We start from the raw sequence: 72,089 nt of genomic DNA on the forward strand, positions 1-72,089 counted from the left end.
GCATTGTATGTTGGTCTCGTCCTTTGTCACGGGAAGCCGGAAGGTCCATATCACCTTCTTAATTGTACACATGGGGCACTGCGCCCCCAAATGCGCAAGTAAGAAGAGATAATTTTCCGGGCTCTCGTGTCCGTAAAATGCATTCATATCATGCATCGCATAAGCATCTCTTCATAACATCATAATGAACATATTGTTCCTGCATTTGTCCGTTATCATATTCAAGCCTCACATTTTGCATGAGTCATGGCATCATCATGCATATGTGTTCAACAAACTTTTTGATCTGCAAAATTGCATACCATTTGTTTTCATGTTTGCTCATCCTTGTGTTTTCCTCTACAAAAACAAAAAAGGGGAAGCGTGAAACTTCACACTACATTCTTAGTTGCATGTGTTAGGCACCATGAGCCAACCATGTTGGGATCATAAACCCATTTCTAAAAAAAAAAAAAAACACACAACAACAAAACAAAATAATTGAACATGGTACCTAATGCATGGTTAACTAGGAAATGGTGTTTCTTCGGGCATCTCAATTTCATAATTACATTTTCCATGCATAGCTTAAAGTATGCCCGAGTCATTCATCCCTATGAGATGTTGTTGAAGTATTGGCGATCAGAATTGCCATTCCTTGGATTATAGGGTTGAACCAAGCTCATGCTTTTATAAAAAGGTTCATCAAGTCAAGTTGAAATATGGAAGTAACCGTCTTGCAAAATTGGGGCAAAAGATGAATCGAGTCACATCACTGCTTCGTCTACTGCCAAACATATTTAGGATTGTTGATGTCCTTGTTACTTCCAGTTTCACCTTGACAAAGATGTCATGGACCATGTTGAAAATCTAAATTGATTCAACCCCATATCCTGCGTAAAAATTCGCAATCTTCAACTGTACATCATTCGCATACATCCATGCTTTTCATTGGTTGCATTGCTCATTGCATTCTTTCCTTGAAAAATAAAATAAAATAAAATAAAATGAACTTAATCATTGTTATAAAAAACAAAATGCTTTACAGCGTCCTCACCGAACTTGTGCTAGAGCTAGAGTAATGGGTGAAGTAGAGGAGATACAAGAGAAGATGAAGGCCGACATGGAGGCCATTAAAGAGAAAATGGCCACAATGATGGAGGCCATGATGAGCGTGAAGAAGATAATGGAAGCCAATGCGGTTGCAATTGCCGCTACCAGCGTTGTTGCTAAGGTGAACCTGATGTCCCCATCCGGCATCAACCAAATGAATCATCCAACCTCAGATATGGTAGGCAAAGATTTGGGAAGTACGGGCAGCCCCCATAATGTACAAATTCAAAACGAGCACGCCTTCCCGCCATATGGCTTGCCTGTCAACTATACGCCACCCAAAGTGGCGTACACTCCCAATAAGAATGTCAATAACTCCACTCCTATACCCATTGAGAGCCAACAACCCCAAACTGATCATGCACATGTCTCTTAAACCGTGGGGGGGACACATGAAATTCCCCACCACAATCTAGCCGACTTCGAGCCTTGCCTCGGATATGCCACAGAAGGGCAAGCAGTTGGTGGTATACCCCTACAAAACCCTTTGGAAGGCCCTCAGTATCACCCACAACTACACCTCTTGCATTCCACGACAAGTAAAAACCCTCATGCTATGGCAGAAATGGGAAAGTTGGATCATCTAGAGGAAAGGCTCAGGGCCATTGAAGGAGGTGAAGATTATGCCTTTGCTAACCTAAAAGAGTTGTTCCTAGAACCCAATATCATCACCCCTCCCAAGTTCAAGGTGTTGGACCTTGACAAGTACATGGGGACTACTTGTCCCAAGAACCATCTAAAGATGTATTGTCAGAAGATGGGGGAATACGCAAAAGATGAGGAATTGCTAATACATTCCTTCCAAGAAAGTCTTACTGGGGTAGCTGTTACCTGGTACACTAACTTGGAATCTTCCCGAGTCCATTCTTGGAAGGACCTAATGGTTGCCTTTGTTAGGCAGTATTAGTACAATTTTGATATGGTTCCGGATAGGATGCAACTACAGAACATTTGCAAAAAGGGGGACGGATCTTTCAAAGAACACGCCCAAAAGGTGGAGGGATCTGGCAGCCCAGGTGGTACCCCCAATGATGGAAAGGGAGACGATGATCGTGATGGTAGACACATTATCGATACTCTACTATGAAAAGATGGTGGGCTACGCACCCTCAAAGCTTTGCGGATTTGGTCTTCACCAGTGAAAGGATCGATGTGGGTCCGAAAAGAGGCAAATTTGATCATCCTACTAGGACGACTGAGAAAACTGGGGCAAATGAAGAGGGTGAGAAAGAGGGAGAAACCCATGCTGTGACTGCCATTCCTATACGGCCACGTTTCCCACCAAACCCAACAATGTCATTACTCAGTCAATAACAAACCTCCTCCTTACCCACCACCCAGTTATCCATAAAGGCCATCCCTAAATCAACCACAAAGCCTGTCTACCGCACTTCCAATGACGAAGACCACCTTTAGCACAAACCAAAAAAACACCAACAAAAAGGAATTTTGCAGCAAAAAGCCTGTAGGGTTCACCCCAAATTCCGTTGTCATATGCTGAACTTGATCCCATATCCACTCAATAATTCAATGGTAGCCATAACCCCAACCAAGGTTCCTCAACCTCCATTTTTCTGAGGATACGACTCGAACGCAACGTGTGCTTATCGTGGAGGAGCCCTGGGGCATTCCATTGAGCATTGTATGACCCCGAAGCATAAAGTGTGAAGTCTAATTGATACGGGCTGGCTGAAATTTGAGGAGAATCGCTTGTTGAATCATAACATTGACAAGCAACACCATACATGGGGCAATTCTGGAAGCTGTTGTTATGACTCATCAGGATTTTCAAGTTTATGCCATAAACCACAGTTACAATGCTAAATGATATGGATAAAATGGACATCCTCTCACGAACACATCTTTGCTTATTCAACTTCCACCGGAATGTGAGTGTAAGCCATTGGTCTGTTTGCTCAAGCAACTTGCGCTCCTGAGTGTTGACTTCCAAGACCGTTCAATCAGAGATTACTCATCTTGCACGTTGGTGGGGGGTGCCGTAAAACAACGAGTAAAGTTCAAAACAAATAAGTTTCAAAATAAAAAAATAAGTTTCAAAATAAAAAAAAAGGCATTTGATTGACTGTGTTTTCAAGTAAAAATATAGACGTTCATGTGATTTCATTTTATCATTCCAGAAAGTTTGTCTTCTTAGAGAAGCGAGTTGTCAAGAATAGGATGTTGGACAAATGGCCTCAGTTACCTTAAGAAAAAGGGGGGTTGAATTAAGATGCAAAGACTATTCCCCAATTGAACTATCACTCTTTCTTTTTGGATTAACAATGCACCCTTAACATGAATTACTCAAAAGACAAATCAAAATAAACTTCTTTAAAGCAAAAGATAAATAGCAATAAAAGAAGTTTAAAGGAAGAGAGGAATGCAAACTTGATTTATACTGGTTCGGCCACTTCCCGTGCCTACGTCTAGTCCTCAAGAAACCCACTTGAGATTTTCCACTCTCTTTGTAAAACTCCTTTTACAAAGTCTGAACCACACAGGGACAACCCTTCCCTTGTGTTCAAGAATCCTCTACAATAAGAGACTCTCAGTCTCTTAATCCCTTTTCAGAAGTAAGAAGAAGAGAAGAAGAAATCTCTCTTAAAAGGGATAGATTGTACAATGAAGACCAATCAAAATTCCTTATTGAATATGCAAGTGGTTGACCAAGGAATCTTTTTGAGAGGATAAGACAGTTTAGTTCAGAAAAACTCTTAATCTTTTGAGAGGATAAACTTTGTGGGCAATGAAAACTCTCTTTAAATTCGTGTTTCCAAGTCACCTTTGATGGCCATTCATAAACCATTTGAATAGATGTGACTCTTGGAAATTATTTTCTAAAAATCTCCTCTGGTAATCGATTACAAGACTTGTGTAATAGATCACAGGCTTTAAAATTTGAATAAATTGCTGGTAATCAATTACCATCCATGTGTAATCGATTACACATTATAAATTTTGAATTCAAATTTCTAGTGACTGTTATAAACATTTTCAGCTGCTGGTAATCGATTACCGGAGAGCAAATCTCAATTTGAAATGATAGAATTCTTTGGTCAAACCTTTTGTTTTTTCAATTTGGAAACTTCTTCCAAAAGATTCTAGAAATCAACTTGATCATATATCTTGACTTTCTTGGATTCTTGTCTTGAATAAAACTTAGAAGCACTTGATCCTTTTGCATCATCAAGACATCAAAACATCTTGCTTCTACATAGGAGCCATTTGACTTAATCCATCAGCTGAAAAATCCTTCAACTATTTCTCGTCCTTGGAAAATTCTTTTTGCAAGAATCAATTGTGTCTTTCATTCTTCCTCACTACGAGGTTGTGAAAACAAGACAACAATTGGTACCTCTAAGCCCTACACTGGGGCAATGAAAGGCCCCATGCATAAACCTCAAACGAACCTAGGGGCAGATTAGAAGTTCTCACTCAATAGGTTCCCAGCTACAAGGTCATGACGAAAGACAACGATTGGTACCTCAAAGCCTTACAGGGCAATGAGGGGCACCGTGCATGAGCCTCAAGTGAACATAGGGGCCGATCAAAAGTTCTCACCCATCGATGTTTTTAACAAAAAAAAGGGGACAAACCCTAGGATTTCAATGGATTGATTAAACATCAAACGACTCCATTGTCACCACTCCAAAATGGTCAAGTGACTAAATCAAAAGAACATACACTCTGAGGGAGTTCCCGGAGAGATTTGCAAAAAGATAGGATGAGGTTGCATGAATTATCACCTTTTTCAAAAGGGCAGTCAATCTGTGTTTTCCAAAAAAAAAAATCAAATCAAAATCAAAATCACAAAATAGGGAAAGAATGCCATGAACATTGTACAACTTTCCATTACATTGCATTGTTTCATATAAAGTCCGCATTTACCTAAATTTCACAACAAAGGTTGCATGCATTTGCACCCCTCAAAATCATGTTAACTACATAGATTCCCTACATCTAAATGTCCAAATCTTTTGAATTTGGAATGACTGGCTCTCTCGATGAGTCGATCTCTTGCTTTCTCATAAGGATGGACCCTCGGGTACTAGTACCCTGGTCTTCAGAGGACTACACGTCCTCGCCAACAGAGGGCTGCACGCCCTCACCTTAAGAGGACTGTGTGTCCTCACTTTCAGAGGACTACGTGTCCTCACCTTCAGAGGGCTACACGCCCTCACCATCAGAGGACTGCATGTCCTCACCTTCAGAGGGTTACACGCCCTCGCCATCAGAGGACTGCATGTCCTCACCTTCGTAGGGCTACACGCCCTCACCTTTAGAGGACTACACGTCCTCGCCAAAAGAGGGCTACACGCCCTCACCTTTAGAGGACTACACGTCCTCGCCAACAGAGGGCTGCACGCCCTCACCTTGAGAGGACTACACGCCCTCACCTCCAGAGGACTATACATCCTCGCCTTGAAAGGGTTGCACGCCCTCACCTTTAGAGGGCTACGTGTCCTCATTTTCAGTGTGCTCCACATCCACACCTTAAGAGAATTTAAGGTCCTCTATCCTTAAATGCTTAACCAAGACTTGCACTCCCGGTTAAGGGACCAGTAGTTTCCTTTTAACGGTTCCTGGGCCACCCCCTGATATTGGAGGAGGGCCAACTGTGCGAGCACAACTAGAGAGGGAGGCTATCACACAGCTACTATGCATACCGGGCAAGATTTCACCCGTGCCGCTGCAAAGAGACGAGTGCGGATCATGCGCACCAACATGACCACTCTTACACAGACATAGATGACATTGCTACTTAGCAACATTCTGCCCAGCGACCGCAATGCCAATCTCCCCCTGCAAAAGTATCAGTTGGTCTGTGTCGTCCCGACATGGGTAAGTATGCATATGGTTCAACTGATTTCTGATACCATCTATTGTTTGCAGGGATCGCACCCACAAAGACACCCAGTGGACCTGAAGAAGTCCAACAGGGCCCTGGGGTTTCCAGCTCTGGTTACGGGCCTCTGTCGGCCCTACAGGGCGCCCGTTCCCCCCAGCAAGTTCATGTCGTCGTGGCATAGGTAAGTATGCACCTCCCCCAACTGATTTCTGATGTCATCTATTGTTTGCAGGGATTGTGCCCGCAAGACACCTAGTGGACCCGAAGAAGGCCAACAGGGTCTTGGAGTTGCCAGCTCTAAATACGGGTCTCTGTCAGTTCTAGGGAGTGCCTGTCGCCCCCAGCAAGGTCATCAGGTCCCCCTACCAATCGAGCTTTCATCAAGAAGTTCTGCGTCTCCAGGCAGGCGCAGGGCGAAACACCACAGCAGCCTGGGGATGGCCGGCAGCGGGCAACAGACGCACCGCCATCACCTCTAAAGTTCACCTCTGCTCATCCACAAAAAGGTTTGAGTATTGCCTACACCACATGGCCGACCAATAGGCGACCAAGTCCAAAGCCAAAGGTAAGCAAAGTACTAGGTCAGTGACCGACAAGTCATAAGGCGTCAGCTCAAGGCGTTAAAGAAGCGCTACTAGGAGGCAACCTAGTACCTTTAAATTTCTGCCTGCTATTTGATCATTTTTATAGTAGGACGCACCTAGTTGCTCATGATCCTGGGAATTTAAATAAAACAAGCGCAAGCTCGGAAGGTAGTCATACCTTACAAAACATATATATGTATGTTTAGGTAGTGAAAATACCTTAGATATGCATGTATGTAAACAAAAAAACACTTCACAAAATATATATATGTATGTTTAGGTAGAAAAATACCTTAGATATGCATGTATGTAAACAAAAAACACTTCACAAAATATATATATGTATGTTTAGGTAGAAAGATACCTTAGATATGCATGTATGTAAACAAAAATACTTCACAAAATATATATGTATGTTTAGGTAGAAAGATACCTTGGATATGCATGTATATAGCAAAAATACCTTACAAAACATATATATGTATGTTTAGGTAGCAAGATACCTTGGATATGCATGTATATAGCAAAATACCTCATGAAAAAAAAGAGAAGAAAAAAAACAAACAAGAAAAAGAAATAAACAAATAAAAAAAAGAAGAAAAAAAAGAGAGAAAAAAGAAAAATAAGTTGTCTAGCTGAAAACCAACATGCTTTTGAAAAGAGATGACTTCCAACTTTTCTTTGAAGAAAAATTCGCTGATCATAGCTAGTTTTTGGAAAAAAAAAAATTGTGTACACCTGAAGGGTGATGCTGTGAAATTTCCCGGACGCCCGAAATGGACTTGGATGAATGCACAAATGGATAAAAGAACATATTTTGGAAACACTGGGTTGACTAAAATAGAGGAATGAATCATGAGCCCTAGCATCACATGACCATAAAAATTTGACACTTGAGTGTCCGCATAGGTGCATGGCATGACCAGTTTTCCTTGTGTTTTCCTCTACACAAAACAAAAAGGGGAAGCGTGAAACTTCACACTACATATTAGTTGCATGTGTGTTAGGCACCATGAGCCAACCATGTTGGGATCATAAACCCATTTCTAAAAAAAAAAAAAAACACACCAACAACAAAACAATAATAATTGAACATGGTACCTAATGCATGGTTAACTAGGAAATGGTGTTTCTTCGGGCATCTCAATTTCATAATTACATTTTCCATGCATAGCTTAAAGTATGCCCGAGTCATTCATCCCTATGAGATGTTGTTGAAGTATTGGCGATCAGAATTGCCATTCCTTGGATTATAGGGTTGAACCAAGCTCATGCTTTTTATAAAAAGGTTCATCAAGTCAAGTTGAAATATGGAAGTACCGTCTTGCAAAATTGGGGCAAAAGATGAATCGAAGTCACATCACTGCTTCGTCTACCTGCCAAACATATTTAGGATTGTTGATGTCCTTGTTACTTCCAGTTTCACCTTGACAAAGATGTCATGGACCATGTTGAAAATCTAAATTGATTCAACCCCATATCCTGCGTAAAAATTCGCAATCTTCAACTGTACATCAATTCGCATACATCCCATGCTTTTCATGGTTGCATTGCTCATTGCATTCTTCCTTGAAAAATAAAATAAAATAAAATAAATGAACTTAATCATTGTTATAAAAAAACAAAATGGCTTTACAGCGTCCTCACCGAACTTGTGCTAGAGCTAGAGTAATGGGTGAAGTAGAGGCAGATACAAGAGAAGATGAAGGCCGACATGGAGGCCATTAAGAGAAAATGGCCACAATGATGGAGGCCATGATGAGCGTGAAGAAGATAATGGAAGCCAATGCGGGTTGCAATTGCCCTACCAGCGTTGTTGCTAAGGTGAACCTGATGTCCCCATCCGGCATCAACCAGAATGAATCATCCAACCTCAGATATGGTAGGCAAAGATTTGGGAAGTACGGGCAGCCCCCATAATGTACAAATTCCAAAACGAGCACGCCTTCCCGCCATATGGCTTGCCTGTCAACTATACGCCACCCAAAGTGGCGTACACTCCCAATAAGAATGTCAATAAACTCCACTCCTATACCCATTGAGAGCCAACAACCCCAAACTGATCATGCACATGTCTCTTAACCGTGGGGGGACACATGAAATTCCCCACCCACAATCTAGCCGACTTCGAGCCTTGCCTCGGATATGCCACAGAAGGGCAAGCAGTTGGTGTATACCCCTACAAAACCCTTTGGAAGGCCCTCAGTATTCACCCACACTACACCTCTTGCATTCCACGACAAGTAAAAACCCTCATGCTATGGCAGAAATGGGAAAGTTGGATCATCTAGAGGAAAGGCTCAGGGCCATTGAAGGAGGTGAAGATTATGCCTTTGCTTAACCTAAAAGAGTTGTTCCTAGAACCCAATATCATCACCCCTCCCAAGTTCAAGGTGTTGGACCTTGACAAGTACATGGGGACTACTTGTCCCAAGAACCATCTAAAGATGTATTGTCAGAAGATGGGGAATACGCAAAAGATGAGGAATTGCTAATACATTCCTTCCAAGAAAGTCTTACTGGGGTAGCTGTTACCTGGTACACTAAACTTGGAATCTTCCCGAGTCCATTCTTGAAGGACCTAATGGTTGCCTTTGTTAGGCAGTATTAGTACAATTTTGATATGGTTCGGATAGGAATGCAACTACAGAAACATTTGCAAAAAGGGGGACGGATCTTTCAAAGAACACGCCCAAAGGTGGAGGGATCTGGCAGCCCAGTGGTACCCCCAATGATGGAAAGCGGAGACGTGATCGTGATGGTAGACACATTATCGATACTCTACTATGAAAAGATGGTGGGCTACGCACCCTCAAAGCTTTGCGGATTTGGTCTTCACCATTAAAGGATCGGATGTGGGTCCGAAAAGAGGCAAATTTGATCATCCTACTAGGACGACTGAGAAAAACTGGGGCAAATGAAGAGGGTGAGAAAAGAGGGAGAAACCCATGCTGTGACTGCCATTCCTATACGGCCACGTTTCCCACCAAACCCAACAATGTCATTTACTCAGTCAATAACAAACCTCCTCCTTACCCACCACCCAGTTATCCATAAAAGGCCATCCCTAAATCAACACAAAGCCTGTCTTACCGCACTTCCAATGACGAAGACCACCTTTAGCAACAAACCAAAAAAAACACCACAAAAAGGAATTTTGCAGCAAAAAGCCTGTAGGGTTCACCCCAAATTCCGTTGTCATATGCTGAACTTGATCCCATATCCACTCAATAATTCAATTGTAGCCATAACCCCAACCAAGGTTCCTCAACCTCCATTTTTCTGAGGATACGACTCGAACGCAAACGTGTGCTTATCGTGGAGGAGCCTGGGGCATTCCATGAGCATTGTATGACCCCGAAGCATAAAGTGTGAAGTCTAATTGATACGGGCTTGGCTTGAAATTTGAGGAGAATCGCTTGTTGAATCATAACATTTGACAAGCAACACCATACATGGGGCAATTCTGGAAGCTGTTGTTTATGACTTCATCAGGATTTTCAAGTTTATGCCATAAACCACAGTTTACAATGCTAAATGATATGGTATAAAATGGACATCCTCTCACGAACACATCTTTGCTTATTCAACTTCCACCGAATGTAGATGATGTGTAACCATGTCTGTTTGCTCAAGCAACTTGCGCTCCTGAGTGTTGACTTCCAAGACCGTTCAATCAGAGATTACTCATCTTGCACTGGTGGGGGGTGCCGTAAAACAACGAGTAAAGTTCAAAACAAATAAGTTTCAAATAAAAAAAATAAGTTTCAAAATAAAAAAAAAAGGCTATTGATTGACTGTGTTTTCAAGTAAAAATATAGACGTTCATGTGATTTCATTTTATCATTCCAGAAAGTTTGTCTTCTTAGAGAAGCGAGTTGTCAAGAATAGGATGTTGGACAAATGGCCTCAGTTACCTTAAGAAAAAGGGGGTTGAATTAAGATGCAAAGACTATTCCCAATTGAACTATCACTCTTTCTTTTTGGATTAACAATGCACCCTTAACATGAATTACTCAAAAGACAAATCAAAATAAACTTCTTTAAAGCAAAAGATAAATAGCAATAAAAGAAGTTTAAAGGAAGAGAGGAATGCAAACTTGATTATACTGGTTCGGCCACTTCCCGCTGCCTACGTCTAGTCCTCAAGAAACCCACTGAGATTTTCCACTCTCTTTGTAAAACTCCTTTTACAAAGTCTGAACCACACAGGGACAACCCTTCCCTTGTGTTCAAGAATCCTCTACAATAAGAGACTCTCAGTCTCTTAATCCCTTTTCAAAGTAAGAAGAAGAGAAAAGAAGAAATCTCTCTTAAAAGGATAGATTGTACAATGAAGACCAATCAAAATTCCTTATTGAATATGCAAGTGGTTGACCAAGGAATCTTTTGAGAGGATAAGACAGTTTAGTTCAGAAAAACTCTTAATCTTTTGAAGGATAAACTTTGTGGGCAATGAAAACTCTCTTTAAATTCGTGTTTCCAAGTCACCTTTGATGGCCATTCATAAAACCATTTGAATAGATGTGACTCTTGGAAATTATTTTCTAAAAATCTCCTCTGGTAATCGATTACAAGACTTGTGTAATAGATCACAGGCTTTAAAATTTGAATAAATTGCTGGTAATCAATTACCATCCATGTGTAATCGATTACACATTATAAATTTTGAATTCAAATTTCTAGTGACTGTTTATAACATTTTCAGCTGCTGGTAATCGATTACCGGAGAGCAAATCTCAATTTGAAATGATAGAATTCTTTGGTCAAACCTTTTGTTTTTCAATTTGGAAACTTCTTCCAAAAGATTCTAGAAATCAACTTGATCATATATCTTGACTTTCTTGGATTCTTGTCTTGAATAAAACTTAGAAGCACTTGATCTTTTGCATCATCAAGACATCAAAACATCTTGCTTCTACATAGGAGCCATTTGACTTAATCCATCAGCTGAAAAATCCTTCAACTATTTCTCGTCCTTGGAAAATTCTTTTTGCAAGAATCAATTGTGTCTTTCATTCTTCCTCACTACGAGGTGTGGAAAACAAGACAAACAATTGGTACCTCTAAGCCCTACACTGGGCAATGAAAGGCCCCATGCATAAACCTCAAACGAACCTAGGCAGATTAGAAGTTCTCACTCAATAGGTTCCCAGCTACAAGGTCATGACGAAAGACAACGATTGGTACCTCAAAGCCTTACAGGGCAATGAGGGGCACCGTGCATGAGCCTCAAGTGAACATAGGGGCCGATCAAAAGTTCTCACCCATCGATGTTTTAACAAAAAAAAAGGGGACAAACCCTAGGATTTCAATGGATTGATTAAACATCAAACGACTCCATTGTCACCACTCCAAAATGGTCAAGTGACTAATCAAAAAAGAACATACACTCTGAGGAGTTCCCGGAGAGATTTGCAAAAAGATAGGATAGGTTGCATGAATTATCACCTTTTTCAAAAGGGCAGTCAATCGTGTTTTTCCAAAAAAAAAAATCAAATCAAAATCAAAATCACAAAATAGGGAAAGAATGCATGAACATTGTACAACTTTCCATTACATTTGGCATCTGGAGCAAACACGCTGCGTGCCATTTTTCACACTGCCATGCATAAGTATCGTATACCCTTTTGCTTATACTTGTTTGTGAATATTGTCGTACTATGTACATCCCCGTGTTGTGCCTTTCGCATATGCATCATGCGTGGGTTTCGTCTTTGATCCCCTCACTTTAAGCAAACCGACGGAGGGTCCGTGTCGCCTTCTTAAAAAACATACGTTGGGTGCCATGCTGCCCAAACGTTGTATCCAAGAAGGAAACAATTTCTCGGGCTCCCGTATTCGTAAATTGCATCTGTGTCATATGCATTTTTCATGCATTCATCCATTCCACCCATGATAGATGTCGGAGTTTTGATTCAGACTAGATTTTATTTCACTTTAGTAAAAACATGGGATCAAGTCAAAAGCCTTCGCTTAAAAGAGGTTCTATCAAGTCAAAATCATGAGCTTAGAGGTCACTAGTTTACGAGAGTTGGGGCAAAGCCTTCCGCAAGCCTTCCGCAAAGGCCTATGGTAAGATTTGGGACCTAGCTAGGGTAGAAGTCTCCATGGAACCGATTGCATCCCTTTCCCAGTATTATGACCAGCCCCTAAGGTGCTTCACATTTGAGGACTTCCAGCTAGTGCCGACTGTGAAAGAGTTTGAAGAAATCCTAGGATGCCCACTGGGAGGAAGGAAGCCATATCTTTTCTCTGGGTTCTATCCCTCCACGACAAGAGTTGCCAAGGTGGTGAAAATCTTAGCACAAGAGTTGGACCGTGTAAAGCAAACAGGAATGGGGTAGTCGGAGTACCAAGGAAGTGTTTGGAGGAAAGGGCAAAGGCCTTGGCAAATCAAGGCAAATGGGCTTTCTTTTATTGACATCTTGGCGCTTTTGATCTTTGGAGTTGTCCTCTTTCCGAATATGGAAGGGTTAGTAGACCTAGCAGCGATTGACGCTTTCCTCGCCTTTCATCATGGCAAGGAAAGCCCGGTCGTCGCCATTTTGGCCATGTGTGACACGTTCGACCGGGGATGTGAAAAGAGCGGCGCAAGAATTGTTTGTTGTGCACCAACTCTTGGCTAGCATGGAGGGGCGTCTGTTAAATGGTTCCCTTGCTAGAAGGAAGGAAGAATCAGGATTCTATCTTCATGCGAAGGATGTCCCATGAGAGGAGTGCCATCAGACGAAAGCATCACGCCTTTCATCGCACGAGGTTTCAGTGACCACAACGCGAGGGTACTCCAAGGAGTTCGCAAGGCATGGGATGTGGCGTGAAGAAAGGACAGAGAGCTTAGGGGAAGCAGTAATGGGATCATCGGCGGCTATCATAAGTGGCTGAGAGTCCGAACACAAGGATTGGATTGGCTCCCAAATCTAAAGACTGTGAGAGACGATGAGGTTAAAGCTTTGGAAGAAAGTGATGAGGTACAAGCCCTAAAGGCAGAGCTTGAAAGAGCCCGAGTAGTCGAAGAGAAGTTCAAGTCCATAGCCATCAAAGTCTGAAAAGAGTATGATGAACTAAGGGACGTCAATATGGCCACAGCTGAAGCTTTGGAACGAGAAACCAAGAAGGCCCGAAAGGAAGAACACGACCAAAGCAAAGTTTTGAGGGGCTTTATAGGGCAGCAATAGTGAGCTCAAGCTCCAAATAGGTGAAAGGAATCATCACGGGTCAAAGGCATGATCTTGAAGGACGAGCTAAAGGTTTGCCTTAGGTCGAAAAGAAATTTGTCCCAACAGTTAAGCGAGACTGAAGGGAATATGTGGGCCATCATCGATAAGTGCAAAGAGAAGCTAAATCTAGCGGCGACTCACGAGCAAAGGCTAGAGGATGAGTACGCCAAGATACCAGCAGAAAGGGAAGCAAGGGAAAGGGTAATTGATTCATTGCACCAAGAGGCAACAATGTGGACGGACCGATTTGCTCTTACTTTGAACAGGAGTCAAGAACTTCCCCCATTGCTAGCCAAGGCCAAAGCAGTGGCGGACACCTACTCCGCCCCCGAGGAGATCCACGGACTTCTCAGCTATTGTCAGCATATGATAGACTTAATGGACCATATGATTAGAAACCGCTAGGAAGTTTGTATTGTCGCTCAGATCTTGACTAGTTATAAATTTTTGAAAAAAATGAGTTTATCCCACGTTTTTACTCCAAAAATCAGTGCGAATCAAGTCACTCCCACATTTTATCTCTAGCATGCATTGTATGTTGGTCTCGTCCTTTGTCACGGGAAGCCGGAAGGTCCATATCACCTTCTTAATTGTACACATGGGGCACTGCGCCCCCAAATGCGCAAGTAAGAAGAGATAATTTTCCGGGCTCTCGTGTCCGTAAAATGCATTCATATCATGCATCGCATAAGCATCTCTTCATAACATCATAATGAACATATTGTTCCTGCATTTGTCCGTTATCATATTCAAGCCTCACATTTTGCATGAGTCATGGCATCATCATGCATATGTGTTCAACAAACTTTTTGATCTGCAAAATTGCATACCATTTGTTTTCATGTTTGCTCATCCTTGTGTTTTCCTCTACAAAAACAAAAAAGGGGAAGCGTGAAACTTCACACTACATTCTTAGTTGCATGTGTTAGGCACCATGAGCCAACCATGTTGGGATCATAAACCCATTTCTAAAAAAAAAAAAAAACACACAACAACAAAACAAAATAATTGAACATGGTACCTAATGCATGGTTAACTAGGAAATGGTGTTTCTTCGGGCATCTCAATTTCATAATTACATTTTCCATGCATAGCTTAAAGTATGCCCGAGTCATTCATCCCTATGAGATGTTGTTGAAGTATTGGCGATCAGAATTGCCATTCCTTGGATTATAGGGTTGAACCAAGCTCATGCTTTTATAAAAAGGTTCATCAAGTCAAGTTGAAATATGGAAGTAACCGTCTTGCAAAATTGGGGCAAAAGATGAATCGAGTCACATCACTGCTTCGTCTACTGCCAAACATATTTAGGATTGTTGATGTCCTTGTTACTTCCAGTTTCACCTTGACAAAGATGTCATGGACCATGTTGAAAATCTAAATTGATTCAACCCCATATCCTGCGTAAAAATTCGCAATCTTCAACTGTACATCATTCGCATACATCCATGCTTTTCATTGGTTGCATTGCTCATTGCATTCTTTCCTTGAAAAATAAAATAAAATAAAATAAAATGAACTTAATCATTGTTATAAAAAACAAAATGCTTTACAGCGTCCTCACCGAACTTGTGCTAGAGCTAGAGTAATGGGTGAAGTAGAGGAGATACAAGAGAAGATGAAGGCCGACATGGAGGCCATTAAAGAGAAAATGGCCACAATGATGGAGGCCATGATGAGCGTGAAGAAGATAATGGAAGCCAATGCGGTTGCAATTGCCGCTACCAGCGTTGTTGCTAAGGTGAACCTGATGTCCCCATCCGGCATCAACCAAATGAATCATCCAACCTCAGATATGGTAGGCAAAGATTTGGGAAGTACGGGCAGCCCCCATAATGTACAAATTCAAAACGAGCACGCCTTCCCGCCATATGGCTTGCCTGTCAACTATACGCCACCCAAAGTGGCGTACACTCCCAATAAGAATGTCAATAACTCCACTCCTATACCCATTGAGAGCCAACAACCCCAAACTGATCATGCACATGTCTCTTAAACCGTGGGGGGGACACATGAAATTCCCCACCACAATCTAGCCGACTTCGAGCCTTGCCTCGGATATGCCACAGAAGGGCAAGCAGTTGGTGGTATACCCCTACAAAACCCTTTGGAAGGCCCTCAGTATCACCCACAACTACACCTCTTGCATTCCACGACAAGTAAAAACCCTCATGCTATGGCAGAAATGGGAAAGTTGGATCATCTAGAGGAAAGGCTCAGGGCCATTGAAGGAGGTGAAGATTATGCCTTTGCTAACCTAAAAGAGTTGTTCCTAGAACCCAATATCATCACCCCTCCCAAGTTCAAGGTGTTGGACCTTGACAAGTACATGGGGACTACTTGTCCCAAGAACCATCTAAAGATGTATTGTCAGAAGATGGGGGAATACGCAAAAGATGAGGAATTGCTAATACATTCCTTCCAAGAAAGTCTTACTGGGGTAGCTGTTACCTGGTACACTAACTTGGAATCTTCCCGAGTCCATTCTTGGAAGGACCTAATGGTTGCCTTTGTTAGGCAGTATTAGTACAATTTTGATATGGTTCCGGATAGGATGCAACTACAGAACATTTGCAAAAAGGGGGACGGATCTTTCAAAGAACACGCCCAAAAGGTGGAGGGATCTGGCAGCCCAGGTGGTACCCCCAATGATGGAAAGGGAGACGATGATCGTGATGGTAGACACATTATCGATACTCTACTATGAAAAGATGGTGGGCTACGCACCCTCAAAGCTTTGCGGATTTGGTCTTCACCAGTGAAAGGATCGATGTGGGTCCGAAAAGAGGCAAATTTGATCATCCTACTAGGACGACTGAGAAAACTGGGGCAAATGAAGAGGGTGAGAAAGAGGGAGAAACCCATGCTGTGACTGCCATTCCTATACGGCCACGTTTCCCACCAAACCCAACAATGTCATTACTCAGTCAATAACAAACCTCCTCCTTACCCACCACCCAGTTATCCATAAAGGCCATCCCTAAATCAACCACAAAGCCTGTCTACCGCACTTCCAATGACGAAGACCACCTTTAGCACAAACCAAAAAAACACCAACAAAAAGGAATTTTGCAGCAAAAAGCCTGTAGGGTTCACCCCAAATTCCGTTGTCATATGCTGAACTTGATCCCATATCCACTCAATAATTCAATGGTAGCCATAACCCCAACCAAGGTTCCTCAACCTCCATTTTTCTGAGGATACGACTCGAACGCAACGTGTGCTTATCGTGGAGGAGCCCTGGGGCATTCCATTGAGCATTGTATGACCCCGAAGCATAAAGTGTGAAGTCTAATTGATACGGGCTGGCTGAAATTTGAGGAGAATCGCTTGTTGAATCATAACATTGACAAGCAACACCATACATGGGGCAATTCTGGAAGCTGTTGTTATGACTCATCAGGATTTTCAAGTTTATGCCATAAACCACAGTTACAATGCTAAATGATATGGATAAAATGGACATCCTCTCACGAACACATCTTTGCTTATTCAACTTCCACCGGAATGTGAGTGTAAGCCATTGGTCTGTTTGCTCAAGCAACTTGCGCTCCTGAGTGTTGACTTCCAAGACCGTTCAATCAGAGATTACTCATCTTGCACGTTGGTGGGGGGTGCCGTAAAACAACGAGTAAAGTTCAAAACAAATAAGTTTCAAAATAAAAAAATAAGTTTCAAAATAAAAAAAAAGGCATTTGATTGACTGTGTTTTCAAGTAAAAATATAGACGTTCATGTGATTTCATTTTATCATTCCAGAAAGTTTGTCTTCTTAGAGAAGCGAGTTGTCAAGAATAGGATGTTGGACAAATGGCCTCAGTTACCTTAAGAAAAAGGGGGGTTGAATTAAGATGCAAAGACTATTCCCCAATTGAACTATCACTCTTTCTTTTTGGATTAACAATGCACCCTTAACATGAATTACTCAAAAGACAAATCAAAATAAACTTCTTTAAAGCAAAAGATAAATAGCAATAAAAGAAGTTTAAAGGAAGAGAGGAATGCAAACTTGATTTATACTGGTTCGGCCACTTCCCGTGCCTACGTCTAGTCCTCAAGAAACCCACTTGAGATTTTCCACTCTCTTTGTAAAACTCCTTTTACAAAGTCTGAACCACACAGGGACAACCCTTCCCTTGTGTTCAAGAATCCTCTACAATAAGAGACTCTCAGTCTCTTAATCCCTTTTCAGAAGTAAGAAGAAGAGAAGAAGAAATCTCTCTTAAAAGGGATAGATTGTACAATGAAGACCAATCAAAATTCCTTATTGAATATGCAAGTGGTTGACCAAGGAATCTTTTTGAGAGGATAAGACAGTTTAGTTCAGAAAAACTCTTAATCTTTTGAGAGGATAAACTTTGTGGGCAATGAAAACTCTCTTTAAATTCGTGTTTCCAAGTCACCTTTGATGGCCATTCATAAACCATTTGAATAGATGTGACTCTTGGAAATTATTTTCTAAAAATCTCCTCTGGTAATCGATTACAAGACTTGTGTAATAGATCACAGGCTTTAAAATTTGAATAAATTGCTGGTAATCAATTACCATCCATGTGTAATCGATTACACATTATAAATTTTGAATTCAAATTTCTAGTGACTGTTATAAACATTTTCAGCTGCTGGTAATCGATTACCGGAGAGCAAATCTCAATTTGAAATGATAGAATTCTTTGGTCAAACCTTTTGTTTTTTCAATTTGGAAACTTCTTCCAAAAGATTCTAGAAATCAACTTGATCATATATCTTGACTTTCTTGGATTCTTGTCTTGAATAAAACTTAGAAGCACTTGATCCTTTTGCATCATCAAGACATCAAAACATCTTGCTTCTACATAGGAGCCATTTGACTTAATCCATCAGCTGAAAAATCCTTCAACTATTTCTCGTCCTTGGAAAATTCTTTTTGCAAGAATCAATTGTGTCTTTCATTCTTCCTCACTACGAGGTTGTGAAAACAAGACAACAATTGGTACCTCTAAGCCCTACACTGGGGCAATGAAAGGCCCCATGCATAAACCTCAAACGAACCTAGGGGCAGATTAGAAGTTCTCACTCAATAGGTTCCCAGCTACAAGGTCATGACGAAAGACAACGATTGGTACCTCAAAGCCTTACAGGGCAATGAGGGGCACCGTGCATGAGCCTCAAGTGAACATAGGGGCCGATCAAAAGTTCTCACCCATCGATGTTTTTAACAAAAAAAAGGGGACAAACCCTAGGATTTCAATGGATTGATTAAACATCAAACGACTCCATTGTCACCACTCCAAAATGGTCAAGTGACTAAATCAAAAAGAACATACACTCTGAGGGAGTTCCCGGAGAGATTTGCAAAAAGATAGGATGAGGTTGCATGAATTATCACCTTTTTCAAAAGGGCAGTCAATCTGTGTTTTCCAAAAAAAAAAATCAAATCAAAATCAAAATCACAAAATAGGGAAAGAATGCCATGAACATTGTACAACTTTCCATTACATTGCATTGTTTCATATAAAGTCCGCATTTACCTAAATTTCACAACAAAGGTTGCATGCATTTGCACCCCTCAAAATCATGTTAACTACATAGATTCCCTACATCTAAATGTCCAAATCTTTTGAATTTGGAATGACTGGCTCTCTCGATGAGTCGATCTCTTGCTTTCTCATAAGGATGGACCCTCGGGTACTAGTACCCTGGTCTTCAGAGGACTACACGTCCTCGCCAACAGAGGGCTGCACGCCCTCACCTTAAGAGGACTGTGTGTCCTCACTTTCAGAGGACTACGTGTCCTCACCTTCAGAGGGCTACACGCCCTCACCATCAGAGGACTGCATGTCCTCACCTTCAGAGGGTTACACGCCCTCGCCATCAGAGGACTGCATGTCCTCACCTTCGTAGGGCTACACGCCCTCACCTTTAGAGGACTACACGTCCTCGCCAAAAGAGGGCTACACGCCCTCACCTTTAGAGGACTACACGTCCTCGCCAACAGAGGGCTGCACGCCCTCACCTTGAGAGGACTACACGCCCTCACCTCCAGAGGACTATACATCCTCGCCTTGAAAGGGTTGCACGCCCTCACCTTTAGAGGGCTACGTGTCCTCATTTTCAGTGTGCTCCACATCCACACCTTAAGAGAATTTAAGGTCCTCTATCCTTAAATGCTTAACCAAGACTTGCACTCCCGGTTAAGGGACCAGTAGTTTCCTTTTAACGGTTCCTGGGCCACCCCCTGATATTGGAGGAGGGCCAACTGTGCGAGCACAACTAGAGAGGGAGGCTATCACACAGCTACTATGCATACCGGGGCAAGATTTCACCCGTGCCGCTGCAAAGAGACGAGTGCGGATCATGCGCACCAACATGACCACTCTTACACAGACATAGATGACATTGCTACTTAGCAACATTCTGCCCAGCGACCGCAATGCCAATCTCCCCCTGCAAAAGTATCAGTTGGTCTGTGTCGTCCCGACATGGGTAAGTATGCATATGGTTCAACTGATTTCTGATACCATCTATTGTTTGCAGGGATCGCACCCACAAAGACACCCAGTGGACCTGAAGAAGTCCAACAGGGCCCTGGGGTTTCCAGCTCTGGTTACGGGCCTCTGTCGGCCCTACAGGGCGCCCGTTCCCCCCAGCAAGTTCATGTCGTCGTGGCATAGGTAAGTATGCACCTCCCCCAACTGATTTCTGATGTCATCTATTGTTTGCAGGGATTGTGCCCGCAAGACACCTAGTGGACCCGAAGAAGGCCAACAGGGTCTTGGAGTTGCCAGCTCTAAATACGGGTCTCTGTCAGTTCTAGGGAGTGCCTGTCGCCCCCAGCAAGGTCATCAGGTCCCCCCTACCAATCGAGCTTTCATCAAGAAGTTCTGCGTCTCCAGGCAGGCGCAGGGCGAAACACCACAGCAGCCTGGGGATGGCCGGCAGCGGGCAACAGACGCACCGCCATCACCTCTAAAGTTCACCTCTGCTCATCCACAAAAAGGTTTGAGTATTGCCTACACCACATGGCCGACCAATAGGCGACCAAGTCCAAAGCCAAAGGTAAGCAAAGTACTAGGTCAGTGACCGACAAGTCATAAGGCGTCCAGCTCAAGGCGTTAAAGAAGCGCTACTAGGAGGCAACCTAGTACCTTTTAAATTTCTGCCTGCTATTTGATCATTTTTTATAGTAGGACGCACCTAGTTGCTCATGATCCTGGGAATTTAAATAAAACAAGCGCAAGCTCGGAAGGTAGTCATACCTTACAAAACATATATATGTATGTTTAGGTAGTGAAAATACCTTAGATATGCATGTATGTAAACAAAAAAACACTTCACAAAATATATATATGTATGTTTAGGTAGAAAAATACCTTAGATATGCATGTATGTAAACAAAAAAACACTTCACAAAATATATATATGTATGTTTAGGTAGAAAGATACCTTAGATATGCATGTATGTAAACAAAAAATACTTCACAAAATATATATGTATGTTTAGGTAGAAAGATACCTTGGATATGCATGTATATAGCAAAAATACCTTACAAAACATATATATGTATGTTTAGGTAGCAAGATACCTTGGATATGCATGTATATAGCAAAATACCTCATGAAAAAAAAGAGAAGAAAAAAAAACAAACAAGAAAAAGAAATAAACAAATAAAAAAAAGAAGAAAAAAAAGAGAGAAAAAAGAAAAATAAGTTGTCTAGCTGAAAAACCAACATGCTTTTGAAAAGAGATGACTTCCAACTTTTCTTTGAAGAAAAATTCGCTGATCATAGCTAGTTTTTGGAAAAAAAAAATGTGTGTACACCTGAAGGGTGAATGCTGTGAAATTTTCCCGGACGCCCGAAATGGACTTGGATGAATGCACAAATGGATAAAAGAACATATTTTGGAAACACTGGGTTGACTAAAATAGAGGAAATGAATCATGAGCCCTAGCATCACATGACCATAAAAATTTGACACTTGAGTGTCCGCATAGGTGCATGCATGACCAGTTTTGCATAAAGTTTCCAAATCATCATTTTTGCATTTGTGTCATGGAAATAATGTGGGGCACCCCTTTTATCCTTGAGCCAAACCAAACCCCGACATGTATCATGTCTAGCCATTCTACAAACCTTGAGCCAAAATCATGACTCACTATAATCCTTACCCTCGGAAGCAAAAAAGGAAAGAAGGAAAATTTCCAATCAAAGAGAAAGCAAAAAGAAAAGAAAGGAAATTCCCAATCAAAGAGTGGGAGAAAGCAAAAAGAAAAGAAAGGAAATTCCCAATCAAAGAGTGGGAGAAAGCAAAAGGAAAAGAAAGAAAATTCCCAACCAAAGAATGGGAGAAAGTAAAAAAAGGAAGGAAAGAAAGTTCTTGATCAAAGAAACTAGAAGAAATGTGCAAAAACGTCTTTTGACCAGACAATATCTGAACAATACAGAATTGTCACCAAATGAACAAAAGAAAGAAAAGGAAACCATGACCTAAAATGGTCTTCTCCCTTTAATTGCCAACCAAAATCAGTGCGCTAGCGACTTTTTCGCCTCACACTAAACAAAAACAGAAAAGGAAAAGCCAACAAAAAATCAAAAGCCAAAAACACACAAAAGCCGAAAAACCCACCAAAAGAACCCATTCCCAAGGGAAGTCCTATTGATCCATGATCACACATGTAATTTTTGATTTGATAGGAAATAATTTGCAAAGTCAAGTCATGATATATCTATGGTTCGGAATTAGGATGAAACACTTACCTGTGCGAGATTGATACACTTTGAGTGATTTTCTTCTATTTTGTCGAACCCAGTGTTTCCTCTAAATGTTCATTTAGAAACGAAATGCTAACATCCAAAATCTCAGTTAAGGTTATGGGGGATTTCATCAGCAGACTCTCCTTCCCCGGTAAACGCATTGTTTTTCACTCAAAAAAGCGTACGCTGCTCTAATCAGTTGGAATATTTATCTCTTTACTAAAGCATGTTTTCATTTTAGTGAAGAAAACACCGAGACTTTTTCAAGTCTCACAAGTTATCCAGAACTACGTAGGTCTGAGTTCCTCATTGGAGGATACGTAGGAGCAAAAGCCTCGCTTTTGTCGACCACACTGCTTTCTGTTACCATGACCCAAGAGCTGGTAGCCTGCGGAGACACCTTACGGTTATCCGCACCTCGAGTGTGATTAATAAGCGGAGGCCAATATGGTCATCTGCACCCTTTCCGAAGATGTAGGCATCTTCTGGTGGAGACTTTTTCAAGTCTCACAAGTTATCTAGAACTACGTAGGTCTGAGTTCCTCATTGGAGGATACGTAGGAGCAAGAGCCTTGCTTTTGTCGGCCGCCCCATAATCTTTGTCATACTGACCCTGAAGTCATGTGACATGCACCCTTGTGTCATCCAGAGGCGGCGGGCCTGATGACACGCGGAGATACCTTACGGTTATCCGCACCCTTTTGTCATCCAGAGGCGGCGGACCCGATGACACGCGGAGATACCTTACGGTTATCCGCACCCTTTTGTCATCCAGAGGCGGCGGGCCCGATGACACGCAGAGACAAAATTTGGTCATTCTGCACCCTTGTGTCATCCAGAGGCGGCGGACCCGATGACACGCGGAGATACCTTACGGTTATCTGCACCCTTTTGTCATCCAGAGGCGGCGGGCCCGATGACACGCAGAGACAAAATTTGGTCATTCTGCACCTTTGTGTCATCCAGAGGCGGCGGGCCCGATGACACGCAGAGACAAAATTTGGTCATTCTGCACCCTTGTGTCATCCAGAGGCGGCGGACCCGATGACACGCGAAGATACCTTACGATTATCCGCACCCTTTTGTCATCCAGAGGCGGCGGGCCCGATGACACGCAGAGACAAAATTTGGTCATTCTGCACCCTTGTGTCATCCAGAGGCGGCGGGCCCGATGACACGCGGAGATACCTTACGGTTATCCGCACCCTTTGCCATTCAGACACAGTCGTGTCCGATGGCACGCAGAGACAAAATTTGGTCATTCTGCACCCTTGTGTCATCCAGAGGCAGCGAGCCCGATGACACGCGGAGATACCTTACGATTATCCGCACCCTTTTGTCATCCAGAGGCGGCGGGCCCGATGACATGCAGAGACTGACATAGTCTTCTGCACCTTTTGTTCCTCCGGGAAACACAAGTCATTTACATGCGGAAATTTTATGGTCACCCGCGACTCTCGTCAACCGAGAGGAACGAAATTAGTGTCATACCCTAATTTAGTCCGGGGATCTTTGCTTGATGACATGCTACCTTTCTTTGGTCCTTGTGAGGTGCTTGGCACCCATCATTTGGCAATTTGTGAAATTCCGGGAACAACAAGTCATTTGCATGTGGAGATTTTATGGTCACCCGCGACTCTCGTCAAATCGAGACGAACGAAATTAGTGTCTTGTCTTTACTTTCCTTTTATCTCCAATAAAAGACAAGTAAAGAGGGGCAACTGTCATACCCTAATTTCGTCCGGGGACCTTTGCTTGATGACATGCGACCTTTCTTTGGTCCTTGTGAGGTGCTTGGCACCCATCATTAGGCAATTTGTGAAATTCCAGGACATGTCGGAAAACCAAAAAATATTGATGCACAATCCGTAAGTTTCCGTGACACACCGGAAATCAAATGGAAGCATCGTTGCATAATTAAGTGAGATTCCGTAACATTCCGTAAGTCAAAAAGGGGATGATTATGTAATCCGCAAGGTTCCGTAACATTACGGAAAGAAAACAAGTATCGTTACGAGATTCGTAAGTTTCCGTAACTTTACGAAAAAAGAATCACCAAAAAAGGTAAGGGGGGTGAACTTATCAAGATAGGGGTGTAAATAGCAATTCAAATCTAGGCCCTTCCAGAACATTTTGGAAGTTGGGTTGCTTAAGGAGGAAGCAACTGGGCGGCAAGCTCCTCCACGTTTTTGAAAAATGGTTTTCGGGGCTTCCGCGGCTTCCGTAATACTTGTGTAAAATTTCCGAAAACCTTGGGTAAGCATATTCCACTTAACATTGGTGAAAGGGAAGATAAAAAAGATGAAAATCAAATTCGAAAACAGTTCCATAAGGCTTCCGTAACTTTTCCGTAAAATACGAAAAGGGGGGTGAACTTAGTAATCCGGGTGCGCTTAGAAATCTTCTCCATTAAGTCTTTGGGCGGCAAGCACCTCCCTTTTTTCTATAAATAGGGGAGGGGGGAGCTGTTTCAAAATGTTCAAGACCCCTTTGGCTATGCATTTCGGCTATTTTGGGCAAAAAACATGTTTTCGTGAAGAAAAATCGAGTCGAAGTGCTTCTGTAACGCTTCCGTAAGCGATTCTGTGGAAATTCTTCATCGTTCTTCGTCGTTCTTCATCCGTTCTTCGTTCGTTCTTCGTTCTTCAACGGGTAAGTTTTCGAATCCGAGACTTTTAATTCATTTCTTGTTTTGTGTACTTTCACTTTAATGTCGTTTACTTTCAGTTTTCTTTTCTTCCCTTTTGACGTGCTTAAGCCATTTATTTAAGTCATTTCTCGCTTAATCTAAAAATAAAATAAATTTCCACCGATCATTTGAATTGTATCATCCGTTAATTTTGGTTAAAATGAATTCCGACCGTTCGGTCGTGCCGTAACCACGTTGGAAATCAAAAAAAGAGGTAAAATAATAATATAATAATCAAAAAAATATTTTTTTAGTAAAGTAAAGCGAAAAATCAATCGGACGTTTTCTCTTTGGGATTTCTCATTCTTAATCGAATTGACTAATAACTAAGGTGAAACTAAGGCTAAAATCAACTCGCCTAGTCAAGCTCGTCCACAAAAATAGGTTTTTGAAAGTTTATCACTTCAATTTCTTATTAAGTAAAATGGGTCATTTTTAAGGTCTAATGCCTTAAAATGATCAGCTTTCAAGTAAAAAGAATCACTTGATTCACGCATAAGAAAGAACTACGTAGGTCTGATTTTCTCATCCCAATTGAGGAATACGTAGGAGCAAAGGAAAACACCCTTGTCGACCACAAAAAGAGAAAAAATATAAAAAGGCTATAAAGGATATAAGGACATAAAAGGGAACGTAAAAATCAAAGTCATGTTTGCACATTCGATTAAAGGCTGTCGTCCCTTGTGACGGACGTGTGGGGTGCTAATACCTTCCCCGCGCGTAAATACAACTCCCGAACCTTTCACTTAAAAGTTCGTAGATCGCGTCTTTTCCGGTTTTTCCGACGTTTTCCTCAAATAAACGTTGGTGGCGACTCCGCGCGTATTCCTTTCATGGAACATGCATCCCGCGAGTCACGCGTCGCCCTCCCGCCGAAGGGTAGGTTGCGACAGTTGGCGACTCCACTGGGGACTGTTTTTAGAGAGTTAGGCCATTTAATCTTGTGCAAATTTTGCCATGACTTACTCCTTTGTTGGCTTCCCCTTATTATGTTCTTGTATATATAACTCTTTGATGCTTTTAGTGCATTTTTTTTGTATGCATGAGGTAAATATTTATTCATTTGATGCACACAAACACTAACACTATTTGCACACACGGTGAGTTGAAAAAGGGCCCTATACCCGGGTTCGTGGGAACATAAGGAGTGGAGGTGAATCCGTGATCATGCTAGGTCTCCGACTTGCTTGATTACAGTGAACCCTCATCTAGAGTTTTTCTCTTTGAAAACATATTGTTGCTAGTAGTCCCTACTGCTGCAGTATGTTCTTCGAAGGGGATGATACCTCTAGAAACCATCAAGAGAGATATGACTACCTTGGGGGTTATCACTAAAAGCCTAGTTAGCTCTCTCCCTTATAGGTCCCTTAAATAGGGGCACGGAGCAAACACGCTGCGTGCCATTTTTCACACTGCCATGCATAAGTATCGTATACCCTTTTGCTTATATTTGTTTGTGAATATTGTCATACTATGTACATCCCCGTGTTGTGCCTTTCGCATATGCATCATGCGTGGGTTTCGTCTTTGATCCCCTCACTTTAGCAAACCGACGGAGGGTCCGTGTCGCCTTCTTAAAAAACATACGTTGGGTGCCATGCTGCCCAAACGTTGTATCCAAGATGGAAACAATTTCTCGGGCTCCCGTATTCGTAAATTGCATCTGTGTCATATGCATTTTTTCATGCATTCATCCATTCCACCCATGATAGATGTCGGAGTTTTGATTCGGATTAGATTTTATTCCCCCATCTCCACCTCTGATTATCATTTCTGATGCATCATCGGATGAAGCTGCTGCCCCTCCTGATTCACCAGCTGGAGAAACAGCTGATCCCCCTGCTTCCCCAGTTGGAGGAATTGCCGATCTTTCTGATTCGTCATCTAGAGAAGTTGTTGCTCTGACTGATTCCCTAGTTTAGACACTATAGACACTATTGATTCCTGATGATGCTCTTGCTTTTTGGATTATTATTATTATTATGATTATAATTTCAGTACAATATTTCTTTTATGTTTATATACACTGCTAGTTTTGTTTATGGGTAGTTGGTTTGCTCATTCTGAAGCATATGGAACAGTTTGACTTGATTTTGATGATATGGCAGTGAAACACTTTTATCTTTTTGTGAAAATTGGTGTGTGATTTGATTTTGAATTGAATGTATGAGTGTGATGGAGTTTGTGTTTCTTTTCATGAGTTTGAGCAAGTGTGTATGTTAGACAAAGAAAGAACAAGAATGTGAACTTGCAATTAGAATTTTTTGTCAGTAGACAGATTGATTGAGAAAGAAAAGCTTGAACCAAAACCGGTGAGAGTGTGATCTTAAACTGTGAATGAACGACTAGCTGTGAGTAATAATCTTTGCATCAATCTCTGAATTTTAGAATGAAATGTATAAATAAGGACATGATGAAGGCCATGATTGTGCATATACAAGCCTTTTGACCAAAAAACTTACCTTGAATTATATTTGTATCATTTGCACCCTTGGTGAGCTGAATGATGTTGTCAATAATTGAACCCTGAACCTAAATGATTATCTCCAGATATCTTGTTTAGATTCTAGGAGAGCATATGGTTCAAGGCAAATTTACCCCAAATTTAGGGGAGTGGAACTAATTGGGATGCAAAGAAAGAGATAAAGCATTAGCACACACAACAAATAAGTTGTGTGTTAAAAAAAAGCAATCAAAGAAAATGTGAGCTGATGTAATAAGGTCAAAAGCAAATGAAAGTGAAAAGCTAGTGAGCAAGCTAATTGTATTAAAAAGATCACTTGGATAAGTCTAGGATTTGTGCTCTCTTAGAATCGAAGCCTTTGAATCCTAGAAAAACCAATGAATTTTTGTAGCCAAGCCTCACTACAAGCCTGGGAAAGTCCTTTTCATTTTGTTTATACATTTTTGACATTATGGCATGAGATGAAGTGCAAAGATTGGACCTCCTACTAGTTGTTATTAATGAATAACTTAAACACTTATGCGTGAGTGAAACAGTGGTCGTGAGACTGTGGTTTAAGCTACTTTCCTTGATATCTGTCTTATGCCTAACTTCATCTAATTGTACAGGTTACATTTTATTCTTCTCTTTGGATAACTGCATGCCTTGTAATAGACAAGTGATGAGGGCATTTTGCTTCATTCTCTTATCATGCAATTATTAACTTTTGTTGTGTACACCTTCGTACATAGTCACTGCATATTATTGTCACTTGGGGACCAGTGAACCGTTCTTTATTTGCTTGAGGACAAGCAAAATTGTAAATTTGGGGGAGTTGTTAGTCAGTGAATACGACTAACTTTTTGTGTATAAAACCTGTGTAAATTGTATCAAACTCCTCCAATTTATGGTTATTTTGTAGTGTTGTAATTACTTTTTGTTAAAGATAGGTAATAAATACTTAGTACTTCCATTTTGTGTGTTTAATAATCATTTTCTCTCAATTTTAGGTTAATTAGGCAAGTTTTGAAGTGCTGATTTTCACCCTCTCGCTAAGCCAATCTGCTGGCTTAGCGAGCCATCCGCTGAGCGCAAGAATCCTCGGCTAAGCGCGAGGAAGAATCTGGAATAAGGATAAGCTATGCATGTTCGCTGAGTGAAGGGTCATCTCACTAAGCACACCGCTTCAGTCCATCCGCTGAGCGAGAAAAGCCGCACTAAGCGGAAATTCACTAATGCGTGCTAAGCGGTTTAGAATTATGCTACGCACATGAGCACGAACAAAGCCACTTATTTAAGCCTAAAATCAGATTTTGGAAGGGAGTTTAGCCTTTTCTTCAAGCTTCTACATGTCTAGAGAGTTCTAGAGAGAGAAAGGTCCAAGTTCCAGAGAGTTTGAGAGATTTTGTTGTGTGAAGATCTATAGAGACCAGAGCTTGAAGAGGAAGCCGTCCTGAGAGCTTGAGATGAGTTTGTGAGTGATTATGAGGTCCTAGAGGTGGAGGAGACATCCCCACTACTTGTATTTCTGCAATATTTCTTCTTTCTCTTCTCTTTGTTGTAAAGGAAGCTTCCCAGTTATGGACAGCTAAATCCTCTGTTGGATCTTCCTTGCAGGTACTTGATGTAAATATCTTTTTTATCTATTTAATGATGTTTTGTGTGTTCACTATGCTTTAAGAACTTCATTCTACCATGCTTTTGCCTTGATCAGGTAGATGCATGTGTTTTTAGGATCATTCAACAATGGAAACTGGTACGATTCTTAGAACTTGATAGGATGGGGCTAGTTTGTCATATTATCACGAGGGATCGGGGTACGGTAACCTAGTTGTTGTATGTTTGTCTTCATGTGGTCCTGGCAGAGTTTAGTCCAACAAGAGGAATTTGCGGATGATGCTTGATCAGGATTAGGGTAGACTATCATGAGGAATCGGGGTTTAGCATTTCAGGAGACACCATAGAACACATAAGCATTATTAAGTAGAGAATACACATTTAACATCAGGTACCTATTAGGAAGACCAACGTGTCGTCTATCTGTCTTTACACATCATTACTCATGTGATTTTCCTTTTAATAGTTAGTTTACACAGCTGTTCATAGTAAACATATCTCTTTTTATACTAGACACCTATTCACTGAAATAGCTTTACCAAGTAACACAAGTTCCTCGAGAGTTCGATACTTGGTTCTTACCGTTTTATACTACTTGCGCGATCCGGTGCACTTGCCGGAAGGAAACACCCGTCTTTGGTACAGACGCCCATGGCTCTAAGCTGCCAGACGCTTACGTTCTATAAGATTGAGCTGATCAAAGTGTGCTTGAGCCCACTCTGACTCTTTCAACCCGGACTCTGCCAGGATCCTCAAAGAAGGAACTTCTACCTCAAACAACAATACAACTTCCATTCCGTACACCAATGAAAACGGCGTTGCCCCTATTGATATGCGTACTAAGGTTCGATAACCATGTAGCGCGACAAGGAGAAACTTGTGCCAATCCTTATATGACACGGCCATCTTCTGAATAATCTTCTTGATGTTCTTGTTGGCCGCCTCAACTTCCCCATTCATCTTGGGCCTATAAGGCATGGAATTATGGTGTTGGATCTTGAAGTCCTCGCACAATTCCTTCATCATCTTGTTATTCAGATTGGTGGTATTGTTGTGATAATCTTCCTAGGCAGTCCATACCGGCATATTATTTCCTTTTTAATGAAGTAGTCGATCGCAACAAGGATTAAGCCATGCCCGCTCTAAGCCTTGGGCTTAATGGCCCCGATCACATCTATTCCCCACATGGAGAAGGGCCACGGTGCTTCCATAATATTCAAAGGCATAGGTGGAGCATTGACATTGTCCGCGAATGTCTGGCACCTGTGGCATTTCCTAACATGGATGCAATAGTCGCTCTCCATGGTGAGCCAGTAATATCCCACCCTCAGAATCTTTCGGGCCAGAGAATGCCCATTGGCATGTGTCCCAAAGGAACCTTCGTGGACTTCTACTAGCATCTGTTCAGCCTCCCTGGCATCCACTTATCAGAGTAAAACCATGTCATGGTTTCTTTTGTATAGAATGCTTCCACTCAAGAAGAAATCAACTGCCAACCTTCTTAATGCTCTCTTGTCATTGTCGGAAGCCTCTTGTGGGTACTCCTTGTTTTCAATGTATCGCTTAATGTCGAAGTACCAAGGTTTACCATCTTGTTCCTCTTCTATCAAACAACAATGTGCGGGCTTGCCACGACATCTGAACTCGATGTATGGCAAGTCTCCGTTCGGAGTCAGCTGAAACATGGATGCTAGAGTGGCGAGCGCATCGGCCATTTAATTCTCCTCTCTGGGAACGTGGTGGAAAGAGACATCATTGAAGAACTCAACCAACTTCTTGATGTAAGTCTGATAGGGTATCAGCTTATGATCCCTAGTCTCCCATTCTCCCCTCAGCTGGTGAATCAACAAGGCTGAGTCTCCATACACTTTGAGCAACTTGACATTGAATCCAATTGCCGCTTGGATCCCGAGGGTGCATGCCTCGTATTCAGCCATGTTGTTTATGCAATCGAAACCCAATCTGGCCGAGAAGGGAATGCATTGATTATCTGGAGAGACCAAAACCGCCCCAACCCCATGGCCTAGGGCGTTGGAGGCGTCGTCGAACCACACAATCCACTTATCCATGTCCTTATCCTCTAACTTCTCTTCGAACAAGGCCATGATGTCTTCATCTGGAAACTCCGGATGCATGGGCTGGTAGTCATTGAGAGGCTGCTGAGCCAAATAGTCTGCCAAGGCGCTTCCTTTTATCGCCTTTTGGGTTACATAGATGATGTCAAACTTAGATAGTAAAACTTGCTACCGAGCGATCCGCCCTGTAAGAGCGGGCTTCTTAAAAATGCACTTGACTGGGTCCATCTTGGATACCAGTCAAGTGGTACAGCTCAACATATGCTGCCTTAGATGATGGGATGCCCATACCAAGGCACAACATGTCCTTTCCAGTAGAGAGTAGTTCATCTCACAGGCTGTGAACTTTTTGCTAAAGTAATAGACAGCCCGTTCTCTTTTTTCGGAATCATCGTGCTACCCCAGCATGCATCCCATCAACTCATCCAACACCATCATGTATAAGATAAAAGGCCTCCCATGTACTGGCGACATAAGCACAAGAGGATTCATAAGGCATTGTTTGATCCTTCAAAATGCCTTTTGACAGTCATCATTCTAGCGAACAGACTGGTTCTTGCACAAGAGTTTGAAGAGTGGCTCACAGGTAGCGATGAGCTGTGATATGAACCTTGCTATGTAGTTTAAACGCCCCAAGAAACCTTGGACCTGCTTCTTCATTCGCGGCTCACACATGTCAAGGATGGATTTCAACTTGTCGGGAGCCACTTCTATCCCTCTTTGACATACAACGAAGCCGAGTAACTTTCCTGACTTGACCCTGAAAGTGAACTTGGCGGGGTTCAATCTTAGTTGGTACTTACGCAGCCGTTCAAACAACTTTCGCAAGTTGATGAGGTGTTCCCCCTCTGTTCTAGATTTGTCAATCATATCATCCACGTAGACATCAATTTCCTTATGCATCATGTCGTGGAAAAATGCCACCATGGCCCACTGATAGGTTACCCCAGTGTTCTTGAGTCAAAATGATATCACCTTATAACAGAACGTTTCCCACAAGGTGACGAACATAGTCTTCTCCATGTCCTCTGGTGCCATCTTTATTTGGTTGTAACCCGAGAATCTGTCCATGAAGGAAAACAAAGCAAAATTGGTTGTGTTATCCACAAGGACATCAATATGTGGCAAAGGAAAGTTATCTTTGGGACTGACTCGGTTTAGGTTGTGAATGTATGTATACATGATTTTGATGATGTCAAAAGAAGAATTAAACAAGGCTCATTTTGCTTCAAGATTAATACAAGATTGTTTCAAAAAACAAATCCTTGATTCAAGATTTCTTCAAGATCAAGCCTTGCCTCACAATGAAAGGTTTCAAGTCATTCAAGGCACATGTAATCGATTACCAATGGTTTGAAAGTGTGTAATCGATTACACATCATATGTAATCGATTACCAGAGACTCTGAATGTTGGGAATTCAAATTTTAAATGAAGGGTCACAACTGTTCAAGAAAAACAACTGTGTAATCGATTACACTAATTCTGTAATCGATTACCAGAGAGGATTTTCAAGGAATATCGCCAGCAGTCACATCTTTTCATTAGATTTGTGAATGGCCATCAAAGGCCTATAAATAGGTGACTTGGGCACGAATTTTATGCAGAGAGTTTTGCTTGGCAAAAATGTCTTATCCTCTCAAAAGACAATGAGAGAGATTCCAAAAGAACTTCATTGTCAAATGCTCTCTCAAAAGAAATCCTTGGCCAAACACTTGCAAAATCTATAAGGATTCTTACATGATCTTTATTGTAATATTCTTCTCTAGAAGAGAGAATTCTTCTTCCATTCTTCTTATTCAATGAGATTGGTTAAGAGACTGTGAGTCTCTTGTTGTAAAAGATTCCTGAACACAAGGGATGGGTTGTCCCTGTGTGGTTCAGACTTTGTAATGGATTTTACAAAGATAGTGGAAATCTCAAGTGGGTTGCTTGAGTACTGGACGTAGGCACGGGTTGTGGCCGAACCAGTATAAAACTGTGTTTGCATTCTCTCTTCCCTTATCTCATTTATGTTATTTCAATCAATTTTGCCTTGCATTTTTATAGAACATTATTAAATTGATTGTTGTTGCTTCTTCTGCATTCTAAGCCTATCCCTCTTAAGATTATTGAGGCCACAAGGTCCAACATAGGTCCCGATAGTCCACAGATATTCATACCTTCCCATCTTTCTTAAGGACTGGCACAATGTTGGCCACCGATTCTGAGTATGGAGCCACTGCCAAGAAGCCAGCGTCGAACTGCTTTTTCACTTCCTCTTTAATTTTTAGGGACATATCTGGCTTCATCCTCTGCAACTTTTGCTTCACCGGGGAACACCCGAGTTTTAGAGGTAAGCGATGTTGCACAATGTCGGGGTTCAAACCAGGCATATCTTGGTATGACCAAGCGAAGATGTCTTGGTAGTTTCGCAGCAAGACTTCCAATTCATCTCGGATTTGTGTGGTCATGCCCATACCCATATTTACCTCTTTCTTCTCATTACCAACACCTAAGTTTACAACTTCCGTTTCTTCTTGGTGTGGCTTCATCTCTCGGTCTTCCTGAGCGACCATCCTTTCTAGCTCAGGGGGAAATTCCATACCTTCGTCTTCTTCAACCTCAGGCCAATTCGCTTCTCATTCTAAATCGACGGCAGGGTCCTCGGTATTAGTACCTTTACAGGACTCGTCATCGGATCTGTATTGTTTAAACGCAATAGAAATAAACCTGCAGATGAATGAGAATGGGTGAAGGCACTAGAACAGATGAAGGAAAGATCTTTATATTATATTCTTTAATAGCAAAAGACATAACGCCTTAACAAGGAAAGAACCCTAAAGCCTAGGCCTAGCTGTAGGGTTGAAGCTAAAGCATTACATTGTGCCTGCCATGGAAACTTTGGGTCGTTCCACAACTTGCCAAATTACCAATTGAAAACCAGGAAGGCATGGCCGCACCCAGTCTGAACGTTCTTGAGGGGCTTTGTTGTGTATCACGGCGACTTGCTCTTCATGTCCCAAGCCCGCACTCACGAAGCTTTTACTGAAATGACAAGGAGGGTCCTCCCTCACTTGTGTCCTTAATTGCGGGCCCACGCCCCTGTTCCTCCATTCTAGGATGCTTATTCTCACATCAATCCGCACAGGCTTATAGCCTAGCACAAACTTTCCGCAGTTTTCCTTGATGTCCACTAAGCAGGCCATGCCGTCATTATTCTTTCCCAAGCCCATTTCGGGCTCACAGCCATGCCCTATCATCACACGAGTCGCCATTATTGTCGCGCCAGTCATGCAAGGCTGCATCGGGAGGGATTCTACGGAAGTGTTGCTTACCACCTCAAAGGACTGGAAAGTCGTTTCCATGGACTCTTCTGTGGCCTCCACATATGGCATAGAAGAGGGGCAGCTTACCAGAACATCCTCCTCCCCCGAAGCAATGACTAAGTGCCCCTCCACCATGAATTTCAGCCTTTGGTGGAGCGTTAAGGGGATGACTCCCACCGAGTGAATCCATGGTCAGCCCAACAAGTAAATGTAGGCTAGGTTAATATGCAATACTTGAAAAGTAACCTGACAGTTGTGTGGTCATATCTGAACTTGGAGATCAGTCTCCCCTCTTACTTTCTAGCGACTTCCGTCAAAAGCCCAGACTACCTTGGAGCTTGGTTTCAGGTGGAAGGCATTGAATGGCAGTTTCTCCAATGTGCTTTTAGGCATTACTTTTAGGCTGGAGCCATTGTCAATGAGTACTTTGGCCATGATGTGATCCATGCATTTGAGTAATACATGTAGAGCCCTATTATGTCCTCGTCCCTCGATGGGAATCTCCTCCCCAGTGAAGGTAAGGTAGTTATTGGCTGTAATCTTGTTGACAATCCCTTTAAAGCCTTCTATGGAGATATCTTGGGCCACATAGGCCTCGTTCAATACTTTAAGTAGCAATGCTCGGTGAGGCTCAGAACTTGTCGCAACCTACCCTTCGGCGGGAGGGCGACGCGAGGGCTCACGGGTGCGTCTTCCAAGAAAGGAAAATGCACGGAGTTGCCACCAACGTTTATTCGAGGAAAACGTCGAAAAAACCAGAAAGGTGTGGTCTACGAACTTTAATCGTTAAAGGTTCGGGAGTTGTTTTTACGCACGGGGAAGGTATTAGCACCCCACGTGTCCGTCACAAAGGACGACAACCTTTGATCAAGTGTGCAAATATGACTTCAAAATGTTTTATTTTCCCTTTTTTATGTCTTTTTGTGTTTTTATGCTTTTTGTGTTTTTTGTATTTTTTATCTTTTTGGGGTTGACAGGGGTGTTTCCCTCGCTCCTACGTATTCCTCAATTGTGATGAGGAAATCAAACCTATGTAGTTCTTTGAGAACTAAACGTTGGTTAAGTTGTTTTTATCTTTTTTCGCAAGATATATTTTCACCGAACAAAAGTCGTTTAAGGCGTTGGACCATTAAATGATCTTTTGATTTTGGGAAAGGAGAGAAATGTTAAGGCATTGGACCATTAACGATCTCTTGGTTTTTGAAAGGGGAGAAACGTTAAGGCGTTAGACCATTAACGATCTCTTGGTTTTTGAAAGGAGAGAAACGTTAAGGCGTTGGACCATTAACAATCTCTTGGGGTGGTCGACAAAAGCGGGGCTTTTGCTCCTAGGTATCCTCAATTTCAATGAGGAAATTAGGCCTACGTAGTTCTTGCAAAAGTGATAAAGTTATGTGTTGATTTTATGCTTTTGAATGGTCCATGTTAACTGATAAAAGTAAAGAGGACCGTTTAAGGCGTTGGACCTTAAAACGGTTTTAAGTGACATTAGCGGACAAAGCTTGATTTGTGAGTTGATTTTAGCCTTAGTTTCACTTTGGTTATTAGTTAATTCATTCAAGGAAACTTCCAAAGAAAAATGTCCGATTGATTTTTGGATTATTTTATTCAAAGATATTTTGATTATTTTATTATTATTTTTTTTCAAGATATTTTGATTACTTTATTATTATTTTGCCTTTTTTATTTAACCGAGGTTACAGCGTGAACGATCGGTTGGATTTCATTTTAACAGTGTGATGTGCCATTATTTTCTCCTATTTCTTAACGCTTTTTGCACCATTTTAAGTACTGATTAGTCTTAATTGTCAAATTAATTAGGCAGTTTTATTATTTGGGCCCATTAAGCTAATTTGATGATTTTAATCTAATTGAAGGAATTAATGAAGCATTGGGCTTGAATCCAGAATTGGGCTTGGGCTTGAATCCAAAATTGGGCTTGGACTTGAAGAGGGCAGACTATTTTATTCTACAAAATTAGATCTTATCTTATCTTATCATATCTAGATATTATTTAAATTTGATCTCATCTAGATATTATTTCATCAAGATCTTATCTTATCTAGATTTTATTTAATTTTATTTTATTTATGGGCTTGGATTTAAAACAAATTTGTAAACTTTGGGGCTGGAAAAAAAAACTATATAACAGCACCAAGGTTCTAGTTTAGGCCCTCTCTCTGCTCTCTCTCTTATTTTCGTTTTTTAGTTTTAGGCTTTTCTTTGAGACATTTGTTTTCGTTTGCAATTCCAATAGCAATAAAATTTCGTTCTTTAATTTATAAGTTTGTTCCCTATTGATTAATGGAAGACTAAATCTCCAGCATTGTTTTCTCTTGAGGATCAAACACAGTTCTCTTTGAGGTTTCATTATTACTGTTAAATTCTGTTCAGTTTTGCCTCTTCACTAATTACTTTGAATTTGTTGCTTTTAATTCATGCATGCTTAGTGCTTGATTAATTGTCTCTGTGCTTAATTTACGTTCATGCTTAATGATCGTTTATGTGTAATTGGTGTATGCGATGCTTAATCACATAATGAATGCCTTATGTTGAATTTCGCTTAGTAATTTAATTTAGGGTTGGATTAAGTGGTTAAATTGATAAAGGATAAATTCTCGCAACCTAGGATAAGAGACTTGCTTGTGAATCAAGGGGAAGCAACGTATTTTAATTTTGATATTTTCTAATTAAATTTTACTCGCTGTTTTATTTACAAAAGCGAAGACCCCCCCCCCCCCCCCCCCAATTTGTTACTATTTCCCACTATCTGTTAAGAACATTTGGTTTATCATTGCTCATTGGGAAACGACCTAGGATCACTTCCTAGTTACTGCATTTTAATATTTATTTGATTCGGGTACGGCCTCGATCAAATTTGGCGTCGCTGCCGGGGAGTAGTGTCCAAAGATTCATAATAGCTAGTGTCATGTTAGTGTTTAATTCTTGTGTTCGTGTTTAATTCTTGTCAAAAGTATTTTATTTTCCAAAAATTTGGCGCCGTAGGCCAGCTGAGGTTTCCTTCTTCCAAAAATTGCAATTCTGTCAAAAGTTTTTTTATTTTCCAAGTATTATTCTCTTATTTTTCTTAACTTATCATTTTTAGCTTATATAGTTAGACTTCGAATTTTCATTTGAAATTTTTTGTGCTATCTTCTCATCATTTTATAAGGTTGCTCAGAAAATTTCAAGTCATTTGGACATCATTTAATGGTAGCAGTAGTTCAAACCTACACTGTTACTTGCATAAGAAGGCAACTAGTTTTACATGCTGAATGTAGTGTATGACTAGAGGCAATCCATCTGACTTACAACCCTCTAATCCTGAGATAGATAGGACATTTCATAGATTAGTTAGACAACATTTAGTACCTTTTGAGCATCCTGAGCATTCTGTTATTGGTGATTTTGAGCATTATAATTTTGAACATTCTGAGAACATGGCACAACCTCCACCCCGTGAGAGGACTCTAAGGGAAATGGCTACACCTGATTTCACCTACAAAAGCTTGTGCATCCAATACCCTAATGAGGATGTCCCGTATGTTCTTAAAACTGGACTGATCCATTTGCTTCCAAAGTTTCATGGCCTTGCAGGTGAAGACCCATACAAGCATCTGAAAGAATTCCATATTGTCTGCTCCACCATGAAACCACCAGATGTCCAGGAGGATCACATATTTCTGAATACCTTTCCACATTCTTTAGAGGGAGTGGCAAAGGATTGGCTATATTACTTTGCTCCAAGGTCCATCATGAGCTGGGATGACCTCAAGAGAGTATTCTTAGAAAAAAATTTCCCTGCTTCCAGGACCACGACCATCAGAAAGGATATTTCAGGTATTAGACAACTCAGTGGAGAGAGCTTATATGAATACTGGGAGAGATTTAAGAAACTATGTGCCAGTTGCCCTCACCACTAGATTTTAGAGTAGCTTCTTCTGCAATATTTTTATGAAGGACTCAGCAACATGGAGAGAAGTATGATAAATGCTGCTAGTGGTGGAGCCCTTGGAGACATGACCCCTGCTGAAGCCAGAAATTTAATTGAGAAGATGGCTTCCTACTCCCAACAATTTAGTGCCAGAAGTGATGCTATTGTCATTAGAGGAGTGCATGAAGTAGCCACAAGTCATCTTCATCAGGTGAGACTAAGAAGCTTGAAGGTAAACTAGATGCCTTGGTTAACCTGGTAACCCAACTGGCCATGAATAAAAAATCTACACCTGTCGCCAGACTCTGTGGTTTATGCTCCTCTGTCGACCACCACACAGACCTTTGCCCTTCTGTGCAACAATCTGAAGCAATTGAACAGCCTGAAGCTTATGCTGCAAACATCTACAACAAACCTCCTCAACCTCAGCAGCAAAATCAGCCACAACAGAACAATTATGACCTCTCCAGCAACAGGTACAATCCCGGGAGGAGGAATCATCCCAACCATAGATGGTCGAATCCTTAACAACAGCAGCAGCAGCAACAACAACAACAACCTTATTTTCAAAATGTTGTTGGCCCAAGTAGACCATACGTTCCTCCACCATTACATTGAGGTCAGGAAAGCAGTGTCAAGGACCTCAACCAGTAGCATCTTTCTCATCCGCCAATGAACCTGCCCAACCTCACTCTACTTCAGAAAAAGATGATGACAAAAATTTAAAGAGTAAGTTACCTAACAATTTCTATGCAGGTGAATCTAAAGAGAAGCAGCATATCCCTCTTCCATTCCCTCCAAGAGCAATTTCCAACAAAAAAATGGAAGAGGCAGAGAAGAAGATCTTGGAAACATTTAGAAAAGTAGAGGTAAACATACCTCTGCTGGATGCAATAAAGCAAATTCTAAGATATGCTAAATTCTTGAAGGAGTTGTGCACTAATAAGTGAAAGCTTAAAGGAAGTGAAAGAATTAGTATGGGCAGAAATGTCTCCGAGTTGATTGGTAAATCTGTTCCCCAAATCCCTGAAAAATGTAAAGATCCAGGTACATTCAGCATACCTTCTATTATAGGGAACAATAAGTTTGGCAATGTCATGCTAGATTTAGGAGCTTCTGTTAGTGTGATGCCTCTGTCTATTTCTAATTCTCCATCTCTTGGTCCCTTGCAGTCAACTGATGTGGTAATTCATTTAGCTAATAGAAGTGTTGCCTATCCTACTGGTTTCATAGAGGATGTCTTAGTTAGAGTTGGTGAACTGATTTTCCTTGTTGATTTTTATATTTTAAATATGGAGGAGGGATTTTCTAAAGGATCAGTTCCCATCATTCTAGGCAGACCTTTTATGAAAATTGCTAGAACTAAGATAGATGTATATGCAGGCACACTATCTACGGAGTTTGGTGATATAACTGTTCATTTTAATATTCTTGATGCTATGAAACACCCATCTGAAGATCTTTCTATATTTCGTGTTGAAAAAATTGACCATATTTTTGATGAATACATGACTAATCTTCATTCTAATCTGCATGTCTGTCACTCTTCATGCATTGAATCTGAATTTGTACTTGATCATATATCTGAATTTGATGCTGAGAGTGAATCTGAATTTTATATTGATTACATGTCTGGTGATGTTTTACCTCTTGAGATTGATTTTATAGAGTCAGATGGAACTAACCATGTTTTAGGAAGTACACATACCTCTGACTTTCTTTATAAGGTACAGGTTGAGAAACCATCTCTTTCTACAATTATCCAGCCGCCCACACCAAAATTGAAGCCTCTGCCATCAAATTTAACATATGCTTACTTGGATGATAGCAAAAGTTTTCCAGTAATTATATCTGCCTCCCTTACTGATGAGCAAGAGGAGAAGCTGTTATCAGTTCTCAAGAAGCATAAGAAGGCTATAGGCTGGACCCTGGCGGACATTCCAGGTATTAGCCCATCCATATGTATGCATTGAATAAATTTAGAAGATGGGGCTAAACCAGTAAGACAGCCACAGAGAAGACTCAACCCGGTGATTCTTGATGTAGTGAAGAAGGAGGTAACCAAGTTTTTGCAAGCTGGAATCATTTATCCTATCTCCGACAGCCAATGGGTGAGTCCCGTCCAGGTAGCTCCGAAGAAAGCCGGCCTCACGTGATAAAAAATGAGAAGGATGAGTTGATTGCTACTCGGGTGCAGAACAGTTTGAGAGTATGCATCGACTATAGGAGGCTGAACCAGGTTACCAAAAAGGACCATTTTCCACTACCATTCATTGACCAGATGCTTGAACGCCTGGCAGGTAAATCTCACTATTGTTTCCTTGATGGTTTTTCTGGTTATATGCAAATCACTATTGTTCCTAAGGATCAGGAAAAGACCATATTCACCTGCCCCTTCAACACTTTTGCCTATAGGAGGATGCCTTTCGGCCTGTGCAATGCCCCTGGTACTTTCCAGCGGTGCATGATTAGTATTTTTAGTGATTTTTTAGAAAATTGCATAGAGGTGTTTATGGATGATTTCACTGTGTATGGATCCTCTTTTGATGTTTGTTTGGATAGTCTGGAAAAGGTTTTGAATAGATGCACTGAAACTAACCTTGTTCTAAATTTTGAAAAATGTCATTTTATGGTTGAGCAAGGTATAGTTTTAGGCCATATTATTTTCAATAAGGGCATTGAAGAAGATCTTGCAAAAATTTCTGTTATTTCACAATTGCCTTACCCCTCTTGCGTGCGAGAGGTGCGATCTTTTCTTGGTCATGCAGGATTCTACAGGCGCTTTATAAGAGATTTTAGCAAAGTAGCCCTTCCACTATCCAACTTGTTGCAAAAGGAGGCACCTGATTGGACAACCCCATTTGAGCTAATGTGCGATGCATCCAATTACACATTGGGGGTTGTCCTTGCTCAAAGGATCTCCTTACTTCAGCTTACTTCTTTTCCACCATGACTTAGGGAATTTTTCTTTTCCTATCTCCTCCTTTTCTTTTATTACATTTGTCCGATTCTATTTGATGGTTTAATTGCTTTTAATCTTTTAATTGTGCTACATTGAGGACAATGTGTTGTTTAAGTATGGGGGGAGTGTTCTTTGGTTTTGGTTTTGCTAGTTTTGTTAGTTTTTTTTTGTGTTAAATTTGTTAGTTTTGTTGGGTTTCTAGTTTAATATTTTAGGTCAATTCTGTTTGCATGTACAACTTTGCATATTTTTCTTTGAATTATAGGATATGTTCAAGAAATGGGTAATTGTTCTAAAAATAAAAGTCTCTTGACATTTTGTGATTTGAAATCCTTGTTTTTCCTCTACATGTCATCATAGTTTTGAAAGCTCAATTTGAAAGTGATAAGTTTACCTTTGTGAGAATTTGAGCCATCCATCATCATAATCTTTTGGTGTGTTTTGCCCCATTGATTGCTTGCACAATAGCCTTGGCTTGATTCTTGTTGATACTTCCTAATTCGCATGCATATTTGGAAATGATTTAGGCAATTTTGTTCTTATAAACTTCTAGACAAATGGACTTACCTTGAATTAATTCGTTTGATAGCCCCTTTGAGCCTATGTTCCCCTTTCTTTGTTTTGAAGCTCATTACAACCCTTAAGTGAAAAACCATGATATCACCTTACCCTTAAGGAATTTTGGAGCTTTGGAATTGTTTTGGGAATAAGCTGGAAATAAGTGTGGGGGGGTATGTTTCATTGGAAGATATAATTTTTTGCCATGCATTGCCTAGTTCTTGCTTTAATCTTCGATTTCGTACTGTTAAATAAAAAAAATAAAAAAAATAAAATTTTCAGTTGCTACAAATTCTGCAAATTCATACTATTCAAAAAAAAAAAAAGAAGAAAAGCAGTGAAGTTGAATAAATAAGGTCTTGATATGAGAACTTGATTTGGGAGCCTTGGTTGATTTTGTTGATATTAGAGGGTTTGGGTTTACTACTTGTGCTTAATTTCCACTTAGTCCCCATTGCTCATCTATTTCTTTGGGATTTAGCTACTTATTCCATATTTTTCCCTACCTTGTCCTTGGCCCCATTACATCCTTTAAACGACCTTTTGATCCTCATGTGCTTGTGTTTATGGGTTGATTGTCAATTTTAGAATCTTGCCAAGTCTATGTGGTGTTTGTTTTCATGGGTGCTTTGAGAGTAAACAGTAGCCTAGACACTTGAGAGATGAAGTGTATATCTTGTGAGGCTTTACCACTTTTCATTGTCGAGCTGATTTACTATTTTGCCATGATTGGGTTGCTTGGATGATTTTCACGAATGTCTTGACTCTTTGGATCTCTTCATGTTAGATGTTACCCATTCCTTTCATTCCTTGATGTTCATTGAGAAATATGTAAATGTTTTTGTCTGTCTCTGTTTGATATCCTTGGATTTTGTTCTTTATTTCATTTTGGCCAAGAGTGCAAAAGGCTAAGTATGGGGGGTTTTGATGTGCCATTATTTTCTCCTATTTCTTAACCCTTTTTGCACCATTTTAACTACTAATTAGTCTTAATTGTCAAATTAATTAGGCCATTTTATTATTTGGGCCCATTCAGCTAATTTGATGTTTTTAATCTAATTTTAGGAATTAATGAAGCATTGGGCTTGAATCCAAAATTGGGCTTGGACTTGAAGAGGGCAGACTATTTTATTCTACAAAATTAGATCTTATCTTATCTTATCATATCTAGATATTATTTAAATCTGATCTCATCTAGATATTATTTCATCTAGATCTTATCTTATCTTATCTTATCTAGATTAGATTTGATTTTATTTATGGGCTTGGATTTAAAACAGATTTATAAGCTTTGGGGCTGGAAAAAAAATTATATAATAACACCAAGGTTCTAGTTTAGGCCCTCTCTCTGCTCTCTCTCCTATTTTCATTTTTTAGTTTTAGGCTTTTCTTTGAGACATTTGTTTTCGTTTGCAATTCCAGTAGCAAAAAAATTTCATTCTTTAATTTATAAGTTCGTTCCCTATTGATTAATGGAAGGCTAAATCTCCAGTGTTGTTTTCTCTTGAGGATCAAGCACAGTTCACTTTGAGGTTCTATTATTACTGTTAAATTTTGTTCAGTTTTTCTTCTTCACTAATTACTCTGAATTTGTGCTTTTAATTCATGCATGCTTAGTGCTTGATTAATTGTCTCTGCGCTTAATTTACGTTCATACTTAATGATCGTTTATGAGTAATTGGTGTATGTGATGCTTAATCACATAATGAATGCCTTATGTTAAATTTCGCTTAGTAATTTAATTTAGGGTTGGATTAAGGGGTTAAACTGATAAAGGATAAATTCTCGCAACCAAGGATAAGAGACTTGCTTGTGAATCAAGGGGAACGAAGAACGGTGAAGAACGATGAAGAATTTCAACAGAATCACTTACGGAAACGTCTCGGAAGCATTACAAAAGCACTTCGACTCGATTTTTCTTCACGGAAACGTGCTTTTTTACCCAAAATAGCCGAAATGCATAGCCTAGGGGTCATGAACATCTTTGAAACAGCCCCCCTCCCCTATTAATAGGGAAAAAGGGAGGTGCTTGCCACCCAGAGGCTTCTTGAGGAAGATTTCTGAGCGCACCCCAATTACTAAGTTCACCCGCTTTTCGTACTTTACGGAAAAGTTACGGAATCCTTACTTAAGTGTTTTGGATTTGATTTTCCTCTTTTTTCCCTTCCCTTTCACCAATATTAAGTGAAATATGCTTACCCAAGGTTTTCAGAAATTTTACGGAAGTCCCGGAAGCCCCAGAAACCATTTTTCAACAAAACGTGGAGGAGCTTGCTGCCCATTTGCTTCCTCCTTAAGCAACCCAACTTCCAAAATGTTCCGGAGGAACTCGTTGGCCTCCTCCAAGGATACCTTCTGCCCATTTGCTCGATTATCTTGAACTCACTCTATTGGATTATACGGAGGAACTCGTTGGCCTCCTCCAAGGATACCATTTTTTCTGCCGAGACCTTCCCCTCTTTCAGCGAACCTCCCCGCTGGAACATCGACATCTGGGGTGGGGTTCGTTTCATTAGTCTCTTCCGCGACCATTTTTGCTTTTCCTTTGGCGTTTGTGGGTCATACCAGCAGGTCAGATAGCGCAAAGATGCGGCTGCTACGGGTCACGCCGCTTAGTTCGATGATATTGGTGACTTTGGCAGAAAGCGAGTCAATGTTGGTGGCCTCCTCCTTCCTCTTGCTCGACTTCTGAGGAGCGTACCTCCACGGGATTGGCTTGCTGTTTTTATAGGGGAAGGGATAGGTTTACTACCTGACAATGTCGAAGGGCCTCAGTGCTTTTGGGGAGCCATATTTTTGATGAAATGTATCACCAAAGGCTTGGGCTTCTTGGGACTTTCCTTGTCTACTGACTACATGCAAACATGTTGCTCTTTCTCATCCTTGTCTTCGATCTCAAGTTGGCCTTGGTCTATCATCCACTGCAACAGCTCCTCTACCGCCGAACATGTTTCTATATCATGTGGTGCACCCGGATGCATCAAGCAAGGATCCCCCTTATGCCAACCGAGAGGAATCACGCCTACCTCTTGCAGGGCTTCAAAAATAAACCACTTATAGGTTGTTACGTCCTTTAAATGCTTAGTCTTTTGTAGTTTACACGCCTCAATTGCATTTACCGCTGATCCTCCATGGTTGGCGAGCGGGTTCGTCTTTACATTTGGCCCGTCTTCTTGGAACGTCAGCCATCCCGCCTCGATCAAACTCTAGACCTTATGCTTGAGGTCTATGCATTGCTCGACCGAATGCCCCAAAGTTCCCCATGATACACGCAGGTCGCGTTGGGGTTGTACCACTTTGGGAAGGGAGACTGGTAAATCCTTCTAGGGGTTACCACTGCCAACTGGTTGGAAATTAGCGATGATAATAGGTCCTCATATGACATTGGGATTGGGGATAACTTCGAAAGCTTCTTTACCAGAGGGTTCCTTCCCATTATCGGCGGGACCAGGTTGTGCCGGAGCCGAAGTCTGAGCAGGGGCCCTTTGCGATGGTGCAGACGTCCTTGGCTGGACGGGAGTCGAGCTGGAAGAGTTTTCGACGTAGGCCAAAAAACTTGGGTGGTGTTGAGCGTACTGATGAGTACCATGTGAGGCTTGCTGAGGCTTCGACCAAGCAGGTGTCGAGGTGAAGGCATGGGCATCCCCTTCCTTTCTTTTTGCCCTGGCTTCTCCAATCCTTCTATTGCTTGTGTCGGCAGGGGAGACATAGTCAAATTTTTCCCTTTTCAGGCCTACCTCTATCTTCTCGCCTGCGAACACATGATCTGCAAAGCTAGAGGGCATGTAGCCCACCAACTTCTCGTAGTAGAACACCGGTAGAGAAAATGTTAGTCAGTTTGACAGTTTGATTGTGAAGGTACTCATTAGCCACAACCCGGTGAGAGTGTGATCTTTAATTGTGAGAGAACGGCTAGCATTAAGTAATGGTTTTTGCATGAATCTCTGAATATGGAATGAATGCATGAGTTTAAAGAGGATGAAGGCCATGCTTTGATTGAATGAGCCACTTAGCTAAAAAGCTTACCTTGTGAATGAATGACATATCCTTTGCACCCATTTTGAACTGAAAGTATGATTGTTTGATTGAACCTTTAGCCTGTACAGTTTATCTCCTTCTACCTTGTCTTAGGTTGTAGGAGAGCATCATTCATAAAAAGGATATTATGGTTCAAATCAAATTTGCCCCAAATTTGGGGGAGTTCAATGGGTGAAAGCTTCAAATGGTAAGGAAATAATAGCTCACACACTAATTAATAAGTAGACAAAAAAAACAATATTTGTCTGTAAGTATCATAAATAAAATGTGCGTGCTATTAAATGAGAAAAAGAAAAGCTAAGTACTTAAAGGAACCTAAGCTTTTGCATCCTAGAAATGGTTAATCTAAGGATAAATGCTCTCCTGGAACCTAAGCTTTTGCATCCTAGAAAAACCATGATTTTTTGTAGCCAGCCTGATTACAAGCCTAGTAAAGTCCTTCAGATTCAGTTTGTGTGTTCTTGACTGTACGATATGAGATGAAGTGCAAAGATTGAAACTTATGTTGCTTGAGTGAAACAGTGACCGTGAGGCTTTGGGTGATGATCCTTCCTTGATATCTTTCATTCTTACTAGCTTATTTCAGTTGTGTTTCTTAATAATCATGTTCATATCTTTTAAAAGTTGCATGTCTTGTGAGAAGCTGTTGATTGAAGCATTGTATGTCATTCATGTCATGTGATTGAATTCTTTGGAATAAAATCCTTGTGAATAACCACTGTGATTTTGTCACTTGAGGACAAGTGAACTGTTCTTTCTTTGCTTGAGGGCAAGCAAAACTGTAAATTTGGGGGAGTTTGTTAGTCGTCTTTTAAGACTAACTTTTGTATATAAAAGTTTTCCAAAATCTATATAAATCTCCCAATTTATGGTTATTTTTGGTAGGATTGTAATATTTCTAGTTTAGTTTTCATATGTGCTCAGTATAAGCCTTCCTTATGAATTTAATGAAAATTTCACCTCAATTTCTGGTAAAAAGGAGAAAATTATGAAGGTGCAAAAGTTGTTGTCTCGCTAAGCCTGAACCATGTCCTTAGCAAGACCAAACCGCTAAGCGAGACAACAGTGGCTTAGCGATTGAGGATAAGCCTAAAGAGAATTCTTCCACGCCAGCATGCGCCCAACAGGTATGCAGCTCGCTAAGCGAGACGATTGTCTCTTTTGCGCTAAGTGCGAGATTGGCACTAAGCCAAATCTGACTTACTCGCGCTTAGCGCAAGAATGGTGCTAAGCGCGCCTTCATAGACTGAAAGCCCTTTTTAAAGCCTGACTTGCGGAGAATGAGAAAAAGGGTCTAGAGTGGTCTGAATAGACTGCGAATTGTGTTCAGAGAACAGAGGAGAAGCCGAACAAGGAAGAAAAGGCCCTAACTTTTAGGTAGATTCTAGGTTAAAGAGTATGTCCAAGGTTTTTAGAGGTGGAGGAGGAATCCCCATTGCTTTGTAACATGGTATTTTCTCTAAAACCCTTCTCCTATTTGTGAAAGATGCTCCCTTGTATTGGAGAGCTAAAATCCTTTGTTGGGAATCTCTGCTGAATACTTGATGTAAATATTATTATTATCTATTTGAAGTTATTTTCATGTGTTCAATGTTTCTATCTATGCTTATTGTATGCATGCTTGTGGTTTGATCACCCATTGGTGTGTGCTGTTTGGAACTTTAGCATTGGAAAATGTATTGTTTCCTTATAACTTGATAGAGCACGGCTAGATAACTGCATTGCTAGGAATAGAGTGCAAGATTTTGTTTTTTATTATGTTGTGATTATAATTCTGTTTAAATTAAGCTAAGTTCAACAAGAGACATCTGCGAATGAAGTTTAGTTTAAATTAGTCCAAACTCACGAGACATCGGTGTTTGGTATTTTTGTCCTCAGTATAGAACACAAAAATAATTTTAAATAGAGAAAAACTCTAATTGCCTCAAGTATCTCAGTAGAAGTACCCAATGCTTTTAGCTATTTGTTTTCACACTCAATTGCTTACGTTTATTGTTTCTTTGATTAGAATAGAAAATACATTTGTTTTCAATTCATGACACTTAATTCTTTTTACAAACACTTGCATTTTGAATGACATTTTTCCAAATAAAACAAGTTCCCTGAGTTCGATACTCGGTTCGTTCCATTTTAATTGTTTACTTGACGACCCGGTGCACTTGCCGGTTAGATTTCACATCCACAAAAATAAGTAGTAGTACCGGGATGTGAACAATGACCCTCTGTAAGACAAAAGACTATGATAGTCATTGAAAAGTAAAGGCGGATGACCCTGATTGTCTCTGCAAGACAAAAGACTGTGATAGTCATTGAAAAGTAAAGGCGGATGACGCTAATTGTCTCTGCAAGCCAACAAACTTGATAGTCTCTGAGGCAAAGAAGACTGTGATAGTCTTGGTCGAAAAACATAGAAGTCTTCGAAAAGAGGCAGATGACCTTGATTCTCTCTGCATGGACAATGGACTTGATAGTCTCTGAGGCAAATAAGACTGTGATAGTCTTGGTCGAAAGGCATTGAAGTCTTCGAAAAGAGGCAGATGACCTTGATTGTCTCTGCAAGCCAATAGACTTGATAGTCTTGAGGCAAAGAAGAATGTGATAGTGTTTGAAAAGCATAAATGAGAGAGGACCTCTCATCCCAAACTCAAAAGATTGGACATTTAGATTTGGGAAATTGGTATGCACTTAACATGAACATGATTTTTGGGAAGCAGATGCATGCAACCTTTATCTTGAAATGCAGTAAATGTAGGCTTTGTATGCAACAATGCAATGCAATAGAAAATTGTACAATGTTCATGACATTCTTTCCTATATTTTTGTGATTTTGATTTTGATTTGATCTTTTTTCGCTTCTTTTTATGAAAAAAACAAATTGATTGTCCTTTTTTGAAAGATGTGATAACTCATGCAACCTTATTTCAGGGACTCCCTCTGAGTGTATATTCTGTTTGATTTAGTCACTTGAAAATTTTGTGTGACGGCAGTGGAGCCATTTGACATTTAATCAATCAATTGAGATACTGATTTAGTCACTAGGCTTTTCCCCTTTCCTTTTTTAAAAACTTCGATTATTCTGCACAGCAAGAAAACATAAGGCTCTACTCCTTTTGTTTCATACATTAATCATTCATTGCACTTTTGTGCCTTTCTTGCAAATTTGGAGATCTTTTGTCTCTCTTTTTCTTTACTCGCCTTTGGTGGATTTTATTTTCTTTTCTTTTTTCATTGTTGCCCAAATTCATGCATGCATTGTTTGCATTGCTCTTCCTTGCTAGTTTAGCAGTGGTTCCCACTTAGGGTTCCTATTATGCTTTTGCTGTTTTTATTTTTGTTGTTCTTAGAAAACAAATATGCTTTGGCTTGGAGGGGGTAGCAAAGGATAAACCAGTGTTTGGGATGTTGAAACATGGCCATGTGTCATTTCAAATCTTGACTTAGATCCTTTTGTAGTTTGGATTTTGGGACAAATCCTTAATAGCATGCCCTTGATTGTTTGTTTATTTTGTTTTATATCAACCCTAATTTTTGCTTAGGTCGCCATTTCGGGTTTTCAACCAACCGTGTGAGAAATTTTGATCTGCCCTTAGGTTCGCTTGAGGCTCATGCATGGTGCATCTCATTGCCCCAGTGTAGGGCTCTGAGGTATCTATTGTTGTCCTTTGTCACAACCATGTAGCCAGTAGAAATGAAAGAAACTGTGCAGATTCTCGAAAATGAAATTTCAAGGACGAGAAACATTTAAAATATTTTCAATTGACAGATTAAGTCAAATGACTCCTCTTCTTGATAAACTCACTTTTCTCTCAAAAAGACAACTTTTAGGAATGAGGTCAGATGTAACACCCTAAAATATTACTAATTATAAACCGATGTTTAATTGTATTTATTGTGTTATTTGACTATATGGTTGACTTGAATGAGTTGAGTTATGGTTTGAATTAGTCATGTGTGAATTTCTTGATGTGGATGTTGAGTTATGTGGAGTTATGTTGACTATATGGCTCCAAGTTTGAGGTGTTTAGTGATCATAAGAGCCTTAAGTACTTGTTTAGTTAGAAAGAGCAGAACAAGCATAAAAAAAGATGGTTAGAGTTTCTTAAAGATTATGATTTTGAGCTTAGCTACCATCCCAGCAAAGCCAATGTAGTGACTGACGCCTTGAGTAGAAAATCCCTACATATATCTGCCTTGATGGTTAGAGAGATGGATCTCCTTGAACAATTTAGAGACCTTAGCCTTGCATGTGAGGTTACCCCTAACAGTGTGAGATTAGGGACTTTGAGGATCGCTAGTGAGTTACTAGGAGATATCAGGGAGGGCCAAAAGACTAATCCTTTTCTAAGGACTCAGTTAGAAGATATAGAGTCAAGAAGAGATAGTAGTTTCAATGTTGGACTGGATAGAGTCTTCAGACTTCAAGATAGGATTTGTGTTCCCAATGTGCCTGAACTTAGGAAGATGATCCTAGAGGAAGGACAAATGAGTAACCTGAGCATCCATCCTGGTGCTGCCACAATGTATCAGGATTTGAAGATGATGTTTTGGTGGCCCAACATTAAGAGAGAGGTTAGTGAGTTTGTGTATGCATGCTTAGTTTGTCAGAAGGCCAAAATAGAACATCAGAGACCTTTAGGGAAGTTACAACCCTTGGAGATACCCCAGTGGAAGTGGGACAGTATTTCCATGGATTTTGTGGTAGGACTACCTAGAACCCTGTTAGTGGTCTTATACGACTAACTTTTGTATAGAAAACTTTTGCAAAATATGTATAGTTTTCCCCCAATTTATAGTTCTTTTGTAGGAATTGTACATAATAAACTTTGTTGTATTCTAATCTCTGTCATTAGGGTCTCTTTCATTGTAATTAATGTTAAAATCTGTACAATTTTAGGTAAAAATGAGCTAATTTCTTGAAGTGCCAAAGTGACTGTCGCGCTAAGCGAACTCAGTGGGCTTAGTGCGTATCCATCGCTAAGCGCAGCTTTAGCGCGCTTAGCGTGAAGAAGGAATCTGGAATAGCACCTGAATCAAAGAAGCACACTAAGTGCGATATCAACTCGCTAAGCGAGTCGTTTGTCTCTTGCCAAGCTCAGCGCAACATTGGTGCCAAGCCCAAATCCACTTACTCGAGCTAAGCGCAATAGTGGTGCTAAGCACGACGGCACGATTTTAGAGCCTATTTAAAGCCTGAGTTGTTAGAATTAGGGTACCTTCTAAGAATGAAATTTATTACACTTTTACATAGACAACATTTGCACACACTCAGAGGAGGAAGCAACTGCAAGGAGCCATTTGAGAGTGTTTGAGTGATTGTGAGGTACCAAGAAAAGGAGGAGGGTTCCCCCTTCCTGTGTAAGCAGCAATTGCTCTTCATTTTTTATCTGATTTGTAATTTAGGTCTCCTTGTAATGGATTGCTAAAACCCTAGTTGGGGCTTTCTAATGAACTGTTGATGTAAATACTTTTCATATCTAATTAAGTGTGTTTTATCTGTTCATTGCTTCTATCAATGCTTTATTGTTGCATGCCTTTGGTCTGATCACCCACTAGTGTATATTGTTAGGAAACTTTAGCACTGGAAGTGTACTGTTTCCTTAGAACTTGATAGAGCAGGGCTAGATAACTGCATTACTAGGGATAGAGTGCAGGGTTTTAGTTTTTCTTATGTTGTCAGTATAATGCTGTTTGAATTAAACCTAGCTCAACAATAGGGATTTGAGAACGAAGTTTAGTTTGAATTAGTCTAAAGTTACGAGGGATCAAGGTTTAGTACTTTAGTCTTCAGCATAGAACACAAGAACACTCTTAGTTAGAGAAATATCTTTATATGCATCAACTCGTTTGTTAGAAAGACCCAATGCTTTTAAACCATTGTTGTCAATTTTAATTGCTTACATTTACTACTTTTTATCTTAGGATATATTGCATTTATGTTTCTATTTATGAGTATTAATGTCTATTTACGCAATGCCTCATTCTTGAACAAAACTTTGTCTAATCCACAAGTGACAACAATGTTCAATACTCAGATCACTTTGTTTTAATTTAAAATACTTGACAATCCGGTGCACTTTCCGGTAACACACGCAACCCCACTTCCATTTTTCAAAAAGAAAAGAAAAGAAGAAGAAATGAACCGTGAGTTGGGGCGAACAAGTATTTTTGGTGTCGTTGCTGGGCAACTTAGTTCATTGGAAGAGCTTAGTTCAGTTTTTAGGCATTGATTCATTTTTTTCTTTGATTCTTTGATTATTTCTATTAATAGTAGATATTGCATATTTTTTGTTCTTTGGAATTGGATAATTGTTGTTCTGCTTGTTTTGCATGCAAAGAAGGTCTTTTGTAGGTGCTTTGATTCCCATAGACTTAGAAATTAATGCTACTTGCAGGAAAAGAAAAGCAGAAAGAAACAAGAAATTTTTGCAAGACATTGAGGCAGTAGCAACTTCAGAAGAACCTCTATCTTCTGAGGCATCTTCTAGTTTTCCAATTCAAGGGCAATCTCATACAATTTTAGCTAAAGCAAATATCATGCCTAGGGAGCCAAGAAGAGTTACTCTGGAAGACTACTCAAGCTCAAGTGTCCCGCAATTCTTTACTAGTATTGCACGGCTGGAAGTTCAAGCACAAAATATCACCTATCCACACTCATTAATCCAGTTGATACAGAACAATTTGTTTCATGGTCTGCCCAATGAGGACCTGTACACACATCTAGCCACTTATATTGAAATTTGCAACACTTTTAGATTGGCTGGTGTGCCTGAGGACGCAATTAGATTGAGCTTGTTTTCTTTTTCTTTGTCTGGAGAGGCTAAAAGATGGCTTCATTCATTCAAAGGAAATAGTCTCAAGACTTGGGATGAAGTAGTTGAGAAATTCTTGAAGAAATACTTCCCAAAGTCTAGGATAGCTGAAGAGAAAGCTTCCATTTCATCCTTCCATCAATTTCTAGACGAATCTTTGAGTAAGGTATTGGAAAGATTAAGAGGCTTACTGAGAAAGACATCCACTCATGGATTTTCAGAATCGATACAGCTCAACATTTTTATTGACGGGTTGAGACCATAGTCCAAGCAGCTTCTGGATGCTTCTGCATGGGGGAAAGATCAAATTGAAAACCCCAGAAGAAGCTATGGAATTAATAGAGAACATGGCTGCAAGTGACCACGTAATTCTACGTGATAGAGCCCATATTCCTTCCAAGAGAAGCCTACTAGAGCTTTCATCACAAGATGCATTGTTGGCACAAAACAAGCTGTTGTCCAAGTAATTGGAAGCATTGATAGAAACACTAAGTAAGCTGCCAACCCAATTAAATTCTGTACAACCTTCACCCTCTACTGTTTTACAGGTTGCAAGTTGTGTAATATGTGGTGGAGCACATGAGTTCAGCTACTATATTCCCCAAGAAGAAACACCACATGATGTCAACTACATAGGGAACCAGCCAAGACAAAATTTCAATGCAGGTGGATATTTCAGATTTCAGCATGGCCAACCATATAATTCATAGCAGGGACAGTGGAGGAATCACCCTGGAAACCAGTTCAACAAAGACCAGGGTGGTCCATCTAGCAAGCTACAACAACAAGGGCCTAGTCTCTATGATCGATAAATGATGCTAGAAGAGACTCTTTCTCAATTCATGCAAGTATCTATGTCAAACCATCAGAGCACAGAGTCCGCCATAAAGAATCTGGAAGTCCAGGTGGGACAGCTGGCTAAGCAATTGGCAGATTGTCCGTCTAGCAGCTTTGGAGCTAATACTGAGAAAAATCCAAAGGAGGAATGTAAAGTTGTCATGACTAGAAGCAAATTGGTGACCATGAATGAGAGTGAGAATGGAATAGGTGTAGAGAAACAACAGCTGGTGTCTAAGCCAGCACTTGACCCCGTGGTAGAGTCTTTGAGTGAATCTAAAGAAGAGTTGGAGGTAGAAGATGAGAAGAAGAAGGAGACAACAATAAAAGTGAGTGAACAAGAAAAAAATGAGGAGAAAAATAAAGAAAAAGAAAAAGAAAAAGATAAAAATGAGAAAATAGAAAAAAGATAAAGAGAGAAAAGAGGAGAAGAGAAAAAGCAAGAGTGAGTGTGCGAGAGAGAAGAAGAGAGACACCACTCCAACTGAAGGCAAGGAAGTACCATATCCTTTAGTACCTTCTAGGAAGGATAAGGAGAGACATCTAGCCAGATTTCTTGACATCTTCAAGAAGCTAGAGATCACAATGCCTTTTGGAGAGGCTCTCCAACAAATGCAACTCTATGTTAAGTTTCTGAAAGACATGCTAACTAAGAAGAACAAGTACATCCACAGTGACACTATAGTTGTGGTAGGAAATTGAAGTGCTTTTATTCAACGTATCCTTCCACTGAAGCATAAGGATCCAGGCAGTGTCACAATACCTTGTTCTATAAGAGAAGTTTTAGTAGGCAAGGCTCATATTGATTTAGGAGCCAATATTAATCTGATGTCGCTTTCCATGTGTCGAAAACTTGGAGAGATGGAGATAATGCCTACTCGGACGACCTTACAGTTAGCTAATCGCTCCATCACCAGACCTTATGGAGTGGTCAAAGATGTGTTGGTCTGGGTCAAGCATCTCATCTTTCCTGCTGATTTTGTTGTAATGGACATTGAGGAAGATACATATATTCCTATCATTTTAGGACATCCATTTATGTATACTACAAGCTGTGTGGTGGACATGGGGAAGAAAAAGTTGGAAATGAGTCTTGAAAATCAACAAATCAGTTTTTGATCTAGTGTAGTTGTTGCTTGTGATTGTGTGTGTTTTCAGCTTGTTCAATATTGAAAAGAAGGGGTTCATGAGCTTTGGTGAAGAGGTGAATAGAAAAGAACATAAGAAAAATTTTCATTTGTTCACTCTCTAAGTGCAACACTCGCGCTACGCGCCAAGTCTTCACGCGCTAAGCAGGCCCTTGCTCACGCTAAGCACTTAGACTCCTGACTAGTGGCTGGATGATAGCGCTAAGCGCGCTTCACTACACTAAGCCAATTATCTCTCTGGAATATGAATTTCTCGAATTGGGCTTAGCAAGGTGTTGCGCTAAGCGCCAATCCTTCTCTGCTTTGAAAATCTATGGAAAGCGCTAAGCCCACGTTGCTACGCTAAGCCCAAATACCTCTCTAGATTTTAATTTCTTGCATTGGGCTTAGCGAGGTGATGCGCTAAGCACAATTCCCTCTCTATTTTGAAATTCTTTGGAATAGAACTAAGCGCCAGCAACGTGCTAAGCGCAAGCCATCACTGCATGGAGGAGCAAGTATATGCGCTAAGCCCCACCTTTGGAGGAACAACTCTGATTGCAGGACCAATCAGAGTTGTAGACAGCGCTAAGCACATGTCCTCGTGCTAAGCCTAAATATCCCTCTAAAAATTGAAAATTTTGGAATTGGGCTTAGCAGGAGGATGGGCTAAGCGCAAGGCTGTTTTAAACCCAAACATCATATTGTCCCGCTAAGCGCGGTTGTGCGCTAAGCGAGCAATACGAATTGTGCTTAAAAGTAGCTGCTAGGCAGTTTTGCATTTTCACCAAAGCTTTTGCATTTTCCCATGCTCTGCATTCCTCGCATTCCTTCTGTTCTGTGCATCAAGTCCCTACATTCCCCTACATTTTGCTTCTTCTTTGCAGTTCATACTTCACAATCCAAGTAAGCATTTTCTGTTTTATTTTATTTTCCATTAAAGTTGCAAACTTTAGGATATAGGACTTAGTAGTTTGTAGGTTGAATTTTTGTTTAGGTTTAGTGTTATTAGGTTAGTTATGGTTAGAATAAACTTAGGGTTTTGTTATAGGAGTAATGTAGTTTGGTTTAGGGGCCTAATAGAGGCCTTAGTCGAAAGGGGTGAAAAATCTCCTGGATTTTTTCTGGAAATCGCGATGAACGCGCTAAGTGAGTTCATCGCTTCTGATGAAGATTTCTGATTTCCAGATGATCGCGCTAAGCCCAACCCTATCGCACTAAGCGCGTTCATCTTCTTTCTTGATTTCAATGTTGAGCTCGCTAAGCGCATATATGCATTAAGTGAGAGTAGTGTTTCAGACACTTAGAATTTTTTTTTTGTTAAGCGCTAAGCTTGGCTGTTAGGCTAAGCGCAACTTCGTCTATGTTTTCTATTTTGCTGAACTAGGCTTAGTCCGTCTGCTGCGTTAAGCCCATGTTGTCTTTTTGAGAGGTTGAGCTAAGCGCGCCCTGTCGCGCTAAGCTCAAATCTCTCTCTGTTTGTGAAAATTGTGAATTTAGGCTAATTGTGCTTACTGCGTTAAGCCTATTCTGCAAAAAAAACATTTTCTGAGCTCTCACGCTAAGCGCGTGGTTATCGCGCTTAGCCCACGAACAAATTTTCATAAGGTGCGCTAAGCACCCAGTCTTATTTTCTATTTTTCAATCGTGAATAACTCCTGTTTAATCCTATTTTATTGTCTATTTCTTTTTAGATGGCTTCCTGAAAAAGAAAGACACCAGCCTCAGCATCCCAGGCCTATTATGATAGATAGAGATTCACATCCCAAGAGGCTTGGGATCGCTACTCTGATATAGTGATTCGCAGGAAGATCCTGCCTAAGAGAAATGTCATGATTTATCATATAGAATTTGATGAGTTCAAGGATGAGTTGGAAAAAAGGAATTGGTACAAGGAGTTGACCAATTTCATGGATGGGAGCATTTAGTTTTCCATTGTTAAGGAGTTCTACGCTAACCTTTATGATCCTCAGGATAAATCACCTAAGCAGGTGAGGGTGAGAGGTCACTTAATTAAGTTTGATGAAGACGCCCTCAACACCTTTCTGAAGACCCCCGTGATCATAAAGGAGGGGGAGAACCTGCTTGCTTACTCCAGATTCTGTCGTTTGAGGCTAGATCCACAGGAATTGGTAGCCCGACTATGCATCCCTGGGAGGGGATTTACGCTTAATGCTGATGGGCTGCCATTGAAGATCTTGCGGAAGAATCGGACACGCTCTCTCAGACATGGAGCATTTTATCATTCTCCAACTTGGCCCCTACTTCTCACATGTCTGACATCACACTGGATAGGGCCAGGTTGATATATGGCATTATTCAGAAGATGGATATGAATCTGGGCTACATTATCTCAGTTCAGATTTCTATAATATCTCAGCTCTTTCTGCCCCAGCTTCATCCACTCCTTTGCCAGTTCCTGCTCCAATTTCAACAGGATCTTCCACCGTTAGCTCTGATACTTTACTTGCCATGTTGTAGAGCCTTTATAAAGGCCAAATCATCATCATGCAGCGCCTACAGAGCTCAGCCCTGCAGCCTATCATGAGCGTGGATGAGTTCATTACCCAGGTGGCTTGGCCAGGACTCTAGCCTTCTCCTTCTGGAGGGGGTGAGGCCTCCGCAGCCCAGGAGCCTGCGCCACAGGAGGACGAGCCCATCCTTCCTGAGCCATTTGTTTATGAGACTGATCCAGCTAGTGCTCAGGAGGAGGTAGCATCACCAGAGCCTGTTCCGCAGTCATCTCCAGCTACAGTTCTTGATGATATCGTAGAGCCATTTGCACCAGCACCAGTGCCTGACCAGTCCATTTCTCAGGACCCACTATCTATATTGCTGTTGGACCTTAATGAGCATGCAGAGGATCATTTGCATGATGATTGACAAGATCTTTAATTTCTTGCATTTTGAATAGTTTTATTATTATTCCATCTTTAGTACATTTTATGTTTATGTTTCAGTTTTTAATTTCCAGTTCAGTTTTTAAATTCAGTTTATAGTTATATTTTGTTTGGTAGCTTGTATAAAAGCATGATTGAATAGTGCATTGATTATATTTAGTGGTTTGATGTCTGATTTGAAATTTGGTGCTTGTGATTGGTTTGAATGAAGCAATTGTATGATTTAAGTGGATTGGAATGCGTAGATCATATGCCTTGAACAAGCATGCAGTCATTAGAAGAGAAAGAACATGTAATGAGGATTATGACTGAAAATGCTAGTCGATTTGTCAGATTGATTGTGAAGGAATGTGTTAACCGTAACCCGGTGAGAGTGTGATCTTAATTATGAGAGAAACAATTAACATTGGGTAACGAATTTTGCATGAATCTCTGAATTATGGAATGAATGCATGAATTTGAGGATAATGAAAGCAATGTTTGATTGTAAATAGCCACTTAGCCAAAAAGCTGACCATGTGCATGACTGATTTATCCCTTGCATCCAGTTTGAGCTGAATGAATGTTTGATTGATTGAACCTTGAGCCTGCATAGTTTATCTCCTGCTACCTTGTCTTAGGTTGTAGGAAAGCATCATTCATAGAAAGACTTGGTTCAAGGCAAAATTTGCCCCAAATTTGGGGGAGTCACAGCTCAAAGCAAGTTTGCCCCAAATTTAGGGGAGCTACTGGGTAAAGAGGAATGGAATGGTAAGAGCAAAGCAGCACACACAGTCAAATGCTTGTTAAAAAAAAAAACTGTAATTATAAAATAAAAGTGTGTGTGCGCTGCCATTTAATAAAAAGAAAGTTGAGTGTAAAAAGGGGGCAAGTAATATGGTTGGGAATAAAAAGAAAAAGGTTGATCTATGGATGAGTGCTCTCCTAGAATCTAAGCTTTTGCATCCTAGAAAAACCATGAATTGTTTCCAACCCAGCGTCATTACAAGCCTAAGAAAGTCCTTCTGATTCAATTTGTGTGTTTATAATTGTATGGCATGAGATGAATTGCAAAGGTTGAGATCCGTGTTAGTTGTTGATGATTAAGTAAGCCTAAACACTTATGATTGACTGAAACAATGATCGTGAGGCTTCGGTTAATGATCCTTCCTTGATATCTGCCATTCCTACTAGCTTATTTCAGTTGTGAGTTGGCTACCCAACGTTTACCGTGGGCACGATAACTGGCACACCAGAGGTGCGTCCTTCCCGATCCTCTCGTACTAGGGATACCCAAATTATAAGAAAACCTATGGAGGCAACTATTGAAGAATTTATATCTAGTATGTTAATAAATCGTGAATATAGTCCAAGTAATAAAAGCCCAAGTTTCCTTTGGATCCCAATTCCAATATGATTCCCATGCTTCATTAGCCCATACTGCTTCTGAAATAATACCTATCGTTAAAACGATAAAACCTAGACTAATAGTACGGTAACCTCAATGATCCAATTGTTGAAGAAATTGAGATCTATAATAATTTCTATAAGACAAAAAAAAAAGTTTTGTAATTTCCTATACTTTTGCCTAGAAGGCATAGATTTACCTCCGTGGCAAGGATGATTCATTCAGATCGAAATGAGAGTCCAACCACATTGCATTGCCAGAACCCACGTTGTATATTTGAAAAAGGTTGACCTCCTTGCTTCTCTCATGTTACAATCCTCTTGCCGCTGAGCTCCCTTTCTCCTCGTTCCATAGGGACAAAATGTAAGATAGGTGCCAACAATTCATCACGAAAGAAAGGACTAGCTGAGCCGAGATCACTAACTAAAACAAATTTAGCACGTCTTTTATTCCTTTCGATAAAGTGTATTCTCGGATACCAACTATGCCCAGGTTGCAAACCATTCCTAATTTTTTTTGGTTTAAAAGAAGTTGATTGAAAGAAAAAGCTAAAAAGAAAAAAAAACTAACTAACTAAAAAGCCAACATGCTTTTTTTTTAAAAAAAAAAAAAGGGAAATGACCGCCAGTCTTCTTTGGAAATTCATGGGTTAGAACATAAGAGGATTTTTGAAAAAAAAAATGTGTGTGCACCTAAAGGGTGAATGGAATGAAAGTTTTTCCCGAATGCCTAACTGAACTCGGATGTGTGCGTAACTTGATAAAAGAACATTTTTTGGAAACATCGGGTTGATTTGAATAGGGGAAAATAAACCCTAAGCCTTAGTGTTTACATGACCACAAAACTTGATGCTTGAGTGTCCACATGGGTGCGTGCATGATCAGTTTTGCATGAATTTCTAATCGTTATTATTATATGTGTGTCATGGAAATAATTTGGGACATCCCATTATTCCTAAACCCCTTTGCTAAACAAATATCCCAGCACACACCATGTTCTGCCTTCCGCAAACCTTTTGAGTCAAACCTCAACTCTTCGGCCATAAACCTTGACCCAGTATAGGAATTTCTACCCTTACCCTTGGAAGAAAGAACAGGAGGATCTCCCCAAAAGAAGCGACTTTTGCCCTCGGGTTATAAATGTGCTTCAAAAGAAAAGAAAAGAAAATCAACCAATCAAAGATTGGAGGAAAGCAACAGGAAAATAGAAAAAAGAAAGAAAGGGAAATACAAAAAGGTTCTTTGGACTAGACAATGTCTGAACAATATGCAGAATTGGCAAAAAGAAAAGAAACAAAAAGTTTGTTTGAAACTTGAGGGAGGCCTGAAGCAGTCACCTCCCTAGTTACCAACCAAATCTTTGTGTCTGCGCTCGTTCCGCGTCGAACCAAAGAGAAAAGAAGGAACAGACAAGGGAAAGGCCAAAACACCCAAAAGCCAAATTCCCCACCCAAATCAAACTTCCTAAAAAAGGCCTATTGATCCATGATTACACGTGTTATCCTTGATTTGATAGGAAATGATTTGCAAAGTCAAGTCATGACATATCTATGATTCGGAATTAGGATGAAAGACTTGCCTGTGTGAGATTTATACACTTCAAACGATTTTCCTCTATTTTAATTGGACCCAGTGTTTCTTCTAAATGCTTATTTAGAAAGGAAATGCTAACATCCCAAATCTCATTTGTGGTTATGAGAAATTCTATCAGCATGCTTTCATCCCCCAATAGCCGCATTGTTTTTCTTCAAAATATATGTTGTTTTGACTGGTCTGGAGGTTTATTTCTTTGCTAAGCGTATTCGCGTTTTAGTGAAAGATTCACGGAGACTATTCTTAGTCTCCCTTTGCTATCCAGGGACAATCAAGTCTGATGGCACGCAGAGACAAATATGGTCATCTTCCCCTTTTGTCAAAGACTCAATGTCTTTCGACCGAGACTATTCTTAGTCTCCCTTTGCTATCCAGAGACAATCAAGTTTGTGTAGAAGCAAATGCCTTTGGTGTTTTGATGATGATCATGATGATTTGATGAAATGATGCAAACGGGCTTTCCAATTTTAAATTCAAGACAATGGTCCAAGAATACAAGCCACAACATCAAGATGATCACTAGTATTTTAGGAAGGGAATTCCTAATTGATATACCAAAAGGTTTGGCCAAGTAATTTAAGTTAAAAAGTGTTTTTCAAGAGATTTACTCTCTGGTAATCGATTACCAAAGGATGTAATCGATTACCAGTGGCCAAAAATGCTTTACAACAGCTACTAAATATTTGAATTCAAATTTTAGACTGTGTAATCGATTACACAATATTGGTAATCGATTACCAGCAGTTAATAATCGTTTTAATTCAAATTTTAAAAGCTGTAATCGATTACACAAATCCTGTAATCGATTACCAGACAAGATTTTCAGAAAAATATTTCTAAGAGTCAGAACTTCTCAAAAGGTTTTTACATGACCACCAATGGTCTATATATATGTGACTTAGAACACAAATTTGCTCAGAGTTTTTCAGAACAACAAGTGTTTATTCTCTCAAAGAGCAAAATCATTTTATCCTCTTAAGAATTCCTTGGCCAATTCAATTGCAATTCATTAAGGAATCATTGGAGTGATCAGATTGTAAAATCTATCTCTTTCAAGAGAGATTCATTCTTCTTCTCTTTCTAATTCTCTAAGGGATTAAGAGACCGAGGGTTTCTTGTTGTAAAAGAATTTTGAACACAAAGGAAGGATTGTCCTTGTGTGTTCAGAACTTGTAAAAGGATTTTACAAGATAGTGGAACTCTCAAGTGGGTTGCTTGGGGACTGGACGTAGGCACAAGGGTGTGGCCAAACCAGTATAAATCTGAGTTTGCACTTTCTCTTCCCTTAAACTCTTTTATTTATTATTGTTTTATATTTATATTCAGATTGTTCTATTTGAATCAATATTTAAGAAGTTCATTGTTAACAGAATTTGTAACTTGAATAGAAAGTGAAATAGAATTTTAATTGGGGAAATAGTTTGTAATATCTTAATTCAACCCCCCCCCTTCTTAAGATAACTGAGGCCACTTGTCTAACAAGTGGTGTCAGAGCTCCATTCTTGTATAAAGTTTAGGAGCTTCAAGAAAAATGGCCTCAACAAACTTTTTATTTCCAGAAGGAAATTCTATCAATAGACCTCCAATCTTTAATGGAGAGGGTTACCACTACTACTCGAAAACCCGAATGCAAATTTTTATTGAGGCAATAGACTTAAGTATTTGGGAAGCCATAGAAATAGGGCCTTATATACCCACCACAGTAGAAAGAATTACAATAGATGGAAGCACATAAAGTGAAAGCATAACAATAGAAAAACCTAGAGATAGATGGTCTGAAGAGGATAGAAGAAGAGTACAATACAATTTAAAAGCCAAAAACATAATAACATCTGCCCTAGGAATGGATGAATATTTTAGGGTTTCAAATTGTAAGAGTGCTAAGGAAATGTGGGACACTCTACAATTAACACATGAAGGAACTACAGATGTTAAAAGATCTAGGGTAAACACCCTAACTCATGAATATGAACTGTTTAGGATGAATGCAAATGAAAGCATTCAAGACATGCAAAAGAGATTTACACATATAGTAAATCATCTTGCAGCCTTGGGGAAAGAATTTCAAAATGAAGATCTCATAAACAAAGTGTTAAGATGTTTAAGCAGAGAATGGCAACCTAAAGTAACAGCCATTACTGAATCAAGAGATTTATCTAACATGTTTATTGCTACTCTATTTGGAAAGTTACAAGAACACGAAATGGAATTATTAAGATTACGCCAACATGAAGAAAATGACAAGAAAAAGAAGGGAATTGCTCTTAAAGCCTCATCTTCAATCCAAGAAGAAAGTGATAAGGAAAATGATCTAGATGAAGATGATGATCTAAGCCTTTTTGTAAAAAGATTCAACAAGTTTCTTAAAGTAAGAGGAAATCAAAGGCGACCCAATTTTAAATCTAAAAGAAGGACAGAAACTTCATCCTCTACTCGAAAGTGCTTTGAGTGCAATCAACCTGGACATCTGAGGGTTGATTGTCCCATCTTCAAGAAAAAGATGGAGAAGTCTGAAAAGATAAATTTTAGTGAAAAGAAATTGAAGAAAGCATACATCACATGGGATGAAAATGATATGGAATCTTCCGAAGATTCAGAAAATGAAGAGATAAACCTCTGCCTTATGGCTAAAAGTTATGAAAGTGATGAAGAGGTAACATCTTCAAATAACCTATCCATTTCTTTTGATGAATTACAAGATGCATTTGCTGATTTGCATAAAGAGTCAATTAAACTTTCAAAGTTAGTTTCATCTTCTAAGAAAACAATTTCAAATTTAGAAAATGAAATTTCAAAAGTAAACAAAGAATTAGATCATCTTAGAAATGAAGTCTCAATTTCTAAATCAAATGAAAAAGTTCATATCTCTACTATTTCTGACAAGAAAATATCAGATTCTTGTAGTTGTTGTGAAAAATATGAAAAAGAAATTAAAGAGTTGAAAAACTCACTTGCAAAATTTTCTTATAGTAAAAATAATTTAGATGTCATATTAGGAAAACAAAGATATGTCTCCAATAAGGCTGGACTAGGATATAAATCTGAAAAACAACAAAAATTTCATAAAAACTTCTCTACTTCCACACAAAAATATAATTCTAGTTCTATCACTTGTTTTTACTGTGGAAGAAAAGGACATGGCATATCTACTTGCTACTTTAAGAAAAACTACAGCAACATTAAAATGATATGGGTCCCAAAAGGATCCTCAGTTTACACTAACACACAAGGACCCAATAAAGTTTGGGTACCTAAGTCAAAAACTTAATTATGTAGGTATCTTTGAGGAAGGAGTGGTACATAGATAGCGGATGCTCAAAACATATGACTGGAGATGCATCAAAATTTACACATATCTCTCCCAAGAAAAGCGGGCATGTAACATATGGTGACAACAACAAAGTTTGATTCGTTGGAGTTGGTAAAATAGGTACAAATTCTTCAAACTCCATTGAAAATGTTCTACTTGTTGAAGGTCTTAAGCACAGCCTGCTTAGTGTTAGTCAATTATGCGACAAAGGCTATCTAGTATCATTTGATTCTCAAAAATGTATTATAGAAAATAAGCATGACATTAATATAAAGCATGTAGGACATAGAGTCAACAATGTATACATGATAGACTTAAGCCTAAAACTAGATAACAATCATTGTTTTCTTAGCAAAGATGATGATCCATGGTTATGGCATAAAAGAATTGCTCACATAAACATGGATCACTTAAACAAATTAATTTCAAAAGATTTAGTAGTTGGTTTGCCTAAATTGAAATTTGAAAAAGATAAACTATGTGATGCATGTCAAAAGGGCAAACAAACTAGAGTCTCATTCAAACCTAAAAATATTGTTTCAACCACTCAACCCTTACAATTATTGCATATGGATTTTTTTGGTCCATCTAGAACCATGAGTTTTGGAGGAAATTATTATGCCCTTGTTATAGTTGATGATTTCTCTAGATATACTTGGACATTATTTATTACTCATAAAAGTGATGCATTCCAAGCATTTAGAAAACTTGCTAAAGTTATACAAAACAAGAAAAATCTTAAGATTGCATCCATTAGAAGTGATCATGGGGGTGAGTTTGAAAACAAAGATTTTGAATCATTTTGTTAAGAACATGGTATTGAACACAATTTTTCTACACCTAGAACCCCTTAACAAAATGGAGTTGTTGAGAGGAAAAATAGGTCATTGGAAGAGATTGCTAGAACTTTATTAAATGATACTTTTCTTCCAAAATATTTTTGGGCTAAAGCGGTCAATACTGCATGTTACATCATGAATAGAGCCTTAATAAGACCCATTTTAAAGAAAACCCCATATGAGTTATATAATGGTAGAAAACCCAACATTTTACATCTCATGTTTTTGGTTGCAAATGTTTTGTGCTTAATAATGGTAAAGATAATCTAGGAAAATTTGATGCAAAATCTGATGAAGCCCTCTTTCTTGGATATTCATTACAAAGAAAAGCATATAGGATATATAATAAAAGAACTATGAATATTGAGGAATCCATTCATGTTACTTTTGATGAATCTAATGCTATCTTGTCAAGAAAGAATATGCTAGATGATATTGCAGAATCTTTAGAACAAATGCATATTCATGGACAAGATTCTAAAGGAAAAGGTAAAGGAAGCAATGAAGATCCTCCAGAAGAAGTCAAATCCAATGATGAACTTCCAAATAAATGGAAAGCTTCAAAAGATCATCCCCTTGACAATATTATTGGTGATATCTCAAAAGGGGCAACAACTAGACATTCTCTTAAAGATTTATGCAATAATATGGCTTTTGTATCTATGATTGAACCTAAAAATATAAAAGAAGCCATAGTAGATGATAACTAGATTATTGCCATGCAAGAAGAACTGAATCAATTTGAAAGAAACAATGTGTGGGAACTTGTAGAGAAACCTAAAAATTATCCCATCATAGGAACAAAATGGGTATTTAGAAATAAGTTAGATGAACATGGAATAATCATTAGAAATAAGGCTAGATTAGTTGCAAAAGGATATAATCAAGAAGAAGGTATAGATTGTGAGGAAACATATGCTCCAGTTGCCAGATTAGAAGCCATTAGAATGCTCTTAGCATATGCATCCATAATGAATTTTAAGCTTTATCAAATGGATGTTAAAAGTGCTTTTCTAAATGGCTTAATTCAAGAAGAAGTATATGTTGAACAACCACCAGGTTTTGAAATATTGGATAAGCCAAATCATGTTTATAAATTGAAAAAGGCTTTATATGGCTTGAAACAAGCCCCTAGGGCTTGGTACGAGCGTCTAAGTAAGTTCCTTTTAGAAAAGGACATTTCTAGAGGAAAAGTGGATACTACTCTTTTTATAAAGAGAAAATCACATGATATTTTACTAGTTCAAATTTATGTTGATGACATTATTTTTGGATCCACTAACGAATTATTGTGCAAGGAATTCTCCCATGACATGCAAAGTGAGTTTGAAATGTCAATGATGGGAGAACTTAACTTCTTTCTTGGATTACAAATTAAACAGACTAGAGATGGTATCTTTGTCAATCAATCCAAGTATTGCAAAGAATTAATCCACAAATTCGACATGGAAAATGCTAAGCACATGGCTACACCAATGAGCACTGCTTGCTATCTAGATAAAGATGAAACCGGTCAGTCAATAGATGTTAAGCAATATCGAGGTATGATCAGATCACTTCTTTATTTATCTGCTAGCAGGCCTGATATAATGTTTAGTGTGTGTATGTGTGCTAGATTTCAATCAAATCATAAACAATCACATCTTAGTGTTGTTAAAAGAATCATTAGATATTTGGTAGGCACTACAAACATAGGTTTATGGTATCCTAGAAATTCCACATGCACATTAATTGGATATTTTGATTCAGACTTTTCCGGCTCTAAAATAGATAGAAAGAGCACTAGTGGAACTTGTCAATTCATTGGATCTGCTCTAGTTTCTTGGCACAGTAAGAAACAAAATAGTGTTGCTTTATCCACTGCAAAAGCGGAATATATTTCTGCCGGCAGTTGTTGTTGTCAAATCTTATGGATGAAGCAACAACTTTCTGATTATGGAATCCTTCTTGACCATATACCTATTAGATGTGATAATACAAGTGCAATTAATCTCTCCAAGAATCCAGTTCAACACTCTAGAACTAAACATATAGAAATTAGGCACCATTTTCTTAGAGATCATGTCCTAAAGGGAGATTGTGTATTAGAGTTTGTTGATACTAAGAATCAACTTGCTGATATTTTCACAAAACCTCTCCCCAAAGAAGCATTCTTCTCTATTAGAAGAGAATTAGGCCTCTTAGATGTTAGTAATTTAGAAAAATAAGGATTGATTGATTAATTTACTCTTATGATTGATTGTTTATATGTTACTTTGATTGATTTTGTTTAAATTCTTGTTATTATGATAGAATTTATGAATTCATGTGTGTTTTATAGTTGAATGATTGAATTAAGTGCATTAATAGTGATAATTAATCATATTAGATGTATTTAGCATAGACATAGGTATTTTTTTTAGAAACTAGCCTAGTTTATGCTCTGGTAATCGATTACCATCCAGTGTAATCGATTACACAAGAACAGGCAGCCTGTAATCGATTACAACATCCTGTAATTGATTACCAGAAGGCTTATTACTCCTGTAATCGATTACCAAGCCTTGTAATTGATTACAACTCATCCTCGTCTATAAATACTCACGAAATCAGTGTTGCTGTGCATCCAAGGCCTCCCCTCACGCCTCCTTCATCCCTAAATCTTCCAACCTTCGTATCTTACTCAAATCTTCACCAAATCACGTCCCGTAAAGCCCAATCTTCCTCTTTTTCACTCCTCTTTCACTTCCACCGATTGAAATCCACTAAAACTTCATCAAATGGAAGAATCATTGAAGAAGAGAAAGGGATCATCCTCCACCGCCGCTGCTGCTGCCCATCGCCGCCATGGACCATCCGAAGCACCAACAACATCTATTCATTCCTCTTTGTCATCTCCAAGATCATCCACATTGTTTTCATCCGATGATCAGGGTCTACGGTATCTTTCTCAATTTTCTTCTAGAATCATCTTAGACCCTAAGTACCTAGACATAGATTTCTTTAATGATGAAACGTTTGATTGCTATAAAGTGTTTCAAAATTCTGGCCTGGTTGATTTCATGTCATTAAAATTGCCACATTATCCTGAACTTGTAAACGTCTTCTACTGCAATTTAAAAATTCAGGATGACATTATTTCCTCTGAGGTGCATGGTATTCCTATGGTCATTGATCAGTCATTGTTCTTTTCTTTAACTCATTTACCCAGTCAAGGTGCACCTTTTGAGGGCACCATTGTTGATGACTGGAAATTTGATTATTCTAGTCATGATGCTCGCCGTATGGTCTGCAATGACCAGGCTGAAATGACCGGTAGATTGCTGGCTGGGTCATTAACATTTGATAATCGCATCATGCACTATATAATTGATAGAATTTTGCTTCCCCGGTCTTCAAATTTAGCACAAGCCTCTGAGGAGGATTTGATTCTGATGTGGGCTTTCCTTACCGGTCGTCAGATCGACTGGGCCCACTTGGTTCGGTACCGAATGCTTAAGGCATTACAGGCCAATGCACCTCTCCCTTACCCACAATTGATAACTTTGTTTCTGCGTCATTTTCAAATTCCGCTTGATGATGAACCATTTGTTCAAGTCAAGTCAAGCGTTCCTTTGCAATTGGTGCTGGTGCAGTGACTTCCTTTGGATACCGTAAGGATTGGAATGGTCAATGGCTGAAGAAGGACGCACTCCCTCCTCAAGATGAGCATACTCCTTCACTTCCTCCTCAGCGAAATGATTCAGCACTCATGAATGAAGTCCTTTCCGAATTACGGGGTCTTCGTTCTTATGTTGGTGAACGTTTCGACTCATTGGATACACGTTTTGCCGGCATGGATATTCGCCTCACATAACTTGAAGAGGATGTGGGTTACATTCGTCAGAGTTTCGATCTTCCACCACCACCTCTGATGCAAGCTCCATTGGAGCTTGTAGGCCTAGGATCTTCTTCATCAATGGATTCCTTTGCTTCTTGGAAGATAAATGGCAGCGGAATGGAGAAGGAAGAGAGAGAGGAGACGCCACTTCAAGGAGAAGATGAGTCTAGAAGAAGCTCACCACCATAGGAGGCCATGGATAAGAGCTTGGAGGAAGAAGGAGATGAATGAAGGGAGAGGGAGAGAAGAGCACGAAATTTTGTGCTCAAAAGGATCTCTGAAATCTGAAGTTAATATTCAAATGATCAAAGTTCAAAAAAATGCACACACATGACCTCTATTTATAGCCTAAGTGTCACACAAAATTGGAGGGAAATTCAAATTTCACTTGAATTTGAAATTGAATTTGTGGAGCCAAACTTTGGAGCCAAAATTTCACTAATTATGATTAGTGAATTTTAGTTATGGTTCAGCCCACTAATCCAAGATCAATTCCAAGATTCTCCACTAAGTGTGCTTAGGTGTCATGAGGCATGAAAAGCATGAAGGACATGCACAAAGTGTGACTATATGATGTGGCAATGGGGTGTAGTAAGCAAATGCTCACCTCCCCCTCTAAAATTTAATTGGATTGGGCTTCTACCAATTCAATTAAATTTATTTCCAACCACACACATCAAATATCCACTTAGTGCATGTGAAATTACAAAACTACCCCTAATACAAAAACTAGTCTAGGTGCCCTAAAATACAAGGGCTGAAAAATCCTATATTTCTAGGGTACCCTACCTACATTATGGAGCCCTAAATACAAGGCCCAAAAATAATGAAACCTTAATCTAATATTTACAAAGATAAGCGGGCTCGTACTTAGCCCATGGGCCCGAAATCTACCCTAAGGCTCATAAGAACCCTAGGGCCTTCTCTTGCATCTCTGGCCCAATCTACTTGGAGTTTTCTATCCAATGCCCTTGCGGGGTAGGATTGCATCATTCCCTCCCCCTTGAAAAGGATTTGACCTCAAATCCCGAGGTTCTTGAAACTCTGGGCTTTTTTCCTCAACACCTGTAAAAAGAACAAAAACATATGTATTAGTGGTGTTTAGTATGTTGAAGTAAGGTAAGGTCTGGAAACTCATTTCCTGGGCATCTTCCCATGAAGGAACATGGTTCCTCACCAACTCAATGAGTGGTGCTACAAGTATAGAAAAATATGGGGCAAACCTTTTGTAAAAGTTTGTTAAGTCTTGGAAGCCCCAAATTTTTCTTACACTTGGTGGAGCAGGCCACTCAGGAATGACCTTTATTCTCTTAGGGTTGCATCAACCTCCACCTTCTTAGAATTTAGTTTCTAATTCTATGTCTCTTATAAGCCGTGTATTTTGGCTATGCTACTTAGATTATTATATTCAGTACTTTATTTATCTTGTAGTATTTGGATTTCAGACTTTTATGCTTTATTATATGTGGTTTTGAATTGTGAACTGTTTGGATTCTGGTTTGGTTGTGTCTTATTTGTGAGTTTGGTTGGTTATGCCTTATACTTTGATATTGATCTGTTTCCACTTCATCAATTCCAAACCATAGGGGGAGTGAACGCAAATTTTATAATTTTATATATATACATTGCTTGCTTGAATCTTGATTTCAGGACTTATATTGTCATCATCAAAAAAGGGGAGATTGTAGAAGCAAATGCCTTTCGTGTTTTGATGATGATCATGATGATTGGATGCAAATGATGCAAATGGGCTTTTCAAGTTTAAATTCAAGACAATGGTCCAAGAATACAAGCCACAACATCAAGATGATCACTAGTATTTTAGGAAGGGAATTCCTAATTGATATAGCAAAAGGTTTGGCCAAGTAATTTAAGTTAAAAAGTGTTTTTCAAGAGATTTACTCTCTGGTAATCGATTACCAGAGGATGTAATCGATTACCAGTGGCCAAAAATGCTTTACAACAGCTACTAAATATTTGAATTCAAATTTTAGACTGTGTAATCGATTACACAATATTGGTAATCGATTACCTGCAATTAATAAACGTTTTAATTCAAATTTTAAAAGCTGTAATCGATTACACAAATCCTGTAATCAATTACCAAACAAGATTTTCAGAAAAATATTTCTAAGAGTCACAACTTCTCAAAAGGTTTTTACATGACCACCAATGGTCTATATATATGTGACTTAGAACACGAATTTGCTCAGAGTTTTTCAGAACAACAAGTGTTTATTCTCTCAAAGAGCAAAATCATTTTATCCTCTTAAGAATTCCTTGGCCAATTCAATTGCAATTCATTAAGGAATCATTTGAGTGCTCAAATTGTAAAATCTATCTCTTTCAAGAGAGATTCATTCTTCTTCTCTTTCTAATTCTCTAAGGGATTAAGAGACTGAGGGTCTCTTGTTGTAAAAGAATTCTGAACACAAAGGAAGGATTGTCCTTGTGTGTTCAGAACTTGTAAAAGGATTTTACAAGATAGTGGAACTCTCAAGCGGGTTGCTTGGGGACTGGACGTAGGCACAAGGGTGTGGCCGAACCAGTATAAATCTGAGTTTTCACTTTCTCTTCCCTTAAACTCTTTTATTTATTATTGTTTTATATTTATATTCAGATTGTTCTATTTGAATCAATATTTAAGAAGTTCATTGTTAAGGGAATTTGTAACTTGAATAGAAAGTGAAATAGCATTTTTATTGGGGAAATAGTTTGTGATATCTTAATTCAACCCCCCCCCCCTTCTTAAGATAACTGAGGCCACTTGTCTAACAGTTCGATGGCACGCAGAGACAAATATGGTTATCTGCCCCTTTCGTTGAAGACTCAATGTCTTTTGACTAAAACTATTCTTAGTCTCCCTTTGCTATCTAGACACAATCAAGTTCGATGGCATGCATAGACAAGTATGGTCATCTGCCTCTTTCGTCAAAGACTCAATGTCTTTCGACTGAGACTATTCTTAGTCTCCCTTTGCTATCTAGAGACAATCAAGTTCGATGGCACCCAGAGACAAATATAGTCATCTGACCCTTTCGTCGAAGGCTCAATGTCCTTCAACTGAGACTATTTTTAGTCTCCCTTTGCCAACCAGAGACAAGCGAGTCCGTTGCCATGCGGAGACAAATTATGGTCATCCGCCACCTTTGCTATCCAGAGACAATTGAGTCCGATGGCATGCAGAGGCCATCATGGTCTTCTGCTTTTCGTTGTTTTCAAAGTTACTGAAGTCTCCTTTGCTATCCAGAGACAATCAACTCTGATGGCACGCGGAGACCGTCACGGTCATCTATTTTTTTTATTACTTTCAAGGCTCCAATGCC

General features: G+C 39.8%; 1 non-coding gene across 1 annotated transcript; it reads right to left on the reverse strand.

Annotated features, from left to right (window-relative positions):
* Positions 1-38,429: 38,429 nt before the first annotated feature.
* On the reverse strand, positions 38,430-38,536 carry LOC114403994. The gene has a single exon (XR_003664757.1). It is a non-coding gene; the product is annotated as a small nucleolar RNA R71 (small nucleolar RNA).
* Between the last annotated feature and the right edge of the window lie 33,553 nt (positions 38,537-72,089).

This window comes from Glycine soja, chromosome 20, assembly GCF_004193775.1.
Source record: "Glycine soja cultivar W05 chromosome 20, ASM419377v2, whole genome shotgun sequence".
Classification (NCBI taxonomy): Eukaryota; Viridiplantae; Streptophyta; class Magnoliopsida; order Fabales; family Fabaceae; genus Glycine; species Glycine soja.